The 72,089-nt window shown below is 37.0% G+C and overlaps 1 protein-coding gene and 1 pseudogene across 3 annotated transcripts; both read right to left on the minus strand.

Annotated features, from left to right (window-relative positions):
• Window positions 1-14,630: 14,630 nt before the first annotated feature.
• LOC114323382 (protein DA1-related 1) lies at window positions 14,631-37,928 on the minus strand. Of its 2 annotated transcripts, none has more exons than XM_028270967.2 (12): window positions 37,424-37,928; window positions 35,408-35,565; window positions 35,082-35,166; window positions 33,345-33,489; window positions 31,557-31,677; window positions 31,343-31,426; window positions 25,923-26,042; window positions 23,957-24,169; window positions 23,806-23,868; window positions 23,535-23,653; window positions 15,486-15,544; window positions 14,631-15,147 (listed from the first exon to the last, which is right to left on the minus strand). In XM_028270967.2, exons 2-12 carry the CDS (start codon window positions 35,522-35,524, stop codon window positions 14,828-14,830), a joined length of 1,446 nt encoding a protein of 481 aa, XP_028126768.1. In that variant the 5' UTR covers window positions 35,525-35,565; window positions 37,424-37,928; the 3' UTR covers window positions 14,631-14,827. The 2 variants fall into 2 exon arrangements, with proteins under 2 accessions (XP_028126768.1, XP_028126769.1); XM_028270968.2 differs by having other exon boundaries at window positions 35,664-37,888.
• On the minus strand, window positions 21,058-22,158 carry LOC145792653 (elongation factor 1-alpha pseudogene; annotated as a pseudogene). Its single transcript, XR_014332339.1, has one exon. The product of XR_014332339.1 is annotated as an elongation factor 1-alpha pseudogene (transcript).
• Window positions 37,929-72,089: the final 34,161 nt, after the last annotated feature.

The following is a 72,089-nucleotide window of genomic DNA, read 5'->3' on the forward strand; positions in this document are numbered from 1 at the left end:
TACGATGCCAAATTTACTGAATTGGCAAGGTTTGTCCCACATATGGTGAACACGGATTATAACAAAGCAAGAAAGTTTGAAGAAGTGTTGAAAGGACCAATTAGAGATAAAGTGAACCTATTCCAGTTGCCAACATATACAGAAGTTTTAGACAAAGCACTTATGGCTGAACAAAGATGAACAAAGGTCAAAGGAATGGTTTAGTAAGAAGTAAGGTTTTGGCATAAAGAAAGGGCCTAGTAATCCACCAATCAAAAGGCCGAGTACGGAAAGCACTAGCAGTTCAAGTCATGGTAGCAAGACTATACCAACATGTTAGAAATGAGGTAAGAATCATTTTGGGGTATGTCGTCGAGCTACAAGAGCATGCTTTGAATGCGGACAAATGGAACACCAAGTCAAGGACTGTCCTAAGGCCAAGCGAAGAGGTGCAAGTAGTTCATCCGGGACAGTTCAGAAACTAGGCACTAAGGCTAATATCGGGAAAGAACCAGTTAGACAAGGCAGAGTCTTTGCACTTATCCTAGGCAATGCTCAAAATACCGAATCAGTGGTGTCAAGTACACTCTCAATTTGTGCTCGAGATACATATATTCTGATAGATTCGGGTTCTGCACATTCATTTGTATCTAATGAGTTTGTGAGCAAGTTGAATGAAAGGCCAAAACCTTTGGATTATTTGTTGTCATTGTCTACACCGTCAGGTGAATCCATGATTTGTACATTTATTTATCGAGATTGTGATATATTAGTTGGGAGTGCTAGCTTGACTGTAGATTTATTACCTGTTGATATGAATCATTTCGATGTAATTTTGGGAATGGTTTGGTTGTCAAGAAATTATACTTCTATTGACTGTGTATCAAAGTGTGTCACATTCCAACCACCTGATAAAGAAGAATTTTCTTTTCTAGGAAATGGAGTAGTACCCCCGCCGTATCTTGTTTCATCCATGAAGGCCAACCGGTTACTCAAGAAAGGGTGTTGAGGTTTTTTGTGCAGTATTTTGACCATTCAAGAATCTGATGCCAGTTTGGACAATATTCCAGTGGTGTGAGAATTTTTAGATGTGTTTTCTGATGACTTACCAGGCAATTTAATTGATATGGAATTGAGTTTACTAACTCCAAAACTCCTTACAAAATGTCGCCCACAGAACTAAAGGAATTGAAAATTTAGTTACAAGACTTACTGGATGAAGGCTTCATCAAACCGAGCACATCGCCATGGGGTGCACCAATATTGTTTCTCAAAAAGAAAGATGGAACACTACGTCTATGCATTGATTACAGGGAGCTGAATAAAGTGACAATCAAGAACAAATACCCACTGCCCAGAATTGATGACTTATTTGATCAATTGCAAGGGGCACAAATCTTTTCCAAGATAGATCTCAGATCAGGCTACCCCCAGCTCAAGGTCATGGCAGAAGATATCGAAAAGACAACTTTCAAAACGAGGTATGGCCATTACAAATTTTTGGTTATGCCTTTCGAAGTTACTAATGCACCCGCGGCATTCATGGATCTCATTAATAGAATTTTTAAGCCTTATTTGGATGAATTCGTTGTAGTCTTTATTGTTGACATTCTTATTGACTCTAAAAGTGCGGTGGAACATTAACAACATTTGGGATTGATCCTTCAAACTCTTAGAGATAAAAAGTTATATGCAAAGTTGAAGAAGCGCGAGTTTTGGCTGAGTAGTGTAACATTTTGGGGCATGTGATTAATAAAGAGGGGATTTTAGTTGATCCTCAAAAGATTAAAGCAATAGTTAATTGGCCAAGACCGACTATTGTAACAGAAATCTGAAGTTTCCTTGGTTTGGTAAGTTACTACAGAAGGTTTGTCAATGATTTCTCCAAAATAGTAGTGCCACTCACTCAACTAACACGAAAAGGGGTACCATTTGAGTGGACAGAAGAAAGAGATTCGGCGTATCTAGAGCTCAAGACTAGATTGATTACAGCACCAGTCCTTGTATTGCCAACCGGTACAGAGGGGTTTGTTATCTATAGTGATACGTCGCGTAAAGGATTAGAATGTTTTTTGATGCAAAACATTAGAGTTATTTCCTATGTTTCACGTCAACTAAAACCACATGAGAAGAACTACCCAACACATGATCTAGAATTGGCAGTCGTCGTCTTTACATTGAAGATATGGCATCATTATTTGTATGGAGCTTCATGTGATGTGTTTACTGACCACAAGAGTTTGAAATATTTGTTTACACAAAAAGAACTCAATATGAGACAGAGGTGGTGGCTCAAATTGATGAAGGATTATGATATACAAATTCAATATCACCCTGGCAAAGCAAACACCGTAGTGGATGCTCTTAGCCAGAAATCCATGGAGAATTTGGCATGTTTACTTACCAAACAAGGAGATATTTTACACGATTTGTAGAAGATAGAAGTGGCATTAGTTCTACATGAGACAGGAGGCATTCTGGCTGCAATTTCAGCAAAACCAATGATCATTGAAGAAATCAAACAAAAGCAGATGGAGGATGCCTACCTACAGAAAGCTTTTGAGGAAATTGATTCAAAGCCAAGGCCAGGATTCACCATCAAAGATCAAGTGCTACAATTTGAAGGAAGAATTACTGTTCCAGATATACCTGAACTAAAAAAAAAAAAAAGTTATAGAGGAAGCACACCGTTCTAAGTTTGCAGTCCACCCCGGGAATACCAAGATGTATCAAAATCTCAAGCAAGTCTATTGGTGGCCAAACATCAAAAAGGATATAGCAGAGTTTGTATCTCGATGCCTTTAATGCCAACAAGTAAAAGCTGAACATCAAAAGCCAGCCGGTCTTCTTCAACCCCTTCTTATTCCAGAATGGAAGTGGGAACATATCACGATGGATTTCATAATTGGCTTGCCTCGCACACCAAGAGGTATGGATTCTATTTGGGTCATTGCTGATAGACTAACTAAGGCCACCCATTTCTTACCTGTGAAATCTTTTTATAACACGGACAAACTTGTAACTTTGTATGTCGGTGAACAACCGAATGTCCAAACTTAGAGTCAACCCAAAAGATGCTTGTGGTTTTGTGATGACAAACCTTGGAGTGCCTCATCTTAGAGGCTTTGGTTCTATTTTTGTTTGGTCTTCTACGACCATGTTTTGAATATAAGTTTTAATATTTTTGTAAGTTCCGAATTATGCATGACTCATATATAAATTACGTAAAAACATGTATGTGTGAATGACTATGGGATGTGAGTTATTAACGTTAATTATTTTGTTATATCATGTATGCACAACTCAATGGTCAATATTATTTTCTTTTGCTTCCACTTCAGGCCCCGATATTGTTTAAATATTTTGAAATTTTGTCTTTGAGGATGTAAGTAATGTATGATTACTGGCCAGTCACCACTCTAACCTCTAGGGGCAGGTTGGGGTATTGACGGAGTGGTATCAGAGCACAAGTTAATAACTCATGCAGTTATCCAATTGAGCATTAAGGTGTTTAGAAAAGACTTAAGGATGCATTCATTTGATTAGTGTATATGCTTTATGTGCACTAAAATTATGTGAATATGTTATTATTGTACCTATGTGTATATATGCAAATATTCTATGGTTATTATAATATGAGTTCATATAGATCAAGGTGAGAACAAGGGCAGATGAAAAGTTTAGTATTGTGAGAATTTGATATTGCAAGAAATTAGAATTTTTAATGGAAGTATTGTTGGTTACAAATCTATTGATTTGTGAGAATCTAGTATTATAAGGAATTAAAATCTTCTCTAGAAGTAATGAAAATTATATGGGTTATATGCTAAATTAGACTATAGGAATATTTGGAAGTTGAGGTGTTTAATGATCAATGAAGAGTGTGGAACTATAGTGATTGAAAGTTAGGAAATCGTTTGATATGAAGAAGGTATGTTGATTTGGTGAGGGACCTAATGTATGAACCGTAGAGTCTCATACCTTTGTTGAATGACCTTGAAGGTCCGATTGGAATCACGTTCAACCGATGTAGCTTCGAATCAAAAATTCTTGGTAAATTCTATGGGAATGAATAGGTCACCCTACCAATTTCTTTGTATGATTGTATGTCTTGTAATTGATTATATATAATGTTATGTTCTAAGTTAATCGATATTAGCCCAAGTGTTACTCACCTTTGTCTTGTGTCTTTAGGAAAAGATGTTGAAAAGTAAGAATGAAATGGAATTTGAATCCTTATCAAAGCGATTAGACAAAGTAGAAAAAGTGCTAGAAATATAGTGAAAGCTATTCAATCAGGTCATAAGAAACTACAAGATCAAAAGAAAAAGTTAAGTGTGAAATCAATGAGGAGACCAAAGAATATGTTTGAGAATTTTGTGATAGGAGAGGCAAGCAATCCTAAGCAAGGTCGTAGAAGAAGTAAACCTACCCCAACATGTCCATTGTGTCTTAAGCCTTGTAGGCAATTATGTCATCGACTCACGGGAGCGTGCTTCAAATGTGAAGAAATAGGGCATCGAGTAAAAACAAAAGGGTATTTCAAGTCACTTAAACAAATTGAAGGTTGGTACTTAATGGAGAAATCAATGAGAATATGGTTAGTACATGCAAAAAGTCTTAAGTCAGAATTTGATATATCTGCGTTTGTCTTGTTTGATTATTGAAAAATTAGAATTCGTTTGCTCAGACAATTGAGACTCGACTCAAAATTGTTAGATGTGGAATTATAATTGGGTTTTCTACTTCTTTTTTCTTTTTTTTTTTTTGTTTTATCAAGATTGTTTAGTCTGATGAAGTCATATGCCTTTGGGAACATGTTTGAATAGGAGGAGAGTTGTACTCGAGACTGACACCTGTGTGAATTAGATAAGAATGACCCAAGTTACTAGAACCATTTCGTCATTGAAATTCCTTAAGAACATCGGAAGAGGAACATTTTACTTACTCAAGCTATGAACCTAAATGGATTAGTAACTTCCATATATGAATAATGGTTAAATTTGAAGTATGTAAAGTTCTGTTCTGATCTATATGTCTGTCTAATGCTATTTGGGTGCAACCTATCATCTGTTACCTGCAAAAAGACTCAATGAATTTCCGCAAGATATGTTTCTATTCTGACTCTGATATGCTTTTGTTTTGAATCTGATATGTTTCTATTTCGAAATTACCTTTATTATTTGTACACATGATGCCTATTTGAAACTAAAACCATTAATATGTGATAATATTTCCATATAATCCTGGAATTTCTGTTATAGATTGGCATGTGAAACTTTATTTGGGGATACTACATTATATACATATAACTTAAAACCTTTTGACATGGTCAATGAAGGTTAAATGACCTTTCTTTTGGAAATAATGAATTATGAATTGCATAGGAATAATGTCAGGATTATTATTGTCAATGGAATTGAAAGACCAAGAACTTGTGTTCATTATTAGTGATGCATTGAATATTTAATTTATTATGAAGATCTCATATAAAATGTCATTAGCAAAATATTTCAATTTATTTGAAAAGCAAGGAGAATCATAAACATCTTTTGAAATTGATCTTCGAGTACTTGAGAATATGTGGATTATAGTTTAAACTTAATTTGAGATTGCTAAGATAATTAGAATGAAAACACTTCAATGTACCAAGACCGCTATTTCGAGTAACTAAACTATTTGTGAGCAAAATGTCTATGTATTAACTGATTCATAACCCAATTTGTTTACTATTGTGTAATAAATGTTTCTTCATCAGCTGGAGGATTTATATCATTTGGGAATACGATACTATGACTATGAGTTAGTGCCTTAGATATGGATCACTTGGATATAATGTTGTGTATGAATAGATTTTCTACCTGCTAAGCAAACATTGATTATATGTCTAAACAAGTTGTGTTCGACCTCCAAGATTAAACAGTTTTTCTTATGAAACCAATGAAGTAAATCCCCACCCTATTTAATTTGCTATTGACGGCTTATGACTTGTATAAGAATGAATATCCGGATTATTGCTACAAAGGAATTGGTGGACCGAGAAGCTGAATTTGTAATTAATGTTGTATCAACACTTATTTATTTGGAAGACTTCATATGGGATGTCAATAGAGGAGTACTTTGATTTATTTGAAACTAAGTAGGATCATGAATAACATTTGTGATTAATCCTCAACTTATTTGAAATTAAGTAGGATCATAAATATCATTTGTGATTAATCCTTGACTATTTGGAGACATGCGGATTATTTGGAATTATTAAATAGCTAAATAAAAATATGAGTTAAGTGATTGATGAGAGTAGTATGTTGTGTATAATATGCTTCGTGGTTTAATATTATGAGGTTGACTTCGAGATCTACTTTATATTACTAATCATTACTGGATAGCTTTTGATGACAATAGAGACTATGATGAATCACCAATTTGGGTTATTAACCAACAAATAAATGAAAATGAGTTGAACTCCTATGATGAGATTCGAGTGGTAAAAAAGTTACTTGGGAACAGAAAAATGAAATGAGAAAAAGCTTATATATGATTGGTTTCAGTACAAGTGCCTTAAGTTTGGAGGATCAAACTTTCTAAGGGGGAGAGAGTGTGACGACCCCACCATATATAATATTTGGCATTTAATTAATTAAAGAGATTTGGATTTTAACTAGTCATTATTATGATTTAATTTGAAATTTATGAGAATTATAGAATTTGATTTGTATATGATCTTTTTGATGATTTATTTCAAAATTAGAAACTGAACATCCAAATGGCTTAAGGAGGTAAAATTAATGAGTTGAATTAGTTTAATTTCAAGTATTAGACCATATGGGAGTTTAATTAGATATTCAATTCAGTTTAGTAAAATTAAGATTTGATTAATTGTGTCCTAATTGGAGTTAATTAAGCTATGAGGATTGAGAATTTTCATTATTCTGAATTGAATGTGATTGTGAGGTGTCCAATTTGAATACGTAATTTATTGACAATAATTTTGGATTTAATCTGAAATTAAAGACCTTAATGATCTAAGAAACCAAAATTGATGATGCCAATAAGTTTAATTTGATATTAGGAGTCTTTTGGTAGTTTAATTAAAAATCTGATTCAGATTAGTAAAAATTAAATATAATTAACTCGGCCTTAATTGAAGTCAATTAGACTAATTAAATTATGTGAGATTTGTGATTAGTTATAATTAATTAAATTATGTGCTAATCAAAATTTATTAAGACTAAATGTTGCCTAATTAAGTTAATCTTAATCATAAATAGAATTATAGAATCACTACAACAAAAACATACTTTAGTGGCACTACACTAGTGGCATATTTTTAGAAAATGCCACAAAAAATGATATTTAGTGGCACGTTTTTGAAAAATGCCACAAAACGACAAACATAAAAGGCTCTAGTGACATTTCAATGAACAAGTGTCACAAAACTATAACAAAAACATACTTTAGTGACACTACACTAGTAGCATATTTTTAGAAAATGCACAAAAAATGATATTTAGTGGCACGTTTTTAAAAAATGCCACAAAACGACAAACATAAAAGGCTCTAGTGACATTTCAATGAACAAGTGTCACAATACTACAACAAAAACATACTTTAGTGGCACTACACTAGTGACATATTTTTAGAAAATGCCACAAAAATGATATTTAGTGGCACGTTTTTGAAAAATGCCACAAAACGACAAACATAAAAGGCTCTAGTGACATTTCAATGAACAAGTGTCACAATACTACAACAAAAACATATTTTAGTGACACCATACTAGTGGCATGTTCTTAAAAAATGTCACAAAAAGAATATTTGGTGGCATTTTTTAGAAAAATGTCATAGAGCCACAAACATACAAGGCTCTAGTGGCATTTCAATTAAAAAAAGTGTCACTTCACTACAACAAAAATGTCACTACAACAAATTTATACTTTAGTGACACTACACTAGTAGCATGTTTTTAGAAAATACCACAAAAATAAAAATTGGCATTAAATGTTTTAGAAAAATGTCACAGAACTACAAAACATATAAGACTCTAGTGGCATTTCAATAAAGAAATGTCACATCAATTTTATGACATTTTGTAAAATAATGACACAAAAAATTATGTTCGTGACATTTACCATCAGATGCCACTAAACTTTAGTTGCAATGGCATTTTTTTAAAAATGACAAGACACTAAGTAGGTACAAATTACTTTTTATGGCACTTAGGTGAAAAGTGTCATAAACAAATATTTTATAGTATTTTGAAAAATGCCACTAAGCCAAAAACTTTCCAAGCTTATAATGACATTTTTGAAAAAACAAAAAATGCCAATATATTTTCTAAAATTTTAAAATACAGTAAATGATTAAAAATAAATGAATTAAACTCAATACACACTACAGGAAAAAGCATATTCGGCGACTAAATTTCCTGACCAAAAAAATTTGGTCGCTAAAAGTATAGCTTTCATCGACCAAAACAGCATTAGTTGCCAAAAGTAAAGCTTTTTGGCGACTAAACAATTTCAGTAGCTAAAAGTCTGCAATTGGCGACTAAAACTAAGTTTGGTCGCTGATTATATGGGTTTTAGTGACTAAAAAATTTTTAGTAGCCCAAATTGTAGACTTTTTGGCGACTAAAAAAATTTAGTAACCAAAAGTCTACAATTAACGACTAAAAATAAGTTTGGTCGCTGATTATATGGGTTTTGCCGACTAAAAAAATTTTAGTAACCAAAAGCAAAGTTTTTGGTGCCAAAAAAAATTATAGTAGCCAAAAGTCTACAATTGGCGACTAAAAAATAAGTTTAGTCGCCAAAAGTGGTCATTTTTAGCGCGGGAGAACTAAAATCCTAAGGCGGGAATAAAATTTTTTGGTGACCAAAATTTTGGTAGCTGAAAGTGCATCTTTGTTGACCAAATCCGATTTTGGTCAACAAAAGTTAAGTTTATTAGCAACTAAAAAATAATTAGTAGCCAAAAGTATAAAATTGGCTCGCCAAAAGTGGTCTTTTTTTTATTTTGGTAGTAAATAGTTTATTTTACATAAATTATATTCAATAAAATAATTATGTTTATACATATACTTTTATATTAATATGGATGTATGTACTATATAAATAATATATGTTGCATATATAATCATGTAGTGCTATAGAGGTGTAGTGGGAAGAGTGTGGTGTATAAGGTTTATGGTGCGGAAGGTTGGCGGTTCGAGTCTCCGCAAGAGCGGATCAAATTGTTCTACAACGAATTATCGTCATGAATGGCACTTGATAGCGTCACAAATAGTGCCTACCATGACATTAAAGTGTCACTGAAAGGTTTTAGTCTTGATGGTATAATGACACTTACAAGTGTCACTAACTCTTTTTTTAATGGCGCTTGATAGTGCCACAAATAATATCTACCATGACATTAAAATGTTATTGAAAGTTTTCAACGATGATGGTGCAGTGGCACTTGCAAGTATCTACCGTGGCACTCGTATCTACCATGGCACCGATAGAAGTGGCACTTGTTCAAAATGCCACAAGACCAAAAAATGTCATTAGAAGAATAATTTTGTGGCACTTTCAAATGTCACTAAACTAAGAAAATGTTGTAGTGAATGGTCTAGAATTTTAGGGTGTATGTGGATGCGAAAATGAGTTGGACCCCCAATGGGGGTGCTGGGGTCTTCTCCCATGGTCAAAAACTTTTTTTTTTTTTCCTTCTTTTCCTCCATTACCAGCTCCCCACGTAGAGGTGGGGGTGCTGGGGGTGCCACCGTACTGGGGTTGGAATCACGGCTCATGTGGATGTGAGTGTGCTGAGAAATTTGTGTGTGCGCACGCGCATGTGAATGATGTGTTGGAATTCAAGGGTGTGTGCACTTGTGCTTGTGTGGTGTCAAGAAGTGAGATGCGTGTGTGTATATCTTGATGAAGTCAAGAAGTGTGTTTCATTTTCTGTTTGCTAAGGAAAGAAGTTAGAGAGAGAGAGAGTTCAAGAAGTCACAGAAAGAGAGGTGGGTTTATAGCCATGTTCTGCTAGAGCATTTTAGAAAGAGAAAGAGAGTCCAAGATCTTAGAGGGAGAAACCCACTTTCGTGCCGAAAATGGGAAATGAAGTAGAAAGCTAAGGAAGAAATCAACTGACTTTGTTGGAATTAAAGCTTAAGGCATGGAATTTATGTTCAATTTATGTAAAATCTTTACAACACATTTGAGATTAAGAAGAGTTTGGAATTATATTTATGAAATGAGAAGAAAATTAGATAGTTGATGAAGGAATTGAGCTACAAGCATGTTCATGGAAGATAATTTGTAGTTTCATCAATTTTGGGTTTTATTTTGAAAGTTACAGTTAAATTAAGCTTTATAAATTACATGCATTATGAATTTTTAGGAATTGAGCCATGCAATTTCATTGTACATTTGATTTTGAAAAAAAGTTTTGGAAACCATGAGTTCATGAAGATATAGGTTTTGATTCAAATAAGTTAATTATTAATCATGTTTCATGATTTTGGATTTGGATGCATGAAAGCTTATAATTATTGTTTTAGAAATTCATGGGTTTATATGTTCAATTTCAAGTTTTGATCTTCAAAGAAAAATGAGTTTGGAAATTGTACATGCATGGAGATTTTGGTTCAATCTTTGTTAAATTGATGAGATTTTGAGCAAATGGTTTATAAATAAATATGCATTTATGTTTTCTAAAGTGTTTTCAAGGTTTTGATTAAGACATATATGGATTCAAGTTTTGAAATATGTTTGGATGCCATTTTTAAGAAATTTGGAAAGTAAGAAATTTGGAAATTTGCACACTACTCAAGTGGTCTATCTACCACTCGAGTGCACAAAACAAGCATCTAGTATTTTTCCAGACAGCGCAGTCCATTTATAACGATCCCGGTTTTGACCCGACCTTTGTTATATTCCGTACTCGGGTTTCATGGCTTAATTTTGTTATTCATGTCTCTTTCCCTCTTTTTCCCTTCCTTTTTGAGTATTGGAATGTTTTGGGCATGTTTGAGGCAGGTTAGTGACTAATTGTTCAAATGGTTGTTGTCCAGAAACCTGCTTCTTCGCTCGAGCAAGAGCTTTGTGAGTTCCCAGCATTTTTGCAGACCTGCAGAAATCTTTGGAGGGTATCGTTCTTCGCTCGAGCAAGGCTTCTTGCGCTTAAGCGCCGGTATGCGTCTGTAAAACTTCTAAAAGTATGTATTTTGCGCTCGAGCGACGTTTCTTGCGCTCGAGTGAGGTCACTTATTGTGTCTAGTCGCTTGAGCGGCAACTCTTTCGCTCGAGCGAGAGTCGCATATATCAGTTCGCAGCAGAGCAGTTTTACATCACTTTTTGATTTCCTTTTTAATCAAAACCCTAAATCGACTCCTCCTCTCTCTACAAATACACCTAGATTTAGGGATCTTTCAACCCTATTCCCTTCGTTAAAAAGGTAGAGCATCTTGTGGGCTTCCATTTGATCCGAACAAAGTTGAGTTTTGGGCATTCTTGAAGTTCTTCATTTTCTCCTTTGGGCTTCTACTCTTGAGGTAGAGATATTCTACACCTTAATATGACTTTTAACCTAGATATTTGTTGTTATGTATAAATGATGAGATTTGGGAGTGATTTTGGGTAAACTAGGGTTTGGGATCAAATTAAAAAGAGGGGTTTTTCCATGTTGGATTACAAAATGAATATGGGGTTTTGAATATGAAGCTCTCTTGTGTTAACATGGTGAAATTTAGCCTTTGGGTTGATATTTGGAAAAATGAGAGATTTGCCCTAATTTATGTTGGATAATTTATTTTGTATAAATAATGGAATTGATATAAGAAATGTGAGATTGGGATGATGTATGAAAGAATGATGTAGTTGGATTTGTTTAAATCACTCACCTATGGAAATTTGATAAATTATCTGTTATGAATATTGTATATCTGTTTAAAAATATCTGTATTAGGCTATCAGTGGAGGATAGCTATGATTGTTGTAGAAACTGCATGAGAATTAGGTGAATTGAAACTAATCATTTAACTATGTCATTGAATATGGCGGTGTATTGAGACATTAAATATGTATAATTGAATGTTATTGAATATGACGATACTTGTAAATACATTGTATATATATAATGTTTTGGGAGGAGAAAGGGAATGTACTCCATATTTTGGGAGGAGATAGGGGATGGACTCCATTGAAAATTAAGTTGGTCGGAGTGTCCAGGGTGAAAGTCTCGAAATCTTATGTATACATGGGTGTCGATCCCGCAGACAAAATTTTCGTAAAATTACAAGATTGAAGTGTTTATGTGATAGTTATGTTGACTGAAAACCACTGGGTTGTAGTCTCAGTTGGGTTATTCGGAAAAGTATAAATGTGGTCTATGAGTTGAAATGAAATAAACTAATCTGAAATGAATAAATGGAAGTGGATTTAGATGTGAATGTCGGTATCGTATGATCATGCAAAGAATGTGCATCTGTCATAAACATGGAACATATCTGACACTTATATCTTAATTAAATCTCATATATTGTGTTAGACTGCTTCTACTGGGCTTTGGCTCACCTTACTTGGGAAACCATTTTCAAGTACTGGTGATATGCTTCCTCCAATGATGTAGCTTGGGAGGACTTAGGGGCTGGAGGCTCTATTTTGTTACTTGTATTTAAATGTTTATTTAAACCTAGGGCTTTATATGTACAGAGCTTATGACTCTCTTTTGTTGTAACCAAGCAATGTTTTGGAAAGATGTAAGCCCATAGGACATTGTTTTGTTGTTATTAAGTTAGCATTGCATGCTATAGATTCAAAATGAACATTTATAAATGTGTGATGCATGTAATACCTTTTGTAATACGAACTCTGATGAATGAAAATATATTAATTCTATTACACTTATGTCTCTTGTGAGTTGGATCATTTGGATTGTTTTATTGGGGGCGTTACACTGCTCAAGCGACCAAAGGTCCGCTCGAGCGGTCAGGCTCATTTCAGCATGTTTTGGGAAATTACATTTTGTTCATATTCTCATTTTGTCTTCCTTCCAAGCAATATTAGGCATGAATTAGGCTTCATAATTGACCTAATAAGTAAGAAATGAGTTGAGAAGAATTAATTAAGGAAGGAATGAATTGAATTGGCCAAATGTTCCAATGTGTGTTATGTGTTAAGTGTTGTGTAGGTTGGATCACGGAGGCTTGACAACACTCGAATCACTGTGAGTAATATTTTAGTAAAGATATTTTCTTATTTACTCTATTTTCTGAATGTCTTAATGTAGTAGGTTTTCTGAATTCGTGATTTTGCAAATGTGAATGAGTTCCTATTTGTCTGATCAACATAATAACTGTAAAAGTGATTAATGTGACACGAATATGTATGATGGACCTAAGGTCGTTCTATATATCTGAATTGGACCCAAGGTCGTTCTGTATATTTGACAAGATGGACCCAAAGTCATTATGAATATCTGATAAGTCTGATTATCTGTTATGAGGTGACTGTTATACAGCTGTAAATGATTGGATTCAAGGTCGTTCCATTAAGATATGATCAATTTTTATTCTGCACATCTTTTATACGTTGGACCAGAGGTCGTTCCGCCATCTGTTGGACCCGAGGTCGTTCTGCCATCTGTTGGACCAAAGGTCGTTCCATTATGAATTGTTTATGATATGGCAATACTTATGTTACTTAATAGAACTCATTCATATAACTTTTTTATTTTAATGTTATTCACTAGACTTTCGCTCACTCTTTATATTTATGTATGTAGGTGAACAACCGGGTGTCCAGCCTTAGAGTCAACCCAAAAGGAGCTTGTGGTTTTGTGATGACAAACCTTGGAGTGCCTCATCTTAGAGGCTTTGGTTCTATTTTTGTTTGGTCTTCTATGACCATGTTTTGAATATAAGTTTTAATATTTTTGTGAGTTCCGAATAATGCATGACTCAAGTATAAATTACGTGGAAACATGTAAACTGGACACAAATACTCTACTGGTCTTCTACTCTCATTTGCCACGAACTTGAGAAGGCTATAGATTAACTTGTTCAGTTTCAATAGTAGAAAAGGGTGCTGTGTACCGTGGAGTGCTTACTGAGGAAGTTCTAGATATCGGTATGGATGTATCCAAAGGAAGTGAATATGTCAAACAAGATCAAACCCCTTCAATCTGATAAATCTTCATGCTTTTTGCATACTTCGTTGCTGTTCCTACCTTATTTTTTTAGTACATGACCACCGGTTCACTAACAAAAATGCTTCACGAGGAAAGTTCAAACAAGACTGCAAACTGGACACAAAATGACTCAGACTGCCCTGGATTTCGCCAATGGACTTCACTAACTTCACAGTTTTAACAAGCCAGGCTACATGCACAAGGATTTTAAGAGAGAGTAATGTTCCATCTAGTTAACAGAAATCTAATGGAGAAGTTTTCGCAAATTTCAGTCTAGCAAAAACAGCAAGGGAACAAACAGTACCAGTAAAGTTTACTAACAAGATCCAACAAGCAGACGAAGCATGGTTGAGGTAGTGTCTACTCTGTTGAAAATTCACTTGCACAATCAGAATCATTCAGAGTAGGATTGAGAAAGGGAACAAGACTTGCATCATTCAGTTTCTACTAATGAAGTTCACTAGTAAAGAACAAACTTTGTAAAACAGTATAATTTTATTAATTTTCTTTAAAAGTACAGAACTGGACAACATTTACAAGGTATAGAAATCAAAAAATTTCTAACTACACTCTATAGGTTGGTTCTAAGGTCCTCCTAATGTGAAGAGGCAAAACTTCACTCTGAACAAATCAATCACAAAATGCCATTCAAAATTCAGGCTCAATATATACTTTAATAAGGAAAAGTCCCCGTCAATCTAATGTGCTCGAGGGTTGTCCAAAGGCCATATTTCAGGACTGCCTGGTTTCCTGCTCTAAATCCATTTCCATACACTGGAGATGTATCTGATTCAATCTGGTGTTTGAAAAACTCCCCTAGCTTCCTCTCAAATGGAGACCTTGTCCCCTGCTTTGATAATGTTAAAACCGGCGCAGAGGACGAGGTTGATGCAACATTGCTGCCTGATATTGACATAATCTGAGATTCTAACCACATGTGAGCTAGAACCTGACAGATACCTTCCTCTACATCTTGACTTAGAATTCGGTAACCTTTCAAACAAATAACAATTATATCAGCACTTCAAACAAATGTTTTTTTTATTTATTATTATTATTTTTTTTTTTTTTTTTTTTGGTGCAACACTCAAAAAGCAAGTTGTCTAAACCAAAGAAATCACAAGGATCATAAAACAAAGCAATCACAGTATTATGCCTGCCAATTAATATGAAAGAAATCATTTCTGAAAATTAACGTGATATTTTCTTTAATAATATTAAGAAAAAGAATGTTATTTTTCCGAAGCCAAGAAAATAAATGAGATGATATAATTTCATTTGGATTTGCAATGACATTTGAAATAGCTACATGTCATGGTATGGGGAACTACCATTAAGTCGAAGCCAAGCGTGCATCATCTCATGAGCTAAAATTGACCCAGTCAGCAACCTGTATGAAGAGAGTTTTTAGTCATAGAAAACAAAATCTCAGCTGAGAAGTAAAATACAAGATAATACAATGAAGTCAAATCCAACATCTTCTGCCAAATGTATCATTGCGTTGAGGCCAATAGGCTAACACATAAAACATCACCTACTGCCAACAGAGAATTTTTAGCTCTTTAATTAATTTCCATAATAATTCAATATCAATGTAACTGACATTATTCTCCTCTCTATACCTGAGGTTTCAAGATTTTAGGTGAAACAAGGCGATTACGCAGCAATGGACCAAATTGACACAATTTGAAACTCATGGTCAAAATTGAGAAAATAAAAACATAGAACAAATGCATAAGGGACAGAATCTAAAATACCTTTCTGCCCACCCTTACAAACAATATATTTGTGTTACATTCTTCGATGTCTATGCATATCTGCAAATTCCTCTATATGCTCCCCGTGTTTGGTTCACATAACCTATAGCAATAGAAATTCCTTCGTATTCTTCTAATTCCTTGTAATTCTCTCTCTTTCAAAAATATCAATGTCCTTATTGTTACTATCAAAAAAAAATCATAAATAAATAGTGTGAGACTTACGGTGAACACACTAAGCCAAACCCCCCTATCATCAAAAGCTTTTGGCCCTTGACAAGAAAGGATGAGGTGGTCCAATTCTAGTATAGTAGGCGGAAATTAGGACTCTAAGAAAAAAATGACGGAACCGCTCAATTTCAATTTTCAGACAGTTTTCCATATTGTTTGGCCTGCTTCAGTTTTGAAATTTTCACACCAATACCGGCAGAAATATTATATTTAAATAATTTTCTATTTTGAATTTTTTAGTATCAGAAAATAAGTGACCAATACTACACATTTTGTCATAAAGGATAAGGGAGAAGACATTTATAGAGCAATCTCCACCCTTTTTCCTCATATATTCTCAATGTGAGATTCTACAAATTTCTATAAAATCTCTTAAAGCCTCCTGCGAATCCATCCTTTACACTAAATCGAAAAACCAACAAAACCGAACCATAGCATGTGGTTGGTTTCGGTTCCTCAACCAACAAAATCAAAGGGTTTGGTTCGATGCTAAATTTTCCCTCAACCCAAACCGAGTCGAACTAAACCAGACTGCTTACAACCCTAGTTGGAATACCACCATAATGAAAATTGTCTTTTTTCTCCCTAGGGGATGGTCCCCTAAGAAAGCAGGTATTTCAATCAATTTCATTTGTTGGCCAACCTTTTGTTATCTCCTACAACTTGTTTTCATCCTTCACTCACTGAAAGTACCAAGGCTCTAATCACATTATACCAATTGATTAGAGATAGGAATCCTAGAAAATGCAGCGAAGGGACTCTATGAAAGGGTCAAACAAATCGTTCAAACTCTGCATTCTTTATATCTTTTGATCCACCGGAAAAACTTGGTTGAACATCATATTTAATCAAAATGCAATAAAAAAATGATAACCAAACATAGAGCTGTATATTGGATTCCAACACTCATCCACTAAATTTGATCTTAACTCTTGTTTCCAACCCCTTCTTTGCTTCGACTACATTTAGGGAAGAAAGAAATTAAAAATAAGAAGGGTAAAACTACCAATAGGTCCTAATAGTTTGATTTAATTCCCATTAAATCCTATTGAAAGTTAGTCCTAGTAAATCGTCACTAAAAATATTTTTTTTTGTGATGCTTTTTTGCATGTCGCTAAAAATTAACAATTGGCTACTTTTTTTAATCACGATTATTATTAATTGTTGCTAAAACTTACAATTAGTGACGTTTTTATGTGACAAATTTTTCAAATTGTCGCTGAAAGTAGAAAATTAGTGATTTTTTTTGTGACGATTTTTTTAAACTGTTGCTAAAACTTATAATTAGTGACATTTTTGTGACAATTTTTAAACTGTCACTGAAAATTAACAATTAGTGGCGTTTTTTTAATATTGTTTGATGAAAAACGCCATAAATTATCATAAGACTCATTGGACAATAAGTCCACTTATTAAGACCTACATATAAGTCCCCCAAATAAAAAATTACCTAGTACAATTGGGTTCAATACCACCTAATGAAGAAACAAAAAAATTTCAAATAATTCTTCCAAATTCCTTGGACACCTTTTTTTTTTTTTTTTTTGGGGGATAAATTACCTTGGAGATCTAATTTGGGGCATTTTGATCTAATTTCAGCCCAAATGGAGGTTGCTTAGCCCATTTACCCAAACCAAACCATTACTCAAGCAGTTATTTAGCCCATTTATGACCCTAAAATCAGAACTCATCATATTTCATCGCCCTCAGGTAATTGAACAAGTGGTAAGCCTACTAAGGAATCTTCGAAGCAATGGCTTTGAAGGCGTGACATTGTCTAAAGGACCTAATTAGTAATGACTGCTGGAGGGCAAGAGGAGGAGTTGGTTGTCCTTTGAGTGCTCCTTTCAAATACTCCTCTAGGTCTGGTCTCACCGTTTAGGTGTCAAAATATCATTGGTTAAAGCCAAAAACCATTAGACCAGCTATATCCTACAAGCTATGTCACTCTGCTAGAGGTTTAGTTCTTTTGGAAATAAGTTTTTCATCTGTGAGCTTATATCTTTCCTGATTGCAGACAAGTCTTTCAGAGCATTAACTGCTCCTAACCACCTGTTACCATCAGAAGGCCTCTCTTCCATTACAAATAGAGGACTTCTCTACTCCTCCAAGTCAATTCTCAACCCTTTTAAGTGTTATATAAAAAGATTCCAAGGAAAAGGCCCAGGCATTCTGGAGTTCCAAAACTCTTTTTAGCCAACTTCTAAATGACCCTTCTAAACCTGCACAATCCCTCTAAAAATAATATTCTGTATGGCAGTTATGCGAGCTCCAGCAATAATTGAAACTACTTCACTTCACTAAAATTACCAACCACTATGGTTATTCTCTTCTATATCAACTACAATCAACTCATATCAGTCCTGACCAGTGGCTTACTCAACATCCCAAAGGTGTGAGACCACCTTGACACTCTCTCTCCCTTGAACACTCTCCCAAATGTTCCCCATTATTTTGGTTTAGCAAGAATGGGCCCCCAAAGCCCATTATCAATTTGTAACAGCTCAGATTGAAGCTTTTAGCTCACTCAGCAGGCTCAAAGCAAACGGGAAATGTCCTTTTCCCTTTCTTCTCTCTTTTGGATCTCTTTTGTATATATATTTGAGTTTAACATGTATCAAATTCCTTGTCCGCTCAGCATATTTTAGTAGATGTAGGGGTTGGACATGCCCCTAGCATCACAAGTCCCGTGCTTGGCTCCCAAACAACCAAACGGTGTTACTTCAGCAACTTCCAATAGTAACCCAATGCCTTCCTGAAGGCATTCAACGGCATTCAGAGCCTTCCAAAACCTTTGGAATCCCACTAGAAGGTCCAACAGCTCCAACAGCATCTGGAAACCCATACCCAAAAGTGTCAACTGGTTAAGTAGCAGGCAATATGCCAAATCTACCGTCTTGTGTAATCTCAGCGACCTCCAGCAGTAGGCCCACAGGTCAGTCACATCAAAGCAATATCACCAGTTGTATATAATAGAGTCCAACTTCATAATTTTCAAATATATATATATAAAGACACAACAATAAATAAATGAATATTTTTATATAAAATTAATAACCATTATTTATTTTTTACATTATAGATATATTTATATTTGGGCAAATTTCATGTCAGTGGGAAATGGGGCAAAAAATTACAAGGGTGAGAATTGTTGTGGGTGCAAATTTTATTGTGTAGTTGAAAAGCACAACAAAACTTTCACCCCTACCTATTCTTATAATTTTTTGTCTTCTATGCTGAAATGATACTCCCTTTATATTTGAATATGCGAAAACAGTAAGAAATCATTTTTCACATTCTATATATTGGAAAATAAGTGTAAGCAAATGTAGAAAATTTAATGTATAAAGAGAAATAGAGAATTGTATTATTGATTGATTTTTTATGTTATGGTTACAATGATTCCTATATATAGGAGAGGGTGAGTGTGTAGTAGGTGAGGAGTAGGTGAAGTGGAGGTGGTAGTGGTGTAGTGGGTTAGGTTTAGTGGAGTAGGTTTAAGTGGGTGAAGTAGGTGGAGAGTAGGTGGATTTTAACAGCCCCCCGCAAACTCAAGGGGGATAGGAACTAACCAACTTGAGTTTGGAGAGAGGACACTGTATGGGGGTGTCATAACGGTGTAGAGGACACTGGATGGCGGTGTCAGACCGATATAGAAGACAGTTTATGGGGTCATGTCGGACCGTTGTAGCAGACAATGTTGTGACAGTTGTTGTGACAGTTTACGGAGTCTTGCTGGACCCTTGTAGAAACTAACCGGAATCAATGTCGGGACAGTTTACAGAGTCTTGTCGGACCCATAAAGGAGCTAACCGGAATCAATGTCGGGACAGTTTACAGAGTCTTGTCGGACCCTTATAAAGTCGCACCCTCAAAAGGTGTGCCCAATCTTTCAAAAGGCGTGCCATCAAAAGGCGTGCCCAATCCATAAAAAGGCGTGCCATCAAAAGGCGTGCCATCAAAAGGTGCGCCAGACACGCGGCGATGCACGTGATCGACAGAACGCGTGTCGGCCTCTTTGTCATGGTCTTTATAAACCGAAGCGGAGGCTGAGGCTTGGAAGCAGAGACAAAAACCTGCTAGAAAAACTCTGAAAAACTCTTCGTTTTCTGAGAGAGATTTCTGAGAAAGATACGCTGTAACACTCTGTTTTCTGAGAGAGATTTCTGAGAGAGATACTCTGTAACACTCTGTTGTCTGAGAGAGATTGCTGAGAGAGATACTCTGTAACACTCTGTTTTCTGAGAGAGATTTCTGAGAGAGACACTCTGTAACACTCTGTTGTCCAGAAAATGGCTTCGTCTTCCCGTGGTCTGCTCACTCTCTTTCCAGACCTTAACGAGTCAACAAGAGAGATAACTGGTGCGGGGGCCAGTGAACCTCAACCAAGCACCCCAGGGTTTGCTCCGTTGAACTTTCCTATGCGGTCTGTGGAGCAAAAAATGGCAGTGCAAACTGACATTGAAGCCAATCAGTATACTTTGAAGTCCTGTGTGGGGACGATGACGGCAGTCACAAACTTGTCGCACCGGCTGCAGAGTAGGACAAATGAGGTGCAGCATTTAAACGGCCAATTGGCTCTGCTCCAGCGCATGTATAAGGATGCGCGAGCAGAGATAAGTGTGCTGAAGGCGGAAAACAAGGAGCTGAAGCGGAAGGCTACCGTGATGTTCCGATTTGGAGGTCCGCCATATGCTGCAGTGGAGGAGCAGGGAGGAGGCAACGTGCTCGGTGGAGTGGGTAGTATGGAGGCAGCGCCGGTAAGGGACACCCAAGAGAAAAGCAAGAAGAAGAGACCTGCAGCAGAGTAGAGAAGAAAAATCCCACTGTGGGTGCGGGTGTGTTGTGGTGGTTTGTTTGTTTGTTGGTTTTTTTTTTTTTTTTTTTTTGTGTGTAAAATTGTGATCGGGGTTGATCCCTGAGATGAATAAAATATGATTTGGTGTGCAAAGCTATATGGTATGAAGGGAATTGGAAAAAGATTAAAAAGAATGTGAAAGAAAAATAAAGAAAAAATAATAAAAATATATTTGAAATCAAAAAATGAAAGATGGAGGAAATAAGGAAAGTGGTTTGGAGAAAATAAATAAAAATAAAAATAATGGAGTTGGAAATCAAACGGAGGAGAGATGAAGATTTTTTTTTTTTAATATAATATAATAAAAAGAGATATATATATATATATATATAATAAAGAAAGTGGGGAACAAGAGTGTAAAGAAAAGAAAAAGTATAGGTTGCATCGTGGGTCACATGGGTGAGTAAAAGAAAACAATAAAGAAATGAGTGGGTGCCCCCCATGTGCAAGGATAGTGCTGGCACTTCAATAGGTGGTACAGCCTGCTGAGCATCAGCTTTGACAGGAGCTGCCTTTGGACCTTTTCTCTAATAAATGCGTCAAACTGTTGCTGTTGGTGTTATCAAGAATGTGGAGAAGAGGAGGCTTGTCTGATGGCCTCTTGGGCTGTGTAATCATATCGAGGTTGGTGGACCTCTCAATCATGTTGTCACCCTCAAAACCAGAGATGGGGACAAAAGGAATTTTGTCAGGGTTGTAACCAACCTTCTTCAGATAGGAAGAGACTTCCTGCACAATTTCATCATACCTTGCTTTTGAGTACTTAGGAGTGGTAGCATCCATCTTGTTACAGCAGCAAATCATCTGCCTCACTCTAAGAGTAAAAGGAAGGAGAGCATGTTCACGAAAGAACTTGGGCTCCTTCTCAATCTCCTTGCCAGATCGACGATCAATCTCAGCAAACTTGACAGCAATGTGGGAGGTGTGGCAGTCAAGAACTGGAGCATACCCATTACCAATCTGACCCAGGTGATTCATAATAATAACATGGGAGGTGAAATTTGCAGCTTCCTTGGCTGGATCATCCTTTGAGTTGGATGCAACAAAACCACGCTTGAGATCCTTCACTGCAACATTGTAGATGAAGACGATCGAGACGGTGGTGTATGGGAGGACAACAGTGAGAGGAGAGGCAGTGGTGGTGGACTCGAAGAAATTTCAAGGTATGTGTAGAAAATTCTAGCAGATTAGGTTGAGGTCCGGCGGGCGGCCAAGGCGAGGTTGCCGCCCGCCGGTGAAGCGAAAAATACTAAGTGCTTAACCTTGCTCTGATACCATGTAGAAAATTTAATGCATAAAGAGAAATAGAGAATTGTATTATTGATTGATTTTTTATGTTATGGTTACAATGATTCCTATATATAGGAGAGGGTGAGTGTGTAGTAGGTGAGGAGTAGGTGAAGTGGAGGTGGTAGTGGTGTAGTGGGTTAGGTTTAGTGGAGTAGGTTTAAGTGGGTGAAGTAGGTGGAGAGTAGGTGGATTTTAACAGCAAAAGTCTTAGGCCTTGTTTGGTTTGTGTTTCCCAAAAATTTTTGGGAAAAAATCTCTACAAATAAGTTTTCAAAAGTAATCAAACCAAACAAATTTTCCTAAAAAAATTTCTCAAAACTTGTTTGGTTTACAAGTTTTTCAAACAAATCTCTCTCTCATACACATCAAATCAATCACTTTTTCCAAAACTCTCTCTCAAAATAATTTTCCAAAACATCTTTTGAAAAAAACCAAACCAAACAACCTTTCGTACTTTTTATCTCTAAAACTCATCTCTCAAACTCAAACCAAACATACCCTTAATATCTGGTTAAAAATTCTTTATTCACAGACAAACTGCAAATTTTGGGCTCTAGAATTCCTAAAATTAAAAAGTCTAAATGACAAGGTATTAATAAGTATAAATACACATTGTTTTATTTTATTATTGGATCACAAGTTGTTTTCTTCAAACTTGCAACGTGTTTCATGTTTACCGAAGTGATGGACACATGTATTTCCCAACAGTCTGAAAAGCATATCTGATTCTAAAAAAATAAGAAGACATTTGGACACGCATATCTGCAACGTGTTTGTACTTCTTATTAGAGTAGATCCTTCATAGCAATATCTAAAAGAATGCAATAACACAATGAGGATTAATTTACTCTTTATTTATTTAACTAATATCACCTTTGAATTTGTCTTTCCCATTTTCATAATGGGTAGCAAGAACCTCTCACGTCAAAAAAATAAAAATAAAAAAAAGAACACTATTTTTGGAGCATATTTAAGAGAATCAAGAATACAACGGCTTTATTAAACATGATTATTAAACCCCAAATTTCAATGAGCATCCAATCTTAGAACATCAATTTTTTCAAGATGATGATGACACAGGTATAAATATGTGAATCATTTTATGTTTGCACTAGTATTTCTGTCATTGCAAAGCATATATTCTTCTTTCATGACCTTTTATACAGACTGATTAATTGCCTATCACGTAATCCCTTCTATCATAAATTGTAAAACAGAGAGAGAGAGAGAGAGAGAGAGAGTACCTAGGAAGGCCATATAAAATTAGAATTGCAGTGACCTCACAACGCCGCGTGAGCGTATAGGGTTCTGTTATCATGTTCATGGCTCTATTTCTGGTCCCAATTATTGGACGGCTCAAAATCTGGTCAGTTTCAGGGTAAATAAGATACAAACAGAAAGTAAGTGATCATACCAAACTCAATGATTCTGAAGGAAAAGAAACAAACCAAAAAAAACAAGAAAAACGAAATTTAAAAAAATAAAAATAAAAATAAAAAAAAGCAGCTTACTTACAGTACTGACAGTTTGTTCCTCAGAAAGGCAGAGTCCTCTGGTCTCAGGCATGTGATGATGGCCCTGGCCAAAAGAAAGAACCAGCATATAAGCTTTTCTTCCCTTCAAGAGATAAAATCATTGTGTGATAATGATAACAGATTTTCCTTACACTCTTGTCCCCATCCATGGCTTCATTCAGTGCTTGCCTCTCTACCAAGAGTAATGGAACCTGCTGCTCTACTTTCATATTCAAGCCTTCATAAAATTCTTGTATATCAAGATAAAGGGGTTGACACTCATTAGTATCCATGATTGTAGAATCCAGACACTCTAAGCAGACCTTCCGACCATCATCAAGGGCAACATATCTTGTTTCCCGTGGCTACAAATGATGAACAAAGATCTATGTAAACATTTCATCAAAAAAACCAAAGTCAAAATGGATTTTTTCTTGGACACCATGCTGAGTGTTGTGTGGCGTTCGCTCATGTTCATGTCGTGTCATTTCAAGTTCATGTTAGAATCATGTCAAAACTAACCAAACCCATTTATTATTTCATGTTATCATGTCGTGTCATTTTCAATCTTCGTCTGGTTCATGTTATGTAAACGTGTCATATCAAAAACTCTCACTCTTAAGTTAAAAATACCAAGTGTAGAAAAATTAAAAAATTTCTCCACAGGTTAAATTTCATGAAAATAATCTCTAAAATAGTAGACAACAAATACATTATCTTCTATTAAAAAAAAAGAAAACTATATTAACCTTCAAATTCTATCTACATATTTTTTAATCCTCTAGATGAGTTACACAAGGGATTCAAAAAGGTCATGGCACTCCTTACTAGAAGTAACATTAAAATGTGTAACTAATCCTCATTAAACGGGTTATCTGAGTCAATTTCATGTCATGCAAGTTCCACACTAACCTCACTCATTTAATATTGATGTTTTCAAGTCACGTCATATTCGTGTTCGTGCCAGAAAATGGTCAACCCTAACTCTTTAACTTTATGTACGGTTTGAGTTGTATTGTGCCGAAAATTCCCACCCATAGGAATGGGGATCCAAAATTTGGCATACAAACCAGATTATAAAATGTCCAAGTGTAGATGGTGAACAACAGGGGAGCTTGAGTCCAATTGTAGGCCTAGCTAAAGTCTTTGAAGACAAATATGTAACATGAGCCATTTTACCCCCTCATGAGGCGAGGCATAAGCCTCAAGGCATTGAGGTGTAAGCATTTTGAAGGAGGCATTGAGGCGTAAGCATTTTGAATTTTAAATTTTTATATGTAGTAAACAAAAAAAATACTTTGCAATAGCAAAAAGTTATTAAAATTTAAATATAAAGGTGTAAATACTTTTATCCTCAACGCGTCGAACATGTAGAAAGTTTGCCTAATCAAAGGTGAAAATAACATTCTTAATTTCAGTCATCGAACTTCTCACTTGAGCCTTAGCCTTATGTTTTTTCTCGGTAGATTTTTCACTTGATTTTTCCCAAGGAACATAGTTACAAAAGGATATCTTCCTTTTTATGTTTAAACCATGTATTAAACTTATGTTTAACAACTCCAAACAAGCTTTTCAAATGTGTACTTCTCATATGTTTATTCGCGTGTTTATGCGCAAAGGAGCTCAAGGCACACATTTCAGACTGTAATCCGCAAGCTTTTCAAGAGTGTCTACAAAAAATCAAAGCCTCAATGTGTTTTAAATTAGCATCGCCTCAAGGCGATCCTCAATGAAGCCTTCGAAAACTTAATATTCTTAAATTGAGCCATTTAAGAACTAATAAATAAGTTAATCATTCAAAAATATGAATTAAAAACACATCAAGGCTTATATATTCTGATTAACTTATTTATTAGTTCCTAAATGGCTCAATTTATATGGTCATCAGACTAATTTCATGCTTTAATTCCAATAGGAAGGGGAATAAGAATACCACTCCTGACAAGAATAAGATACCCACCATCTGGGGATATCTTATTCCTGAAGAAATGAGATTTCCAATATCATTTGTGTGAAGAAACAATGGAATCAAGTGGAATAGGAACAAGATTGCCCCTTTCCATCAATGAAATGCTCCCAAAAAGGTTGCTAGTTCAATGGTAGTTCATTCAATCTGACCTCCATACGCTCACAGCTACAGCACCGAGGAGTCCCATCATGTTCATGAAAGGGGCAATATTTCTGGATCCAGAAAGGATGTGCCCTATATTCAATAAGGCCAGCAGCATTTGTTGGAATCTGAAAAGAAAAAAACATATGGCATAACTTCCGAAGGATCAACAAGACATGACAAAAAGTTTTTGAAACAATAAAAGAAGCAAATTGAATATCTAATTTGTCAAATTTCATATGATATGACATTCAGGAAACCTAATATACATTATGAGAACACCAATCATTTTGAAGACCCCAATGCAACAACATAAGTTATATGGGGAATTGGGGATATAAGAATTTGTCCATTTAAACAAGGTTTTCCCCTTAACTCTCTAGTCTGCGGAAGTTCTAAAACAGCGGGCATGCTGAGTATAAGCCCCCCTGCCCATCCAACCCCAACAATCATCTCAACACCAGGATATGACATGGTTTCTAATTATCACCTTGTAACATCATTTTGGACTGACTTAGCTCAGAAATAAGAAGTTTAAATGCAGATATTTCAGAAAAACAACTAACTACAAAGAAATCAACACATAATGCATTGTTCCTCACAGGCTCTTAAGGTTGGATTCCAAAGATACATTCACTAAACATGCAAAGCAGAGATCACTCCAATGTTACTGACCACTATTGTTTAATCTTGCAAATCAAAGGCATGGTATCTCCCACTTCAATGATTGAAGTTCAACGTAAATGCACGTATAGAGGAAGCAATAGCGGCGGTGGCTACCATAACGGTAACGGCAAGCGTTGACACAACCATGGGATGTAATAGCCATAGTGTAACGGTGGCAACAACCAGAGTCATAATTTTTTTAATTCTTCACACAACTCCAAGAAAACATACTAATACACATGTTTTTATTTCAGTATCACATTTAGTGATGTTCAAAATGATTTTCGGTGTGTTTTATCTAGTTTTAAATATGATCCAATTTTTTATATTAGTTTTTCGTCACTATAGGGATTTCTTCTATTGTTGGACGTATTTAATTTTATTTACTTTACTCTTATAGATAACTTCCCACTTGTTAAGGAAAAAAATGAAGCCTGTTTCATAAACATAAGTTCATAATACAAAATATCAACATACTAATGTAAAAGTACTGAAACGATATACAAATTTTGTACAATAGATCTGACCTAAGAGCAAATATAGATATAATGTAAGTTAATATTCAAATAAGAAAATGAAAAATTAATGAAAGCTTGTCAATAAAAAAGTAATGAAAGTTCGAAGAGAGAGAAGTAAGCTCATTTAACTTTGATAGTAACTCAAGTCTCGTAGAATTTGAAGATTGGACATCCAAAACTTGTAGATCTAAGACTTTTTGGCATAAGTTCTATATTTTTTTTGTACGATTTTAACAACTAGAAAAAAAAAAAATGAGAAAATGGCCTTATATATAAAATAAAATAAAATAAAATACAAGCATACCACTCGTAACAATGGCAACAGTATTGTAACGGCAATGTAAGAGGCATTAACGTAATGGCCATTACGGATAAGAATTTCTATCACACTGCTATAACGACTGTAACGGATGCCAGTAACCACTAAAACCATAGCGTAACATGTTACACAACAGCTGTTGCCACTTTTTGAAACTATGATTGCATAGCAAGAGTGCCCTTGGTAAATATAGCTAGAGAGCAAGAGTGCTTTTAGAGCGTATTTATATAATCCTAGACACACATATAGGGGTGTGCAAGAAAACCATACCAATCCAAACCAACTCATGTGATTTGAGGTGAGAGGGTCGAGTTGTGTTGGTGGATTAGATGACAAAAATTGGCACATTGGTTGATTGGTGGGTTAATATCTGTCAACCGCCAACAAACCAACCCAACCCGCCTGTATGTATATGCAAAATTATCTTCCACTTGCCCACACAATTACTCCCTAACCCTATCACCACTAATCAAATGACACCCACCATTCATTTTCATTGCTTTTTCTTTTCTAGTTTGATTTCTTTGTATGTTAATTTGTAAAATATGATTTTAAGTAACATTATACATTCAATTAATTTGTGAATTTTGTGTCCGGATTTGGATAAATAATAAATTTTTTGTTTGAAATTACGAAAAGAAATATAATAATAAGTTTGTATATTCACTGATATTCTTTTTCATTTTGTATTGCTTACCCACCAAACTTGCTCAAACCATTGGTTTGAAACCACCAAAACATTCAACCAACCTGCCAATGCTAATGATGGTTGGGTAGACAACAGGTTGAAAAATTCTCAATCCACCAAAGGTGGTTTGGTTAATATTTTCCCCCAAAACCAACCCAAAGCGACCCTCTAAAACCCTTACACACACACATATATAACTATACACGTGTATATGTGTATATACATATTCAAGTATTTTTAAGTTTTTATGCATTCATTCCTTCTTGAATATAAAATGTGATATGTGTTGCTACATAATAATTGTTTGTGTGACTAGTGCTAGGAATCGGTAAATTTTTGGGTAAATTACACTTTCATCACCTAAGGTATGACCATTTTCTTACTTTGGTCCCTAACTATCAAATCTTCCCACTTTGGTTTAAAAAATTCTAACTGTTATACTCCCCTAAAGTATGGGCCATAACTCACTTGGTCCATAAAGAAAAAAATGTTCCCGCTTTAGTCCCTAACCAACCACCCTTCCTTATCCCAACGCCCCACAACTGACACCTCCCCTCTCCTAACCCATTACCTAATTTCCTCCACTACTAGCCTCCGCACTTTGATTCACAGCCTCTTTGCTACTCGAATGAATTTTTCATTTTCGTCCTCAGATATAAAGTTGGCTTTTGAGATTAGGTGGATTAGGGGTGGGGATGGTTTCCAATTAGGCTGGGTTTGGATTTATGGACCAAAGTCCCCCTTACCCCAACCCCACAACTGACCGCCTCCCTTCTCCCAACCCATCACTTGATTTCCTCCACCAGCTTTCACTCTTCAATTCGCAACCTCTTTGCTCCTCAAATGACATACACCCATTGAAATTTTTTTTCATTTTTGTCCTCCAATATAAAGTCAAATTTTGAGTTTAGGTGGGTTAGGGGGGTGGGGATGGTTTTCAGATTAGGTTAGGTTTGGATTTATGGACCAAAGTGAGAACTCTTTTTTTTTTTTGATAAATTATAAAAAATAAATAAATAAATAAATAAGGGAGAACTCCTTTTTAAGGAACAAAAGTGAGAAAACTTAGGCTGTGTTTGGTAAAGCTTTGAAAAGTTGATTCCACACCTTAATTTGAGTGTGGTGTTTGGTTAGAGTTTTCAAAAATTTATTCCATACCCATTTTAAAAACACGTCTTCCCGGACGTCCAGCCGGTCGTCTGGCCGGTTGACCAGAATAGTGTTCTTTTTATTGTTCTTTTTTTTATATTTTTGGGCACCTATTATTTTTATATTTTAAATAAAAAAATATTTTCGAAATTTTTTAAAAAAAATTTATGAGCTTTGAATAAAATTTGGGATTGTGTGTTTGGTTATGAGTTATAAATTTTTGAATCAAATATCATATGTCAGATCAAAAATTTCAAACTCAATTGAAAACTCATAACCAATCAAATTTTCCACACTCAAATCATAATTCCAAAATTCACAAACTCAAAATACAACTCCACTCTCAAATCATAATTCTAAAACTCTACCAAATGCTACCTTAATTTTTCAGGGCCACAATGAGAAAATTAATTTTTGAAATTCCTAAATTATCCCTTAACCATGACGGAAGTTGATAATTTGAGAAAAGTGAGAAACAACAAATAGTTTATGGATCAAAGTGGAAGAACCTTTTCCTTAAGGACCAAAGTAAGAAATGACTCATACTTTAGGGGGTGGGAGTGTAATTTACAATAATTTTTTGCACAACACCTTTTGGATAGTCCTAATGTACAAATCTTATTCTTTGTATAACACTACTACGATCAACTAGGTGCGTGTTACAACTTATAGTCCCATGTCAATTACTAATTCACCGAAAACATGGATTCCTCTCTAATTCACCAATTGCACAATTGAATTAGCATTAACTTTGGCTACTGTCACCATCGTTATTATCAGAGATTCAAAATTTTACGATTCACGATTTGATTTATAGTTCCTGCATAGATCGATGTGAATCTATGGGGACTCTATTTTGGGATAGAATCAATGATGAATAGCATGATTCACAATTTAATTCATGAATCTATTCATGGTTAACAATACATATAATTCTTGAAATTGTAGGACCCAACATATTCCGACTCCTTTTTACCTCTTTTTTAAGTGAAAATATCGTGATAACTTCCAAAAGTGTTTGGTATGATTATACGAAAATAACCAATAGCTATGCATGATATCTTATTATTTTGGTGATCAAAGTATTTAATAGGATCCATCCAATTAGACCCAATATATTCTTAAACTCTTTTTTCTCATTTTCTTCTCAGAAAAATATCAAAATAAATGTTGTAAGGATGTTTATGGCCAAACTAACTTGCACCCATATTGTTATTTTGGTGAAATAAACATAGTTCAATATCACATGGATCAGGTTAGTCAGACAAAATGGTTCTACAACTGTTTTTTATTTTTTTAACAATAAACATGCATACCTTCTAAAAGTGTTTAGGTTTTAAAATAAAGGATTGTCACTTACTCTTTCTTCATATTTTACTCCATTTTAGAGTTTCTAGGTTCATGTTTTGAATGTCAACAAAGAACATATTACGATTTTTAAATAATTTTATGATTGGTGTAATTTGGACCCACATCTCGCTATGACAGCAATATTAACTCAATTATGGGTTTAATCACTTCCAATATAAGAACTATTCTATAACACGTGTCCACATCAATTTATTTTATCTTTTTAAAATATACAAATGTTTAATATATTTTTTTTATAGTTTGTGCCAAATCTTATGATTCGATTTGATCCATGATTCACAAAATTAGGATTTTGATTCACGATGCAGTTCTCAATTTGACAACTACACTCACCATCAGTTTGCGAAGTTGCGATCTAGTGGGTGATTCGCCACCCTAGGATGGAGAATAACGGCACACTTAGATTCAAACTACAAACCACCACACCCAAGCACCACAGTATTCTAGTTCTTCGACACTACAATATATAAATATTAATATATGTCTTAGTATAACATCTCTAATTTATACTTCAGGTTTATAAATTATAAACATCAAAACGATCACTCAGTATTTACAAGTCAAGAGAAGACAACATGAAAAAACGTAACATAGCTTCCAAAAAATAAAACTAGGCAACTAGGAAATATTATTTCGCTCCATTAGTAATAGAACCAGATTGTGCAACACAGAACCAACAGGATATTTCTTAATGCTCTATTCTCTGAAGATACTTACAAAATGTTTGCAAACGTCACATTTTGGGTGATGGTGCTCCTTGTAGCAATACTTGTGATAAGGATAATTCCCAGACATAGAGAACTATGGGAGAAACAATAAACGGAAAACTTAGCACACTACACGACTGAAATTATAATTGTCATTAAAGCCAGAAAAAAATAAAAAAAAGAACTATACTACTTTGACAGCCTAGACAGAGTAGTTCTCGTACCTCATAATCACAAATTGGTTGGTTGCAGCCATGGCATCGGAAACATCCTGGATGCCAAATTGCACCCATGCAATTCAAAAATCTTCCATGACCAATCTCGGTGTTACAACCAGCACATATCCTAACAAAAGAGAAAAGATAGCAATTATATGACACTGTGACAGCTAGTTTATGGACAGTACTATTGATGCATGGTCAAAATCTTTAAAAAAAATCCTTTTTTCCATGTTCATAGGGTTAGAAATTGAAGTCCCACTATACACAAAATCATATTAAAGATAGTAATCATATTGAAGACGGTGGTTGTCCTTCTTTAACGAATTTTCATTGTTCTGCCAAAATGTGACTTAATCAGCACCTTCCATCCCGTTTAAAAAGTTTTAACATCACAGCAGTGTTTTAAACCTAAATGTGACCAAGAAAATTGATCCCAAAAACCTCTCCCAGGGCAGGGTTTTGGAATAGCCCGCAAAAAATACCACATATTGTAATCTTTCTACCTAATCATACAGCAACCAAATTGCTTCAGTTAACAACATTATAACAGTTTCGCATTTTTTAGTTTCCTCCTGTTCATTTCATTTCTCCAATCTTTCCTACTAATTACCTCAACATGTTAAAATCATGCAAATCCTAACAGATCCTAACAAATCATATGTTGCTAAATTCTCTACTGAGTGAATCTCTGATTCAAACTGTCTGATGGCCAAAGAAAAACATCTCACTTATTAACTGCCACTGCTAGCAATGATCTTCATATAGTTTATCTGAATGCCACATCTTTCAAAATGCATAAGCATAATTCTAAGTGAAAAAGGTTTTCAAAATCAATGAAAAAAATATTAAGAATCTCTTTTAGTTAATAACTATGGGTAGATGCTGTAAAGGCCTGATCTTTATAACTTTAGAACTCCAAAAAATTTAGAAGAAATAAATTAAGAGAACCATATGAGGATCCAAGTACATAAAATAATTGAGTGTGAATGTGTGATAGACCAAAGGCAAATTCTATTCGAACACCAGTCAATATTTCAGTGCACACCCGTCGATATTTCAGTACACACCATTTCTCAAATTTTTTTTGATTACATTTTTGTCCCTTAAGCAAATTACCTTCTTGGACAAAACCTAAATCTAAATTTCTCAATACACACCACCAACCCATCACCATCGGCCTTTAACAAAACGATTAACGATTCGATTCGTGATTTGCCAACAATGGGTGCAGCCCTTTTTTGAAGTTTCTTCATTTTTGCAATACATTATGTTCTCATTAATAATCACAAAAAAAAAAAAAAAAAAAAAAAAAAAAGGGGGGTCTACCTTAAAGGCATAAGTGACAGGACCCAAATTAATGAGGTCAAGTATATCTCACAGTATAGAAAACAGTGTCGGAGAGATAATAAGATCAATCAACCAAGGCCTTTGGCCTAGTGGTTGTGTAGCTCCCCTTTGTGGTGTGAGCTTACTGGTTTAAATCCTATGGAGAGGTGTTCTCCCCCTTCCCCTACTAACAACAAACAACTAACCTTTACTCCATGTATGTCGAGTGACCAAAAAAAAAAAAAAAAGAGAGAGAGAGAGAGAGAGAGAGAAAGAATAAGATCAATCAACTAGAGGTAATGAAATCCAATTAACTCTAATATGCTTTCTACATAGAAAAGAAAAGATAAAACAGGGGGGAAAATATGTGATGCATTAACATACTCAAAGAAACCAGGAACTGATTAAACAAATTGCAATCAGAAGTGAGAGACACAGTATAATAGCCATAAGCAACTCATCTACCTGAACCCTGTTGAATACGGGAAAGGTATGGGCTGATAAATATTTTCATTTCCATATTGGGGATATTGGGGTGGAGATTCAACATTCAAACTTTCTTGTATAGCTTTGGCAAGTTGTTCATCATCTTTCAATTGGTATTCATTATCTGTCAAAATATATGTAAAACATATTATTGCAAGTTATATAGTGAGGATACAAAAAACAGGAAAGATATTCAAAGCATAGAGCTGAGAGAACTCATCACTACATTTGCAGATGCTTAATTAACACCATCAAACCAGCCTTCAACAAAAAGCAAATGTACTCTATGACATAAAACAACTCAGTACGGTAAAGGTAAACCTCTAAAGTGAGGCAATTAAGAATTAACCGCAAAAAGAGAAGCATGCATTTCAGTTCCATTCACAATGTCTTTTTTGATGATCCAAATTATTGGTTTGCCTCTCTGCATGCAAGTGTAAGTCGGGTACATTTGACTTCTTAGACTCCGCAATAGAAAGAACCTCATGCACTGGGATGCCCATTTCTAAACCATTGCCCGGCCCCTTTGTCGAACCAATGAAGTTTTATGACACCATTTTCCTGATGGGATGTTATCCCAAACTTACAATCTAAGAAGTACGACATGGACACAAACACAAATGCGGACACGAGACGCGATTATTTCAAAAAATGGGGACACGAACATGGACATGACCAGGACATGGCAATAAAATATTTTTTCATATATTTTTATTTGCTATGTAGATTAATATTGCATCCACAAACTATCAAAATTAACAAAAACTAATACTAATTCAATATCAAAAAAAAATTTAAAAGTCACTTTTAAATTAACACTAATCGTTCATATCTTTTTATGGATGATCTATTAAATATTAAATCTAAGCGAAAAGGAATAAATATTCAATATCCAACATCTATCAAAAGGGGCACGCCGCATGTGTGTCCCTGAAGAGTCCCCAATGTGTCTCCTGAAAAAAAAATTAATTAATTAATTAATTAAATAAAAGGGATACACCACATGGCATGTCCCATATGTGTCCCCTCCGTGTCCTCGTGTCCAACACAGCTACGGCACTTATTTTGAAGTGTTGATACTTCATGGCTTACAATTAATTGGTCAAAGAATTTTCTCATGCCAGTGATTAGGGTATTTTTGTAATGTGCATCAGATATATAAACTATAATCTATGCCTAATTTTATATTAATTACTAAAATATATAATACCAACATTATGAATGATTGCTTCAGACCCATTTCCAAGTAGATTTAATTCTCCATTAGACTATTGTATTTTTCTTGTCAATTTGTATATATCTTTATTTCAAAAAATGTGTAAGTTTCCACATAATAGTATGAATTAAGGGTCTAACAGGAATGAAAGGATTTAAAAAAGGAGATCAAAAGTAGCATTGTGATTGCTAAACAGCTGTCCTGTATTGTGTATCCCTATATTATGCGAGCATGTGGTTCTGATAGAAAAAAAATTAATCTCAGCCTGAGAGGAAAGTACAGCGATGGTGTGCCTCAAACTAAACTGATTTCACAAGATATTACTATGGCAAAAAATTCCCAATCTTGTAAGCTTTTAATACTACAATGACCACTGGCTAAACCCTACCAAGTCAGCTTTTAAAATTACCTGTTAAGCCCAAAGTACAAATCAAACTCATAGTATAGCATACATTTGTTGTCAAGTGTTCATGGATATCACCAAGGACAAAATCACTCACCAACAATGTTTTTACTTTTTCGATCTTCTTCTGAAAGGGATAGTGCAATAGCATGATCAATATCTTCAATCTCTGCCCATGCATCCTAATAAAGTAGGTCAACAATGATTGAGCTAAAAAGAAATCTGGTAGACAATTGACAAATATTTCCACCATTTCACGAAGGGTTAAAAAGACCAAAAATATCATAAGGGAAAGAATGATTAGGCCTATCTCCTCAAACCTTTTCAATTAACTTGAAATTAGGAAATTATGTCACGCAACTTTATAGTAGCTCATAAGTAGCAATAGAAGAAAGAGATGGCAAGAACAAGCAACCAATTTACCCCTGAACTTGAAGGTTCACACCCGAGTGTGTCTTCTCCATATCCCACATTCCTATTATATTTTCCTTCTGAAACTTTGTGGCTTGAGCCCTTGAAAATTTTGCTAAGCCAACCCATTATGTAAACTGTTATCTGTGCATGATCAAGGAAGCTTTTACCTGCACAAAATCATTTGTTCAAACAAAAGAACAATTAGGTATCCTATGACTGTCAAAGATAATGTAGAAGCTATTACGCGGTCTTGGGTAGAACTCACCCCAAAAGCTAGCTCTTAAGGTAAGGGTGCCCTCACACTTATATGCTTAATATTACTTTAGTGCTCAGGTGACAAGGGACTTCGCTTCATACCCTCCCTCACGCCCAATGTGCTCACTCGGAAGCACTTGCAGCATGCAGGCTAGGGACACGCACCCTACCGCTCCCTGAGTACTCCAGATCTGATACCATGTTACACGGTCTTGGGTAGAACTCACCCCAAAAGCCAGCTCTTAAGGTGAGGGTGCCCTCACGGTTATATGTTTAATATTACTTTAATACTCAGGCAATGTGGGACTTCGCTTCACAGAAGCTTGATTATTTTAGATACCCCATTGATCCCAATTCCCAATAACCTTAGTTGTATACAAAAAAACATAATAGGTTTACATTTCAATTCTGAACTACTTCGTAAGCAGTTCTTCTTTTTGTTTCTCTTATATGGTTAAGAATTATCAACAAAATATGATAAGAAAAACATTGCAATTTGCAACTAATTTCCAACTAAATTATACAGAACAGGTGCTAAAAGGAAAGGCTATCATGGAAATTTAATTTTGCATCAAATTTGAATTGTCTACCCCACACTTCATAACCAATGCCACAGTTGAAAAGATGACTTTTACAATTAAGTTGTATGTGTTTGCATTGCTAACCTAAATGATTGCATAATGTAAAGCATATTCGAAAGACAACTATCAATTCACGTAACTAGGGACTGTCATGGGACGGGTTGGGGGCAGGTTTGTAGTAATCCATCCCCATCCCGTATCATATCGGGCGCGGAGCAAATCAGGGGTGGCAGTGGCGGTGGCGGTGGCGGGGCGGGAGATGAGTTAATTTTGCAAGTTGAAGAATGAATATATTAATAAAAATTATAGATAATACAGTATATTACGGATAATGATTTATAAATAATGAGAATTATAAAATATAAGATAAAAATTAAATGACTAAAAATTAATATTAAGTATAATATTTTAGTATTTTAAATTTATTATAGTAAAAAAATTTAATTATAGATATTATATACATATAAATATATTTAATATATATAATCAGGGTGGAGGACAGGCAAAACGGGGTTGGGAAGCAAAACCCGTCCCCGCCCCACTTCCTCAACAGGGCGGGAAAAACCCGGGCGCCGCGGGGCGGGAGAAAATGACCATCCCTACATATAACCTCCCAAGCTTTGAAATTGCAGGTCCGTTGGAATAATTCATCTCTCTAACATGGCAGCTTCAACCAAGATTTCCATAAAAATAAAAGAATGCATAAAAATTTCATGCAATTCAATCATTAAAATTGGTTTTAAATTAACATTGCAAGAAAACAGAATAGGTATCAGGAATACTGCATGGACTACCTACCACCACTCACTGTATGCAGATTACATCTGGAGAATCAACAAATGGGCATGCGAATCTCAATTTGAACAACTAGGCATCCAAATTCAACCCAAACGAACAAATTTACTCTTCATCAAATGAGCGACAAGACAACATCATATTAACAATAAACAAAATAGGAAAATGAAAAACCCATAAACGCACCAGACGCAATGTTGCTGATGCCCTACATGTCTCAATTCCAAATAACAATCACAAAATTTCTTGACATGTCTCAATTCCAGTAAAAATTTTATTAAAAAAAAAAGAAGAAAGAAAGAAACAAGCTCAATGTGCCCATGATATTCATTTTTCAGATTAAAAATAAAGATATAAAGATAAAGAAATCATTTTTATCTGATGAGTGACTCACATCAAACAGGAATGGTGGAAGCAGAAAAGAGCCAGATCAGATAATCAGCCCAAAAGCAGCCTCACGCAATACAATTACAGTCGAACAGAGAAATTCTCAACCATACCCTCTATTTCTTTCAACACAAACAACAATCTACCAAACCAAAAAGTGTTCAAAAGAAATGAAGACGAAGTCCAAAGATCTGTATGAAAACCTATGGAGAAAAAATATATAAACAAAAAGAAAAAACAAAAAACTTTAAGAATGTCGAGGTGTGCTTGAATTGTACGCAAAATCAAAGTCAAAGAAAGGGAAAAATGTGGAAATCTGGAGGCTTGGGTTTAAACCCAAAAGGGTTTGACGAAGGAACATCAAACCCCCGTTCCTGTTGCTGGTTTTGTTTGAATATTTCAGAGGAGAGGGCTTATATGGCGTGTGGGGTCCTTTACCCTCTTTCACATAAAGCTCCTCGAATAAAGCGTCAAAGAGTCGTAGTAGACTCTACATCAATAAATATTTGTTTGTGACAAACTGATGATGTGAAACAGATTATGTTGATTCTGTCTTTAAATTAATCACCCTCGCATCAGCAATGGGCAATGATCCATCTCTTAAAAATAAACCTTTAAAATGGGTTTTATACATTTAGGGTGTTTTTGATAATGTTTATGTTTTTAATTTATATTTATAAAAATTTATAAATTGATTTTTATTTATTTTTAGAAAAATATAAATTACAAACGTGTTTGGTAATTGACAAAATGTTTAAAAAAATTTAAAAATATAGAAAATAGTGAGAAATGGCAAGTAGTGGCAAATGGCGGCAGAAAACGGTGGTGGAAAATGGTGACGATAGGTGGTAGATAACTGATGGTGACGGGTGGGTGGTGGTGGTGGGAGGGTGGGTGACGGTGGCGGGTGGTGGTGGCGGCGGTGGTGGCGAGTGGGTGGCGGATGGCAGATGGTGGTGGGTGGGTGGGTGACGGTGGCGAATGGTGGATGGTGGTGGCAGGTAGGTGGCAAATGACTGGTGGTAGCAGGTGGTGGGTGGTGATGGCAGGTGGGTAGCAGATGCCGGGTGGTGGTGGGTGGTGATGGTGGGTGGATGGGTGACCGTGGCGGGTGGTAACGAGTGAGTGGTGGTGGTGGCAGTGGCAGGTGGGTGGCAGTGGGTGGTGGTAGGTGGGTGGTGGGTGGTGATGGTGGCGGTGGCGGTGGCGGTGGCGGGTGGTAGCGAGTGGGTGGTGGTGATGTTAGCGAGTGGTGGGTGGTGGTGGCATGTGGGTGGCGGGTGGTGGTGGATGGTGGCGGTGATGGCGAGTGGTGGGTGGTGGTGGCAGGTGGATGGCGGATGGCTGGTGGTGGCGGGTGGTGGCAGTGGTGGGTGGATGGGTGACGGTGGCGGGTGGTAGGTGGTAACGAGTAGGTGATGGGTGATGGTGGTGGTGGTGGTGGTGGTGGTGGCAGCGGCAGCGGGGAGGGGTGGGTGGTGGTGGCGAGTGGGTGGCAGGTGGGTGGTGGTGGTGGATGGTAGGTGGTGGTAGCAGGTGGGTGGTGAGTGGTGGTGGCAGGTGGTGGTAGGGGGTGGGTGGTGGTGGCAGGTGGTGGTAGGGGGTGGGTGGTGGTGGCGGAAGATGGTGGTGGAAAATGATGGTGGGTGGTGGCTAGTGTTGGATGGTAAAAAAAAAAAACTCAAAACTCAAAACAGAAACATATTTTTTGCGTTTTCATTTTTTGGCCAAATTTATAAACTGAGACCACTGATTTATAAATCAAAAATTTTACCAAACAAATTTTTATTTAATTTTTATAAATATAAACAAAAAACTGAAAACAAAAATGTTACCAGACAACACCTTAACAATGAAAAAAAATCAAAACATCACATTAATTGGTTCCAACCACCCTAGAGTTCCATTAGAACTCTTAATTTAAAGTTCTGAAATATTTTTTCTCAGCGATTGAACATTGTCCTCGATAAATTATTCAGTGGTTCTTGAGCATCATCATGTAGCGTTTTATATGTATTGTGATCGATAAATATGATATGATTTATTATAATTTTGTATTTGATAATTAGAGAATAATAAAAATCATGATAATTTATGATTGGTTAGAGATATGGTCACATGGTGTCCCTAGAGTACGAAATAATTTTTTATTAAAATCTCACAGTGAAAAAAGAATGAAAATTTATTCATAAATCTTATCTTGAGGAATATGATCCATTTAGTCAAAAGAATTTTTTTTATAAATTAATTAGTCCCATTAATTTTGAAAATATGAATTTAATATATTCTTTGGAAATTAAGTTTATGATTATACTTTCTTGTTCTTTTTTTCTTTTTTTTTGTGCTGAAAATGTAAGATATATAACATATTATTTTGTGAAATTCAATTGAGTGAATCTAGTGACACAAATGCCTTGCACCCGCGCACACAAACAAAACGAAAAAAATTAATGTCACTATACGAGTCCACGTTATTTCACATTAAACATGCTATCAAAAAAAAACATAAATTAACATTGCCGTAAACATTGATTTCTTTTGAATATAAAATCTTCTGGTATGAAAATCCTCTTTGGGTGGGGTGCGGGTATTCAAATTTAGGGCAGATTCTGACGTGGGAATCTTTTTTATTTTAAATGGTTTAAAATGTGAGATTTTTTAAATTTTTTAAAAGGAGTACGAAAATACTTTAGTAAATTTTGAATAAATAAGTATTTTGAAACTGTGGGGATTTCAATCATTTATTTTATGAAAATTAATTGAGTGAATCTCGTGGCACCACACCAAAACAAACAAAAAAACAAAAATGTCACACCATATATGTCTACATTGTTTCACATTAAGCATGCTATCAAAGAAAATGTAATACTGTGTATGTCCACATTGATTTCCATTGAGCATAAAATCTTCTAATATGGAAAAAAAAATTGGGATGGAGTGTTGGTATTCAAATTTGGGGTGGATTCTGAAATAAAAATCTTTTTGATTTAGAATGACTTCAAATGTGATATTCTTCAAATATTCCAAAAACAGTATAAAAATTCCTTAATAAGTTTTGAATAAATGTGTAATTTCAAACTGTGGGATTTTCAGTCATTTATAGGTACTAAATAGCACCCACACGTGTAAACTGTAGGGTGATACTATCATTTCCACACAAATGGGATTATTGGGTACTATCATTTCCACACAAATGGGATTATTGGGTTTAGATTATTTAGAGGACTTTTAGATATGAAAATAGAATTTAGTGGTGCTTCCCCAAAAAAAAATTGTAAAAAATGTGAAATATAAAATGTAAAAATGTCTTGTACCTCTAGGGTTGTTGTGGAAATTAATTTTTAATTTTTTTTTATTTTTTTATAAAAAGACATGTAAAAAAATAAAGAAAAGAATCGACATTTTTGTAGTGATTTTTTGACTAAAATTATTACTTCCCAAAATGGACTCCATTTTTGGTTAGGTAATGTATTCTCAAATTTGAATTTTGTTATCTTTAAATACTCTAATTAATTATGATTTCTGTTGGCTATACATATTTTGTATAGGCCAATTGCAGCTTGACACGTGGCTCGTAAAGGGTAATTCACTGAAGTAGTTAGAAGGCGCAAGATGACATGGTCCAACGGTTACTCACAATTCAAATTCAAATTCAAGAGGGAAGTCCAACTGCAAATATGACGTAGTGGGAGCAAACTGTTCAAGGCCATGACCAGTGATCATGGAAGGGCATTTTGACAGTTAGAAACCCACTTCGACGGTTACCATTAGAAAGTATAAATAGAAGAGAAAGCCAACAGAAGAGATGCAGACTCAGATCCAAAAACTAGTTATTTACTTTACATTTTTCTTTTCAGTTTTTATATTCCAGTTCTTCAATTCACGTACTGTACTTTAATTCTTAGGAGTAGTTCCAAGCAGTTTGTTGCTGTAAAACCCTTTGAGGCTGCAAAAGTGCGAAGGTATCATTGTAAGTTCTTATTAATTAATGAAATTCAATTAGTAAGACTGTTTTTGTCCATCGTTATTATCTTTAGTTTTCTCCTAAGCGAAAGCCACTAGTAAAAGTCCTCTTCATTGAGGCTAAAAGAATTTCAACACAATCGTCTGATAATTGACTGGCATTTAAAATCTCTGTAAGGACTTATTGATCTTTACTGGCATGCTTAAAATTACATTATTAACTTTCGAAAGCCAAAAAAAACAACATATATTTTTTGGCATGCCCATATACTTTCACTGGTGGCTTTTGCTTAAGAGAAAATTAAAAATAATGATAATGACGATGAACAAAAATAGTTTTACTAACTAAATTTCATTAATTAATGAGAACTTACAATGATACCTTCGCACTTTTACAGCCTCGAAGGGCTTTACAACAACAGACTACTTGGAACTACTCTTAAGAATTAGAGTACAGTACAGGAATTGAAGAACTGTAATATAAAAACTGAAAAGAAAAATGTAAAGTAAATAACTGGTTTCTGGATTTGAGTCTGCATCTATTCTGTTGGCCTTCTATTATATTTATACTCTCTGTTGGTAACCGTCGAAGTGGGCTTCTAACCGTCGAAATGCCCTTCCATGATCATTGGTTATGGCCCTGAACAATTTGCTCCCACTACGTCATTCTTGCAGTTGGACTTCCCTCTTGAATTTGAATTTAAATTGTGAATAACCATTGGGTCACGTCATCTTGCGTCTTCTAACTGCTCTAGTGTTGCACAAATTCATTGCTACCAATATGAACTACCACGTGTCTGTCGCTAACTGGAGACTTGTGTTAACTCCCCAAATTACCTTTTACGAGCCATGTGTCAAGCTGTGATTGGCCTATACAAAATATATAGCCAACAATTTCATACAATTGTTCAAGTGATCATTGCGAGGGTACTTGTAACAACCAAAAAATTTAAGTTGTCCCTTAAATTTTATATTAGTATTATTTAATTATAAATGATTTCAAAAAAATAATTTTAACTTTATATTATTCGATATTATTTTTATTATATTTTTCTATATTTTTTCCTAGATCAAAATACACTGAAATACAATATTTTCTGTACAACAAACTTGCGTGCCCCCCAAGCTGTCTTGCAGCTCACTCCTTCCTCACTATATATATAGATGTGCAAATCAGTTGAGCCTCATCATCTTTTCTGAAACTCTCCAACTTTGTCTCTCTCTCTACTCTCTAGTGTTTTGTTTTATATATAAAATTTTGAGTTTAGTCTAAAGTATTTAGTGAGTCGCAACGAAGAAAGGTAAAAGTTGGAATTAACATTAAAATGAGTTATATTATACCTTAAGTCACTATAATATATTTTACGTATATTTTGAGTTACCATAATTTGTTTTACGCAATTTGTGTTTTATAAATTATATTAATATCTCGATAACGTGGATTATTTTCTAACCTCAATTTGTTTAAATTGAAACCCATGAATATGTTTGCTTAAATTTTAAAAATCATTTGACAATAATTTTATAAATAATTATTTTCTGTAAGTACCACCACGAGAGTTTCATGCCTTGGGAGACTTAAATAAACCATTGGCTTCTGATTGGTCACCTTGTGGCCCTCTGTTGTCATGAATCTATTGACCTCTGTTTTGCATGAAGCAAAGTGCTATGCGGAGCTAAGTGCTACACTATTGTGGGAGCCACCTCTTAAATCCGTACCTTTATATTGTCATTAATCTATTGATTTTTATTCTGTTCTGCACCATGGTTATTGTTATATATTTTCGTATAATATCGTATGATTTCTGAAACGGATTCCTGTTATAATATGAGCAATTTATCTACTCTAATAGAAAAGTATTCTATTTTATCTATTTTATCTATTTTAAGCCTAAAGCTTATCTATGGTAATTATGTTCTAAGTATAATATTCTCAATCTGCCATGTGCTTATAGCTGTTTACTAATTTTCAGGAAACAATGCAATTCAGACATAGCTTTTGGAGAGTCTTAGATGCAGGACAATGGAATAGACACATATAGCACTTTTATAGTATTTATAATTCTATTCTTTATATGTAAATTTCGACATTTTTGGTCAATAAATTTTGTTATAAAAATAGAAGTTCCGATGATTATTTTGATATGCTCACTTAAATATTATTTCCACTCGCATTTATTTATTTGTTCAAAAATTGGCCGTAAGTAACTTCAATTACTGGCCATCACAATACTTAACACTTGAGTACAGGGAGCAGGTCGTGACAGTACTTAAGTACCAAAAAGTGTCAAGTTTTAGGTTTGAGATTTTATTCAAGTACTCCAATTAATTCACACCTTATGCCCACCCACCCAACTCGTTGGTGGCAGCTCCGCCACCCAGTTTCCCTCTCTCTTTTCTCACCGCCCGCTCATTTTCTCTATTTTTCCCCACCACTTGTTGCACCCTTCTCCAACACCTCCCTTTAAAACCCTAACCCTAACCAACTCAATTATCTTCTACTCATCCACTTCCCCTCCACAATCGTTTCATATTCTCATCCTTCTCTTTCATCGTCTTCTTCTTCCATAAACTCTAGATTTAAAAACCCTATAGCTTATATATTCTCTCTCTCTCTCAAAGATCAAAATGGAAGACGATATTTCACAGCTAGGAAAAGGGACTGGTGAGGAGGTTCGCGTCAGGGGATAGGTCTAGGTTGGAGGTTAGCAACAGAAGGATGAGGCTTAGGCCTCGTTTGGCAATCTTTCTTTTTAACTAAAAAGTCAAAAAGTTACTAAATTAGTCAAAAAGCCAACAACTCATACCAAAAAGTCAAAAATTATATTTTCTCTGTACTTTTTGCATATCTTTTCGTAAAAAGTCAAAAAGTCATCACAAACATACTAGTTTTTTTTAGCTCATATTTTAGCCAAATAACTAAAAAATTATTAAATTAGTCTGTTCTCAAACGAAGCCTTAATTAGGTTTTCCTAACTAGGGAGGGAGTTGCGATGTGATAAAAAAAATTTAAAAAAAAGAAGAAGAAAATTGAGGATGTGACAACGAGACAAGACAGGTATTGGCATCAACAGAGAGAAGGGGTTGAGATGGACTAGCTGGAGTTGGGGAAGGGTTGGCCAAAGCTAGGACTAGGATATATCATTTACAAATAAAATGATTCTTTTTTTTGTTTAATTTTATGTGACGCCCATGGAACTATTTGAGATGTACTAGAGATACTCTACAATCTCGGAGGGAATGGAAGTTGTTTACTCACCACTTTAAAGTGGAGGGTGCTGCCAACATTTTGCCATTGATCCTTTATTTATTAAACATTAATATGTCACAGAAATTTTAAACTTAATATTCATATATTGTAAGAGGTAATGTAAAGGGAAGATGGTTGGATTATTTTAGTAGGTTATGATACGTTGTTTGGGAAGTTAGCTATTTTAGTAGGTTATTTTAGTTTTTAATTATTTTAGTAAATTAAAATTTTTGTGTTTAGGAAGATGGTTGGATTTTTTATAGTTGGATATAATATTTATGAGAGAAAAAGTGAAATAATTATGGGTTTGATATGACATTTTATCTTATTAACTATTTTAGTCTATTTTATCTTTTTGTGAATTTTACCCAAAATCCCACTTGCCAAATAGGGGACTAAAAGAAAATTTGAGTTATAACCAAACACCACTTAAGGTATAACCAAATAGTTCTTGGATCATAATCATAATACTATCAGAACTAACACCACAATGAGTCATAATTAATATCACAATATGTTATAACTAAATATCACAAAAATTGTAACAAAAAATACATATGTACCATAGAATTTTTAGTCTGTAATATACTTTTTACTTATATACTTACATTAATCACTCTTTATTGGGCATTGGTTAATATTTTTCTATGGTACACATCCTTTTTGGATGTGTATCATATATTCCCTAATTACTACCTTTGCAGTTTTTAGTTATGACTTATTGAAATGTTAGTTATAACTTGGTTATACATATTGTGTTATTAACTATGTCTAATTGTGATATTAATTATGTTATTATTTTGGTCATGATCCAAGAGCTCTTTGATTGTACCTCATATATTGTTTTGTCATAACTCATTTTTTTTAGTTATGACTCTCATATAATTGAGTTATGACATTTATGGTAATAAAACTTACAAATGTTATAACTTATATATGGTACACACTTTTTTGAGAGTGCGTTCATAATATTACTATTTTCTTTATAAATTATAAGAATGAAATAAGAAAAAAGAAAAAGAAGGAGAAATTGTACATATTGTTGTGATGCTATTTATACTCTCTCCGTCTCAAAATAATAGTCAATTTTAGAGAATTTAACTTTTTTTGGTAATACAATTATTACACTTAAAAAAAAACAAAATTGATTTTCCAAAATTACCTTTTAATAGTATATTTTTTCGAGAATATCAATTGTTATAATTGTACTTTTTATATTAATGAATCTAAAAGAATAGCAAAATAGAAAATTCATATCAATTTAGTCCTTGATTTTTCAAAAGAAATTAATATTTTGGGATAATAAAAAATGAAATAAAAGACTATATTTTGAGATGGAGGAAATATTAAATTATTAAAGAGAGTGGTATTTTATTACTGGGAATATCACTTCAATGTACACTTAAACAAACATTTCCAAATAAGTGGTATTCATTATAGGGGCATCTCTTACTAATAGAAAATGATTTATCTCCTGAAATTTGTCCTCTCAATTTCACTCTAATTACGTGAAATTAGAGAGAGTTAAGGATGAAAGAGAAAAGTGTGGAATTGCCTTATGTAGGTTTTAGTCACGTTACTGGCGGTGAAATTTAAGGCATTTAATTAAGGGATGTAATATATCTCTTACTAATAAATCTTATATCTATGATTTATGGACCATTTAGTTACATAAATATTCTTACGGACTGATAAGTTCCATCTCATATTAAAATCTCTTAAATGAAGCATGCCCACATTTTAAAACATAATAAGTCAATAGTGTACATATTAAAATGATATCTCATTATCATATTTTAAGAATGACACAGTTGGCAAAAGTTTAATAAGACAATAGTGTACAAATATCCAATTGTCACATTTTAAGAAGAATAACACATTTGAAAAAGATAAAAGATACTTTTAGTTCTTGAAGTATGCGTTGTTTGTCATTTTAGTCTCTTAAGTTTTAATTTTATTATTTTGGCCTTCAAAGTTGTTAATTTGGTCATATCTCTAACGTCCGTTTAAATTAATAATGTAAAGGTATTTTATCTTTGGTGAAAAGACGGTTCTGAATCCCTAAAATATGTGTTCATTGTCATTTTAGTCCCTTAAGTTTCAATTTTGTCATTTTAATTCTCAAAGTTGTCAATTTGAGTTAGGACCAAATTGACTTAAATTGACAATTTTGAGGTCAAAAATGACAAAAATTGAAACTTAAATGACTAAAATGGCAAGGAATGCATACTTTGGGAATTAAAATTGTTTTTTTTTTAATCCATATTCTCGTTATCAATATAAACGGACATTAGACCTAAAACCAAATTGACAATTTTAAAGACTAAAATGACAAAATTGAAATTTAAAAGATTAAAATGACAAATAATGCATATTTTAGGAATTAAAAATATCTTTTATCTTTTCACAAAAATTTAATAAAGATAATAGTACACACATTAAAATGATGTCTCATTATCACATTTTAAGAATGACACATTCGATAAAACTTTAATAAGACAATAGTGCAAATGATGCCTCATCGTCACATTTTAAGAAAAAAAAACATTTGGTTAATGTTTAATAAGACAATAGTGCACAAATGAAATATACTCACATTTAGAATCTCTAGGAAATATTGTAAAAATACTTCACGATGTACATTTTCAAATTTAATGGAACTTAATTATCTATAAAAGAAATCATAAGACTTTCTGATACATCATATATATATTATTAAAAATAATATTTTTCTATACTTAGGTGGCACTTTATAATGGCTTATTTTTTTCTAAGAAAGTTACATCAACATATATTTTTCTTAATCACGTATAGAGTTCTATACAAACCCAAATCTAATTTAAATTATACTAATTTCACCTATTTTATATAGATTTTATTTGACAAATATTTCTTTTCCATATATTTTTTATTGCAAATTGAGATAATCCACAAACCCAATATCAATTTTGCGTTTCACGTTTTTTTCCTTAATTCTTTCAAGGGTATTAGGATTTTTTTTAATGCTAAATTTTCTTCTTTTTTACCAATTTTATATTATTCTATATTATGAATTTGTCGTTTAAATTTTATAGTGATTCTATATATGAAATTATTTTTCATTTCTTACATTATTTTATATAATCGCAACTCACAGAAAGAAAAATCTATACAATAATGATACTATTGAGGAACTTCTAAATTTTGGATTTACTGCTTGAGTTACTTTTTTAATTGTTGAATAATAAGTTCTTTTATATTTTATCATATTACAGATGATTAATCATTTCATATACTGAGATGTATCGATCGTTTGGATGTTTTCATTATCTTTTCTTTTTGGGTTTAAATGTTATTATGTGATTATTTCTTGGTTAGTATTTTTTAATTTTTTTTATATAGTTGATATTTTAATATAATTAAGAATGTTTATTTTACAATCTTGTAATTTAATATGTATATATATATATCATATAAAATTATTATATGATAATTTAACTACAACATATTTATATTTAATTTTTTTATTAAATTTTATATAATTTCTATTTTTACATATTTTTATTTTCCAAATGAATATAAAAAAAATTAAATAGTTCGAATTACTTTTAATTTTATATTACTAATTCTGCTTCTAATTTAAATATTATTTTTAATATCAAAATGAATATTTATTTTATTATTTTATAATTTAATATATTTCATACAAAATTATTATATGATAATTACACTTTTATAATATGATAGAATTAAAATTATCAAAATGGACATCCATATCTAAATTGAAAATGCATGTAGTAGATTTTTCCTCTGACACAAAAAGGAGGGAAAGAAAAACCAATTAATTATAAATAGGAATAAGAACATATCGTGTCTCTGTGTTTTCAATGAAGAATCTCATCAAATAAAAAAGGCTGGCAAGAACTAGGTAATAGTTATCTCAAGAGAAATGTGAGGGGTTTCGTATTTAGGGTTGTAAGAGGGGCTAATTTAAGCCCACTAAATTATTTAGGCCCAATAGTCCAAGATTAGTGGGCCCAAATTTATCGCAAGTCCAAGAATCGGTGGGCCCAGATTTATCGCCATCAAACGGATTGAATCGCTGTAAGCCTCGAAAGGGTTCGGGTCCACGAACCTAGAGACTTACTCGGGCCCGGACTCGAAAGGGTATTAAGCAAGCCTAGAGATCCGAGGCACTCGGACTCGAAAGGATTCAGACCCACGAATCTAGAGATCCGAAGTACTTGGCTTCGAACGGATTCATACGCAATCTAGAAGTCGCTCCGTTAATGAGTCCCAGAACACTTGCGGGCTCGGAGCTTTCCGGGATCTACGCACCAGAACCATGGGCGTAATGGAGTTCGAACAAAGGACCCGATCCCGAGGACGGTGAGTGGAGATAAATTCACTCTTCGGTTAAACTAGCCTATACCCGGGTCGAGGTGGCACGACCCCGGGGGGTCCATGAGACTCGGCAATATTTTGCGGCAGGACGTCCTCTGGGACTACCCCTGACCCTTTGGGATGATTGGGGATCATTGGTTAGGTGTGGCTAAGAAGAAGGGTTCGCCATTGGTGAGGACATTTGACGATACTGGCCATCAGCGCCTATAGACAAGCCAGTTGGTGATGGGATATTGAATTGAGGCCCATAGAGTCCACCGCACGGCGCCGCTATACCGGGTTGTGCTTGCAGATTTGTTGTCGGCACCAAAGGAGGCCCGCTTGGTGCTTGGGTAACATTTACTGGTGGCGTGACAAGATTAGGTACGGGCAGAGCTCCCTTTTGCGCCATCACGCTCCTTATGTTTTCCTGGACACCAACAGTCGCCGGAGCACCATTCATTACACTAGAAACTCCCCTAGTCACCATTGGATCTTGGCTTGGCACGCCATGGAGCCCGAGCATGGGCAAACTGCCGCCGCCTACTGTGGTTTGAGCATGTGTTACTGTGGCCGTGTTGCCATGAGCCATAGGCTGATTGGGGCTTACTTCTCCTTGGATTTGATTTTGCGCTCCGGCGGGAATAACTTCACCACCAGTTTGATTTCCGTTTGGCGCCGGTGCAAAGTTAGAACTCATCACCAACATGGTGTGAGTGAGATTCTGAAGAGTGGTAAGAATCTCCTGCTGAGTATTTTGAAGTCCTTGAATGGCTTCAAGCAAAAGTGGTTGATCTGGAGCCGTGGTTCTGTCATCACCACCATTAGAGGATCCTTGTTGGTGAACTTCATCTTCTCCTGCCATCCTTGTTGGAGTTGTGTGGATTCCAGATCTCGTTGAGACCATTAACCAATCCGCCTCCCCAGCAGAGTCGCCAAAATGTAGGAGAGGGTTCAAGAAAGGAGTTGGAAAATTCGAAGATCTTCGAAGATCCTTGAAGAACAATTTCGAATTCTCTAGAATATGATGAGAGGCTTAGATTCTTCAATAATCTCAACTTAGGAACACGACAACAAAGGAGATGATGGAGATAAGAGATTGGGTGAAGAAGAAGGCAAAATGGCTAGAGAATAGAATAATGGCAAGGCTCTCCCATGGATCTCCCACTTTCACTCTCAAGGTTGATAATGGAGAAGGGAAATTAGTTCTTTCCCAAGAGTTAAAAATCTCCAAAATCCATCCCTTGTAAAGCTATGGGTGGGTGCTATTTATAGGCACCTCATGATGTAAGATGGAGCCCATGTGCAAGGCACATGGGGGATATTCTCTCTAACCACCTTGTCCGAGGGGGTGACCTCTCCGAGGAGGTGACTTCTCCGAGGAGGTGACCTCTCCGAGGAGGTGACTTCTCCGAGGATGAGAAAACCCCGAAGAGGAGATCAATCGCTCGGCGAACCCTTCTTCTTAGCCACACCTAACCAATGATCCCCAATCATCCCAAAGGGTCAGGGGTAGTCCCAGAGGACGTCCTGCCGCAAAATATTGCCGAGTCTCATGGACCCCCCGGGGTCGTGCCACCTCGACCCGGGTATAGGCTAGTTTAACCGAAGAGTGAATTTATCTCCACTCACCGTCCTCGGGATCGGGTCCTTTGTTCGAACTCCATTACGCCTATGGTTCTGGTGCGTAGATCCCGGAAAGCTCCGAGCCCGCAAGTGTTCTGGGACTCATTAACGGAGCGACTTCTAGATTGCGTCTGAATCCGTTCGAAGCCAAGTACTTCGGATCTCTAGATTCGTGGGTCCGAATCCTTTCGAGTCCGAGTGCCTCGGATCTCTAGGCTTGCTTAATACCCTTTCGAGTCCAGGCCCGAGTAAGTCTCTAGGTTCGTGGACCCGAACCCTTTCGAGGCTTACAGCGATTCAATCCGTTTGATGGCGATAAATCTGGGCCCACCGATTCTTGGACTTGCGATAAATTCGGGCCCACTAATCTTGGGCTATTGGTTAATGGTCTCAACGAGATCTGGAATCCATACAACTCCAACAAGGATGGCAGGAGAAGAAGAAGTTCACCAACAAGGATCCTCTAATGGTGGTGATGACAGAACCACGGCTCCAGATCAACCACTTTTGCTTGAAGCCATTCAAGGACTTCAAAATACTCAGCAGGAGATTCTTACCACTCTTCAAAATCTCACTCACACCATGTTGGTGATGAGTTCTAACTTTGCACCGGCGCCAAACGGAAATCAAACTGGTGGTGGAGTTATTCCCGCCGGAGCGCAAAATCAAATCCAAGGAGAAGTAAGCCCCAATCAGCCTATGGCTCATGGCAACACGGCCACAGTAACACATGCTCAAACCACAGTAGGCGGCGGCAGTTTGCCCATGCCCGGGCTCCATGGCGTGCCAAGCCAAGATCCAATGGTGACTAGGGGAGTTTCTAGTGTAATGAATGGTGCTCCGGTGACTGTTGGTGTCCAGGAAAACATAAGGAGCGTGATGGCGCAAAAGGGAGCTCTGCCCGTACCTAATCTTGTCACGCCACCAGTAAATGTTACCCAAGCACCAAACGGGCCTCCTTTGGTGCCGACAACAAATCTGCAAGCACAACCCGGTATAGCGGCGCCGTGCGGTGGACTCTATGGGCCTCAATTCAATATCCCATCACCAACTGGCTTGTCTATAGGCGCTGATGGCCAGTATCGTCAAATGTCCTCACCAATGATGAATTCGCAGCACCAGAATGGCCAAGACGCCCCTAGCTCAGTCTTCGGGTACATAAGCCAAGTCCCGGGAATACCACCATCAAACTCTCTCCCTCAACAGTTTCTCACTCTCGCCAATGTGCAGGCCATGTTCGATCTCGAACGGGGCAAGAGGACCTTACCCTCTTTGCCTGATCCAGACGTCAAGCCGCCTTACCCCATTGAGATGCTGAGCTATCCATACCCTGAGGGGTATACAGTGCCGAAGTTCATCAAGTTCGACGGCAAACAAGGAAATGCCCGAGAACATGTTGTGCGATTCATCGAGACTCTAGGCATTCATGGTTCAAACCACGTCCTCCGACTGAGAGAATTCTCTAAGTCCCTCACCGACCGAGCATATAGTTGGTATGTTAATTTGGCCCCAAACTCTGTCCGAAGTTGGGAGGAAATGGTTAACAAATTCCACTCCAAGTTCTTTCAAGTGGCGGAGAAGGTGACCACACTTACATTGTGTAAAGAGAAGCAACAAGAAAGTGAAGACATCCTTGACTACGTCAAAAGGTTTCAGGACAAGGCCGTGGATTGTCATGAAGCAGTTGAGGAGAGTTATCTGGTTCAAATTTGTCTAGAAGGGGCATTGAGCAGGTACAAAATGTTTCTAGTTAACCACAAGCTACCCACCTTCTCGGCATTAATAGAAGCAGCTCGGAACATTAGCATCCCTCAGGCTCAGGAGTCCGGATTTAAAGCCAGTTACAAGACTAGTTTCAAGTCATCTCGTGGACCTATCGTCGCTGCTGCCTCTGCCCCGGATACCCGAAATTCACAAGGATGAGGTCATAGGGGCCAGAAAAGAAAGCAATATAATGGTGAAAAGGGGAATGTTTCTTATCCATGTGGAATCGAGGAAGTGAAATCTCTAGTTAAGGAATGGGTGGCTGACGGAGAGCTAAAATTGCCTTATGTTGAAGAAATGCCATCAAAAAAGGACCGTGAGAGCCCTGAATTTTGTGTCTACCATCGTACATTGAAACATCCGACAGAGAAGTGTTGGACTCTCAGGAAAATCTTCAGAGATAAAGTCGAGGCAGACGAATTGAGGTTCAAAAAGCGAGGGACTCAAGACATCCGAGAACAACCGTATCCTCAACACCGAGACAAGGGCAAGAATGTTGCTATGATAGCTTATGAAGGCCCAATGATCGAGGCTATCGCTAATCTCGATGACGATGACTGTTATCTGGACGACATCCTCGAGCCAGAGGGTGAGCAAGTTTACTATGGAAGTGCTCTCGATCCAGAGGGCAGAACATTTATGACTCATGGCGAAGATCCCTTTGATCCAGAAAGATGAGAAGAATACTATGGAAGAGGAGGACACCATGTTTATGTGGCATCTTATTTTGAGGAGACCGAGGAGATGGTTAACTACGAGCCTCCAAGAGTGGAAAAAGATCCGGATCACTATGCCAAAACCCTGCAAGACTGTGTAAAGTTCAAGCAGTTCTTTGACCAGCTTGGACTTTCCAGGGAGGCAAGAACGGAAATCACCAAGTCTATCATTAATATAGCCGAGGCACACCATGAGGAATACATGTCGACTGAGGGGTCTATCCCGAGGAAGGCAAAAGAGCAATCTAGTGCCATTACTTTCTCCAAGGCTGATCGAAAGTATCCTTTTTCTCACAATCGCCCGCTTTATGTTACTGTTTTTATTAACGGGGTTGAGTTCAAAAGGGCCTTTCTAGATAGTGGAGCCTCTATCAACATTATGACTCGCGCTACTCTAGAAAAAGCCGGAATCTCTGAAGAACGCATTGTGAAGCAGCCGATAGTCATCACTGGCTTCGGTGGAGAAAGGAGAATTACTATCGGATGCGTAACAGTTGATTTAGCCGTTGGAGAGATTCGCTCGGCCACCAAGTTCCATATTATCGATTCTGAGGCAAATTATCACATCATTCTAGGGAGGACCTGGATGCATAGATATGGGGCTGTACCATCAAGTTATCATCAGTGTGTTAAGGCTAAATGGGGAAAGAAGACGGTGACAATTCAGGCTACAGAAAGGCCGTTCAAGATCCATGAAGCTCATTATTCTGATGCCATCTACTTCAACGAACTGGCTGTCGAAGAAGTTCCCACCACCTCTAAGCCTCGAGGGGTCAAAATTCCTCGTTGGGAGGATATCAAAGATGACAAGGAGCCGATGACAGAATCAAGTAAGCGGGCGATGTCTAGACCAGAAAGTCCGCCTATTCCTCGGAAGGTGATGAAAGTTCGAGAAGGAGGCAAGATGGTGTATTATTTATGAAGGTGCGGGGAGTCGGTTTCTTCAGTCACCGACTCCGAGTCAAAAGAAGAGCCTCCTGACAATGATATAGTAATAAAGCCTGAAGTGGCTCCAGAATGTATGCAAGATGGGCCGAAGCCTCAGCCTGAACAACTTATCGAAATAGATCTGAGTGATGGACAAGATGCACCGAGGCCGGTATTCGTAAGTTCGAGCCTTAGCCCAGAAAAGCGGGAACAGTTGTTAAAGTTGATAAGCCGATACTCAGATGTGTTTGCTTGGTCATATAAGGAAATGCCCGGACTAGATCCTGACCTAGTCTCTCACTATCTTGATGTGTTCCCAAACTCCAAGCCAATTAAGCAAGCTGCTCGAAAATATCATCCAGATCTCGAAGAGAAGATTAAGGAGGAGATTGAAAAACTTCAACAGGCTGGTTTCATCCGGCCAATACAGTACCCCACGTGGTTAGCAAACATCGTGCCAGTAAAGAAGAAGAATGGCCAAATCAGAGTATGTGTAGACTTTCGAGATTTGAACAAATCTTGCCCGAAGGATGAATTCCCTCTTCCTCACATCGACACCCTCGTGGATACTACCTCGGGACACCAGATGTTCTCATTCATGGATGGATTCAGTGGATACAATCAGATTAAGATGGCTGAAGAGGACGCAGAAAAGACTGCTTTTAGAACACCTCTCGGAAACTTCTTCTATACAGTCATGCCTTTCGGACTCAAGAATGCCGGTGCAACTTACCAAAGGGCTATGACTGCAATCTTTCATGACATGATCCATCATGAGATGGAAGATTATGTTGATGATCTAGTGGTGAAATCCAAGAAAGAAGAAGACCATCTCCGAGACCTTGAGAAGGTATTCAAGAGGTGCCAGAAATTCAAAATGAGGATGAATCCTCTCAAATGTGCTTTCGGGGTAATGGCCGGGAAGTTCCTCGGGTTTCTTGTACATAGGCATGGTATCGAGGCAGATGAAGACAAGGTCAAATCTATCAGAGCAATGCCTCCCCCGCATTCTCAGAAGGAGTTAAAGAAGTTCCTCGGGAAGGTGTCTTATATTCGGAGGTTTATCCCAGCACTGGCAGAGATCTCTGCGCCTTTCGGCTCTTTGTTAAAAGGAGATGCCAAGTTCGAGTGGAACCAAGAGCACCAAAAGGCCTTTGGGAGAATCAAGGCGGCCTTGACCTCGCCTCAGACCATGATAGCCCCGCAGCCCGGGGTGCCTCTAATGTTGTACCTAACTTCAACCCCCAAATCCATAGGGGCATTATTGGTCCAAGATGTAGATGGAGTAGAACGCCCGGTGTATTACATCAGTCGGAAGATTCGAGGAGCAGAAGTCCGATATACTCCAGTAGAGAGACATTGTTTAGCTTTGGTATTCACTGCCCAAAAGCTCAGACATTACTTCCTAGCACATCAGATTCAGATTGTTACTAGAAGTGATCCAATCCGATACCTCCTCAGCAAGCCTGCTCTAACCGGGAAGGTGGCAAGATGGTTGTTAGCATTGGGTGAATTCGAGATCACATGTGTAGCCCCCAAGGCGATCAAAAGCCAAGCCTTAGCTGATCTCCTTGCCCAATTTCCAAGTGGTGACTATGAACCAGTGAATGAAGAATTAAGAGGAGAGGTGCACGCAGCTATGGCTTCCGAGGAAAGCTTCTGGACATTGAGCTTTGACGGAGCAGCAGCCGGAGGAAAGGGAGGAACCGGGATAGTCCTTACAAGCAAAAGTGGGGAAAAGTTATATTTGTCTTATAAACTGGATTTCCATTGTTCGAATAACGAAGCCGAGTATGAGGCTCTTATTTTAGGCTTGATAGCAGCTGAAAAGCACAGTATCAAGAAGATTCGGATCCGGGGGGACTCAAAGCTGATAGTGAAGCAAGTTTCAGGACAGTTCGTCTTAAAGGAGCCTGCCTTGGCCACATATCGAACAACAGTCCAAAGGCTTCTTGACAAATTTCAGAAGGTCGAAATAGAGCATGTGCCTCGCTACGACAACAAGTTTTCAGATGCCCTCGCAACATTAGGGGCAAGAGTTGACATCCCAGAGGAAGAGGCAACAATTGTTATCAAGAAGAGAACAGAACCTTCAATAATACCTGAAGACAAAGGCCTTCCGGAGGACTGGAGAGGAGAAGTCCTCGAGCAACTCAGAAGCAAAGTTGGAAAACTGACTATGGCCAAGCTTGCCCAATTCACAATTATTCAGGGTGAACTTTACTTCCGAGGAGGTACCGGATTCCTAGCCCGGTGTATTGGCCAACAAGAAGCAAGCTTCCGACTACAACAGATCCATGAAAAGTCTTGCGGGGATGGGGATATCAGTCTGTATAGAAGAATCCAAAGACAAGGTTATTATTGGCCCGAGATGGAGAAGGACTCAAATCAATTACAGAGGGAATGCCCCAAGTGTCAGTCATACATCCGGGAGGATGAGAGTTGCTTTGAAATTGATACCCCTGACTGGAGGCAAGTCTACATTGACTATCTCAAAGAGGGAACACTACCTGAGAGCCCGAGGGACATTGCACACCTCAAGAGGAGAGCGAGGCGGTACTTTCTTGATCAGGACAAGCTGTATAGAAGAAGTATTGAGGGCACTCCCCTGAGATGTCTCTCCAAGGAGGAGTCAAATCTAGTCCTCGGAAGAGCCCACGAGATTGAACATCAAGGAGGGGCTCGGCTGTTCGAGCAACTTATACACCTTGGGTATTACTGGCCGACCATGGAGTCAGATGCATCCCATCACGTGAAGAGGTGCCAGACTTGTCAGAAACACGGAAATTTGATCCATGCTCCAGCTGTAGACCTGCATAGTATCCGAACGCCATGGCCGTTCCATACCTGGGCTTTTGATCTGATAGGGCCCATCTCCACATCTTCTAAGGGGTACAAGTGGATTCTCGCAGCCACTGAATTGAGTACAAAGTGGGTCGAAACAATTCCTCTGAAGAACGCTACGGGGCCTGCAGTTGCGAACTTCATCAAGGAGAATATCATTTGCCGGTTTGGAGTACCAAACACCATCCTCTCGGATAACGGCACTCCCTTCATAAACAAATATGTGAAGAGCCTCCTAGAGACTTACCAAGTGAAGCATCACAAATCCACACCCTACTATCCAAAAGGGAACGGGCAAGCGGAAGCCACAAACAAGACACTGATAAGGATTCTGAGCAAGATGATGGATGAGTTTGGGGGAACTTGGTCCGAACAGTTGATAGTAGCCCTGTGGGCGTATCGCACTTCGAAGAGAAAGCCAACTCAAGCAGCTCCTTACTCCCTTGTGTATGGGTCCGAGGCAGTGTTACCTATAGAGTTGGAAACGCCATCTGCTCGAATGGCTCTCGCCTCGGGGATGGTATTGGAGCCTCGAACCACCAGATTGGAAGCATTAGAGGAAAAGCATGACAGAGCTGCAAAAGTCATGGAAAGGTATCATGAGTCCATCGCCCGAGCCTATAACCAGACTGTGATACCAAGGAAGTTTGAAGAAGGTGATCTAGTATGAAAGATTGTAGACCCAATCATGCGAGGACAGCCTTTGCCCAAGTTTTCTCCAAAATGGGAAGGGCCCTACAAGGTGGTTCGGGCGAGCTCAAGCGGGTACTACAAACTTGTAAGGGTTGAAGACGGCTTCCGAACTGGCCCGCTCAATGCAAAGTTTATCAAGCATTACTACCCATAGTTGGACTCATCTATGTTGAAATTCATTTTCACTTTCTTACTTTGTCTAAAAGTTGTATTTCCCTTACGTTATGAAGAAGCTGGTTTTCTCTATGGTGCATGTTTTATCCCATCACTTACAGTGAATCTATTATACTTTCGTCAAGAAAGTTGAAGAACTAATGAGAATATTTCATCTTTTATATGTGCATATGATTGTTCTTTCCATTGTATCATTCGAAATAAATATTTTATCAAGTAGAATGAGAAAACAATGTGAAAATATCCAAACAACAAAAATTTTGTCATTTCATTGCATTGTCCTAGATAAAACATTTTTATCGAAAGGGGCAAGAAAGTAATGATAAAAAAAAACTCAATCTTTCCTAAAGACACCCTCGAAGAAGCTGCCCGTCATATCTACATCTGGAGGACAAACAGTAGAGTGTGCCTCTAAAGTCTCCAAGGCCCGAGCATAACCCGACTCAAGTTCACGAAGAGTTGCCTTTATCTCATCTATAGAGGTGCGATAAGAGGCAAGCACAGACATAAGTTCCAGCTGATGACTGGCGTTCGAAGCTATATCCAGGCGCTTCCGAAGCCATGATAAGTCCACTTGGTGACGCTCCATGTCAGAGATCCCCTGATACGCCGTCTCGACTACTTTCCCATTAAGGTCACACAACCGTTGCCTGTCCAAGCTATATAAGATAGTGGCAAAAGACTCGAGAAGAGCAGTCTGAATGAGTGGACACTGGCAAGCAAATGAAGCAAAGGTCTCCGGGTAACTTGAATGTACAAGATGTAGAACTGAAGCAAACTCAGGAGCTACCCAATAATGGAGAAATGATACTTTGCCAGAAGCTGAAGGAGGAATTGGGGCCGGAAAGCTGCTAGTCTCAGGAATCTCCCCAATGTCTATCGGGTTAGATGAACCACCCGGAGGGGTAACTCCCGGCAGAGGTCCCGAGCCTGAGAATGCCGAACGATAAGGGGAAAGACCAAAAGCATCACTATCAATGTGGAAATCACTAAGATTCAGATCCAAAATATTCGAAGGCACTGGCGATGAAGAACCTCTGGCAGTCGTCTCAAAGGCAGGTGTCCCCCCTTGAGAAGGAGAACCGTGAGGAGTTACAAAGAGAGTCGGAGTAGAGCCCGAGGCAGGTGAAGGCAGGACCCCGGTAGCAGCTAACACTGGAGCAGATTCTGAGGCAGGTGAAGGCAGGACCCCGGTAGCAGCTAACACTGGAGCAGAGTCTGAGGCAGGTGAAGGCAGGACCCTGGGACAGCGGGTTTCTTTCGAGAAGGCATATGGCTGAAATAACAGGTATAAATAGTAAGGAGTTGACCGTATTAAAATTCAGAATATTGGAATTAAAGCAACACATTCGAATGAAATTTCGGCATCAACTATTCGTTTCTCTGAGAGTCCATGAATTCAACAAATTCTACGAGGAATTTTTTACACCAAGAGTCCAGGTTCAACCCCGGAAGTCATCAACAATTCTTTTTCTCGGGTGTTCCTCAAGCTCAACAAATTTTAACACCAATGGGTGCATCATCAACATATAGATTTCCGTCTTTTATCATCAATAAGAGGTGCAATGTCATAGGTCGCTTCATGATGAAGTTCAATTGGGTCAATTTCTTAAAGTCACTATGTTCTATATTAAAGGTCCAATTTATACGGGGCTCAAAATTTGGACAGAGTGAAGTTCAATAGTAAATTTCAGGCCCGAGATCCGAAGTATATTACATTGCTTATCAGTAGCAAGATTCAATGGATCATTATGCAAATTACAAGAATGTCCTTTCCAAAGTCCATATTCATAAGTCCAGGGTTTTCTCTCTCCATGTCAAAAATGGAGCTCAAATACTAGTCAACAAGTAATATTCGGCCTTTCCTTGGTGATAAAGTTCAACAAATTATGTTCAAGCCAAGCACCTCAATAAGGTTTCAAGTGCTAGTGCATGTTTCCATATGGCCAAAATCACGGTGTTTGAGCTAAAAAAAAATATCATTGGGATTGCCACAAAAAAAAAATATATTTATATATATTTAAATATATTTACATTCGGAAGAGGGGGCCGAATTTCATACTTACAAATTTGGGCAGTTAGAGAGGTGAAGTCCGAAGCCGATACTGGAAATTTAAGCTAAAATCAGAGAGGCTTTACAGACTGTAATCAACAAGACTGGGCTAGGCTTGGCAGGACCACACACGTTGCGTTGAGAGGGCGAACGTGCGTGGTCGACGTCAGATAAACTGAAGCCGGAAGCAGCGATGTGGAGCTAGGTTGGGTAAGACCACACACGTTGCGTTGAGAGGGCGAACGTGCGTGGTCGACGTCGGATAAGCTGAAGCCGGAAGCAGCGATTGATTGTGCACAAGCCAAGGCTAATGTGGGTAATCCGAGCTCTAAACAAAAAATATATATATATGTGTAGACACCCCATTTTTGACCGACCTTAAGGCTTAGACATCACCGATTGAGCGCTTGGTGATGTTGCATGATGTGCTCATTCAGAAGTTTCAGAGTTGCGGCCGTGAGCCCTGCCTCCGAACTTCCGAATCCTCTTCTGTGCCTTGTCTCGGTTTGCGAACCAGACTCGGTTTTCTTTGTTTCTTTTCCTGAGGGAAGAGAGAGGTCCCGTAGACCAACTCTCAATGTCCGTAGGCTACATTTGGTGGCCGTAGGCCATTTTTCCCATTTCGGAGCCCGGTTTCCGGTTTTCGGAGCCGTCAGGCCGTGTGCCTCAGTTCGGGACCGCCTAACCATCTCCGTTTGCTCTGATTTTTGGCATACATCTTATTTTCTCCCTTTTGAGGGACACTGGGAGCTGAGAAACCCACTTCGAGGTCGAATACAATTTTCGGTGCTTAACAGCCCATTTCCGGGACCCCGAACTGCGTGTTTTGGCTCCGGAACATTCGTTTTGCAACGGTTTTCGCTCATTTTTGGCAGGTACCTCTATTTTATCCCAAAGAAGGTCACTGAAGGGTGGGAGGCCAGCAATTGTTGCAGCAACCAGTTATCTCTCCTCCGGAGCCTCCCGGCGCCCGTTTTTCTGACTTCCGGGCCAATGTTGAACACCCTGGGGTTAGTGTTGCCAACTTTCAACCACATATTTGTGATGTACACACATGGGAGGCCACTAAAAAGTTCATGGCCGGCCAGTAAGTCAACTTGACCCTTTTGACCCCCTCTTTCCGAGCCATTGTTGAACCCCTTGGGCCCACTTTCTTGGAATTTCAATTACATGGTTGTGTTGTACACACATAGGGCTACCTCCCCAATACCTGGCCGGCCAGAAAATCTGGTTGACCCTTTTGACCCCTAGGGGGTGTGGCCGGCCGGCCACCTCCAGCCAAAGTGAGCGGCCGGCCGTGCTCTCCTCACTGTACCCTTTCCAGCTGTGGGGCAATATCCCCCAGATATTTTCTGTATCCGGGGGATATTTTGGGAGAGAGTTTTCCTCTCCATTTGACCCCCCTTTTACACCCCTTTCTTGACCATATAACCAGCTGAGGGTCTTCTTCATGAGGGTTAGAAAAATTCTTCTCCAAGCATAAACCCTAAACTCCATTGTCTTCTTCTTCAATTCTTCAAAAAACCCTAACTTTTTAACCTTCATCCCTTCTACACCACCAAGCTCCACCACCACCATCTCATTTCCAGCAGCTAGGAGGGATTCTTGAAGGCTAAAGAAGCTGCAAATCAACCCAAGAAGCAACAAAAACTTGGATCTTCAAGGGTAAGTTACACTTTGACCCTTTTGACCCTTTCCTTTGATCTATTTCTAAGCCTCATCTCTTTTTGGTTTCAAGCTTCGGCCCTAACTGAAAAGGGCCATATTTTGAGCTAATCTTCACTTCTCATTAAGGGCTCAACCCTGTTTGAGCCCTCCATAATACACTTGCTTCATTGATCATCTTGTATGTCATAATTTTGCATGCTATTTTTGACCCATGAGCAATTTATTTTCAAGCATATTTTAAACTGATATGAGGCTTATTTTGAGCCTCTCTTCAATATTGGAGAAGGGCTCAACATTGTTTGGTGTTTCCATATGTCACTTGTAGTTCAATCCCTTATTTGGCCTCATTTTTGCATGAATTAGTAGCCCTCTTTGTTTTTGCTTTTGGACCTTGGTCCGAACTGAAAGTGGTCTTATTCTGGCCTATAATTCATGTTTCATTCACATTTTTTTTCTGTTTGGTGATTATTTTATACACTTCATGTTTTAGCACCTTTTGAGCCTTATTTTGCATCATATTTTTAGCATGTTTGTATACTGATTTTGAGGCTGCCATATACTGTAAATGTTCATATTTTTGGTCCATCTTCAGTGTTGTAGAAGGAAATTTTTCAGTTTGGGTTTAGCTTATACCACTTACTTCATTACCCCTATCTTGGCCCCTATTCTTGTATGCTATTTTTCCCCTACCTATGCTTGCTGTTTGGCCATGTTTATAACTGTGAAAGTGCATCTCTTGGGACTGTCTAGCTTCTGTCTTTGCATTGCATGTCCATATTGTGCATGTTTGGCATAGCTATAGGCCATTTCGGATGCCTAATGTTGCATTTCGGGACGTTTCCTTGCATTTCATGTCATTTCGCTTCATTTCGGGACTGTTTTCCCCCATATTTTGTTGCTGAAATTCCATTAGCATACTTGCATATCATTTTTGCCATGTTTCATCGCATTCTGTCATTGCCTCGGTTTGCGTGCCCGTGTGCACGCATTTCGAGGCACTTTATTTTTATCCGTCGGCATCCTATGTGAGTGTGGCTGAGGCTCACTCATGTTGGTATAAGTCCATATCATGTTTCCATGCCATTTCATTGCATTTTAGCATTGCATCGGTCTGCGTGCCCGTGGGCACACATTTCGAGGCACCTCATTTTCTGCCATCGGCATCCTATGTGAGTGTGGCTGAGGCTCACTCATGTTGGTATAAGTCCATATAATGTTTCCATGCCATTTCATCGCATTTTAGCATTGCCTCGGTTTGCGTGCCCGTGGGCACGCATTTCGAGGCACCTCATTTTCTGCCATCGGCATCCTATGTGAGTGTGGCTGAGGCTCACTCATGTTGGTATAAGTCCATATCATGTTTCCATGCCATTTCATTGCATTTTAGCATTGCCTCGATTTGCGTGCCCGTATGCACGCATTTCGAGGCACTTCATTTTTATCTGCCGGCATCCTATGTGACTGTGGCTGAGGCTCACTCATGTTGGTATAAGTCCAATTGTCATTTCCATATCATTTCATCATATTTTATCACCGCCTCGGTTTGCGTGCCCGTGTGCACGCATTTCGAGGCACTCATTTTTTATCCGCTGGCATCCGATGTGAGTGTGGCTGAGGCTCACTCATGTTGGTATAAGCCCACTTGTCATTTTCATGTCATTTCATTGCATCATATCATTGCCTCGGTTTGCGTGCCCGCGTGCACGTATTCCGAGACACATATCATTGCCTCGGTTTGCGTGCCCGCGTGCACGTATTTCGAGACACATATCATTGCCTCGGTTTGCGTACCCGCGTGCACGTATTCCGAGACACATATCATTGCCTCGGTTTGCGTGCCCGCATGCACGTATTCCGAGACACATATCATTGCCTCGATTTGCGTGCTCGCGTACACGTATTTCGAGACACATATCATCACCTCGATTTGCGTGCCTGCGTGCACATATTTCGAGACACATATCATCGCCTCGGTTTGCGTGCCCGTGTGTACGTATTTCAAGACACATATCATTGCCTCGGTTTGCGTGCCCGCATGCACGTATTTCGAGACACATATCATCACCTCGGTTTGCGTGCCCGTGTGCACGCACTTCGAGGCATCTCATTTTCATTGCATTCTGTCATTTTCTCAGTTTGCGTGCCCGCGTGCACGCATTTCGAGGCATCTCATTTCATAGCATTCTGTATGTTAGGATTGTATCTTAGTTGCATTTCATGCATATCATGCATATTGCATCGTGTCCGGAATAGGAGTTAGCCCGGGCACGGGAAACGAGGTACATTTCGTACTCCGAGTGACGGAATGTGTCTCAATTCCCCAGTCACCGACACTCCGGATTACCCATGATGGAGTTAGGTTTTAGCCGTAGTTTCATGTGCATTCATCCTATATTGAGTTGTGCATTTCGACTCCTCGGCCATCATGCCTCGGTATGCGTGATTGGTGGCACGAGGATCGAGACATGCATATATCTGTGCAAATACATTGTTGTGCCCCTTTCCTGCTCTCTGTTGCAGCAAAACAAAGAATCATCAACCTTTCGGGGCCGGGCACGCATTTCAAGAACAGGTGTAAACAGAGGCTAATTGGGGCATTCCGGTGGATTTCCGCGCAAGACAACCCGGACATGCATCATCCATCAGAAGTAAGACAGTCCCTGGCTTGCATGCCAGTTTTATTCGCTTTCCTAGTTAATTCATTAATTAATTAGAATTTTGTAATATTTTGGGACTGTAATATTCTTTTATTCGGGACTGTAATATTGGGACTGTATATTTATTCGGACCCTCCGAGTGAGGGCACAACTGTAATAAGTGTGCGTGGGTGTGTTGTATGTCTTCCAACCCCACGTCTTTCTCCCTTTTATTTATCCGCTTATGATGGTTAGATTAGGGCATATTTAAATTAGCATACAGTATGACAGCATGTTTGCATCATTCATCTGTATTGCATGCACCGGGCTCGGCGCATCATACTAACTGCATTGTACTTTCAATTCCAAAATTGAATACATGGTAGTTGTAGCATTTCATATACCATCTTAGAATAGCCGAGCCCACTATAGTTGCATTTTGCATGTGTTGCATTAGATATTTTTGTATACTTAGGATCATGCATGATTTCTAATAAGTTTCTATTTTGGCTTGGAGTACTCGGTGAGTTTTTATGCTTTAGCATCCTTGCATGCGTGTGAGTGAATGCCATGATAGCATGCTTACCATGAGGCTATGTGCTTATCTGATATAACTGCCCGAATGCCTGTGGGTGAAGGCTGAGTTACTTAAATTGGAATAAATCATCAAATGTTTTAAACTTACCTGCGGGTAGCAAACCACTTTCAAAAACAAACATAAAATGTTTTGTTCCAATTCGGGCGATCCAGTCTATATTTATATGCTGTGAGCATCACATAGTAACCTAGGCTAATAACCGGAATGAGAACTCACAATGTTTTCAAAAATTGATATCATGGTTAGTAGAGGCCGGTCTATGACCGGGCGAGCGGGGGTGCTCACGAAGTGACCTTCCCCAATCGTACCCAAGTTCCCGAGCCGAGGCAACTTTGGTGATGACGGACACGTGGCCTTTTGGCACCGAGTCAGGGTTTCCTAAATTTCCCAAAATAAAATATTTAGGTGGCGACTCTGTATCTGGCAAAGCAGTCCATGTTTGGCACTACTTTTTTTCAAAAATCAGTTTCTCAAAAACGATTTGCCGGATTTGGACTCTTTGGTTCAGATTAGGAACCGTGACATTTAAGAGTCCGAGCTGTAGTGACCCCAAATGAACAGAACGGGAGCTAAACCCTCCCGGGGCGTTCGGGGGACGTCTACAATATGATAATCAGTATATATATATATATATATATATTTGCCCAAAGTTTGTCAAGCAGCGAAAAAAATAATAATAATAATAAAAAAAAAAAAACTGAACCACCAGCAGATTCAATCTAAAGCAAGCACCAACAGATTCGAAGCTAAAAATATATATATATTGAAATAAGACTTTTTCATAAAAGCTGCTACAAAACAAAAAAAAAATAAAAAATGTGTCATTAGAATCATAGATGTTGAAATAAGACTTTTTCATAAAAGCTGCTACAAAACAAATGTATATATATACAAGAGGAAGAGGTTCAAGAATGGTGGAAATATAAGCTAAAATCAGAGACGTTTTACAGACTGTAGTCAACAAGAATGGTGGCACGAGCAATAGCTGAGATCGAAAGTAGGCAAACCGATGTCACGTTGAATCGGCGACGCGTTCCGCATTGATTAATTACGGATGGAACCAGCAGGTATAACACAAAACCGAGAGCTATGAGATCGGAGCTCTGGAAGATATCGCCGGACCAAGAAGACGTTGAGTGGAATGGTGTTTGGCGAGACCACGCATGCCGCGTTGAGAGGGCGGCGTGTGTGGTCGGTGCTTGGCAGTCAAGGTCACCAGCAGCGACGTGAGTGGGTGTAGCTGGACAGCCGAAGCCGGCGGCAAAATTGCAGTAGGAAGAAGACAATAGTGACTGGTGCTGGACAGTCACGGCTTACAGTAGCAATGGCGTCTCCGAGGAGTCGACGTTAGCAGTGCTTAGCAGAACTGGGCTCCGGCAGTTGCGTCGGTGGACTGAAGTGAAACACCAGTAGTAAGTAGCAGTTTGGATCGCACGCCAGCAGTAGTCGCAACGTTGGGACAAGTCGGTGGTGTTGCTCGGTGCTGTGATAGCAGTCGGTATGCAAACAGCAGTGGTCTTCAAAGCAAGAAGCAGCGCTGGTTTGTTGAAGAAGAAGGCTAGCCTCTCGATCTAGAGAGAGTGAATAGGCTGAGAAAATGGTGCGGCGGCTGTGCAAAAGTTTGTGAGATTTAGGGTTGTGAGTCATCTCTTTAAATAGAATAAAATAAAAGGTGTGATATATGGAATAGGCCTCATATATTCTGAATATATATATATGCATATATATAAGAGGCCAACCTATTTCCAAGCCCAAAAAAAAAAAAAAAAAAAAACAGGTTTTGTATTCCTCAATACTTGGAGAAGTGAAAATGTAATTATCAATATTCTAAGTTGTAAAAAAAAAAAAAAAGAAAAGAAAAAAAAAGAGTACAAAAAAATTAATTTTTTGCTTGTCAATTTTTTCTGTAAATTGAAGTGCGTCATCAACTTTATCCATAGGCTCTGTCGTGACAAAATGTTTTTTTTTTTTTGGGAACGTGATGCGAAACAGGGTCGAAGAAATGACAGTATGCATGTCTGAGAAATTTAAAATTTCTCATACACGCAAAGGGCAAATGTAAGAGGGGCTAATTTGAGCCCACTAAATTATTTAGGCCCAATAGCCCAAGATTAGTGGGCCCGAATTTATCGCAAGTCCAAGAATCGGTGGGCCCAGATTTATCGCCATCAAACGGATTGAATCGCTGTAAGCCTCGAAAGGGTTCGGGTCCACGAACCTAGAGACTTACTCGGGCCCGGACTCGAAAGGGTATTAAGCAAGCCTAGAGATCCGAGGCACTCGGACTCGAAAGGATTCGGACCCACGAATCTAGAGATCCGAAGTACTTGGCTTCGAACGGATTCAGACGCAATCTAGAAGTCGCTCCGTTAATGAGTCCCAGAACACTTGCGGGCTCGGAGCTTTCCGGGATCTACGCACCAGAACCATGGGCGTAATGGAGTTCGAACAAAGGACCCGATCCCGAGGACGATGAGTGGAGATAAATTCACTCTTCGGTTAAACTAGCCTATACCCGGGTCGAGGTGGCACGACCCCGGGGGGTCCATGAGACTCGGCAATATTTTGCGGCAGGACGTCCTCTGGGACTACCCCTGACCCTTTGGGATGATTGGGGATCATTGGTTAGGTGTGGCTAAGAAGAAGGGTTCGCCGAGGGATTGATCTCCTCTTCGGGGTTTTCTCATCCTCGGAGAAGTCACCTCCTCGGAGAGGTCACCCCCTCGGACAAGGTGGTTAGAGAGAATATCCCCCATGTGCCTTGCACATGGGCTCCATCTTACATCATGAGGTGCCTATAAATAGCACCCACCCATAGCTTTACAAGGGATGGATTTTGGAGATTTTTAACTCTTGGGAAAGAACTAATTTCCCTTCTCCATTATCAACCTTGAGAGTGAAAGTGGGAGATCCATGGGAGAGCCTTGCCATTATTCTATTCTCTAGCCATTTTGCCTTCTTCTTCACCCAATCTCTTATCTCCATCATCTCCTTTGTTGTCGTGTTCCTAAGTTGAGATTATTGAAGAATCTAAGCCTCTCATCATATTCTAGAGAATTCGAAATTGTTCTTCAAGGATCTTCGAAGATCTTCGAATTTTCCAACTCCTTTCTTGAACCCTCTCCTACAAGGGTTTAAAATTTTTACTTTTTTATTTTAGTATTTGAAGGTCGCAGTGTAAATGAAATAACACACACATATATATATATATATATATTATTAAAGTAATTTTTTTTTATATTATTATAAGGACTTTTTTTTTTCTCTAAGAGAGACTTTACCTATTTTATATAAACTTTATCTAACAAATATTTATTTTTCATATATTTTTCATGGTAAATTGAGATAATGTACAAATCCAATACCAATTTTGCCTTTAATGCTTTTCTTCTTAATTCTTTCAAGGGTCATGATTTTTTTTTAATGCTAAATTGTCTTTTTTATTATTATTTATTTTCTTGTGCATTATTCTATATCCAATACCAATCCTATATTATTCTATATTATGGATTCATCGCTTAAATTTTATAGTGATTCTATATACGAAATTATATTTCATTTTTTACATTATTTTATATAATCACAACTCACGTGAAGAAAAACCTACACAACAATAATACTTTCGAGTAACCTCTAAAGTTTAGATTTACTGTTTGAGTTATTTTTTCAATTGTTGAACAGTAAGTTCTTTTATATTTTGACATTATATTATAGATGATTAATCACTTCACACATTGAGATGTATCCATCATTTGGATGTTTTCATTATTTTTTCTTTTTAGGTTTAGATGTTGTTATGGAATTATTTCTTGGTTAATTGTTATTGAATTTTTTTTATATAGTTGATATTTTAATTTAATTAAGAGTGTTAATTTTATAATATTATAATTTAATATATGTATGTATATAATCATTATATGATAATCCAAATGAATATATATATATAATCATTATATGATAATATATGTATATATATATATATATATATAATCATTATATGATAATCCAACTACATCATATTTATATTTAATTTTTTAATAAATTTTATATAATTTCTATTTCTATATATTTTTGTTTTCCAAATGAATATAAAAGAAAATTAAATAGTTAGAATTACTTTTAATTTTATATTACTAATTGTTCTTCTAATTTAACTATTGTTTTTAATATTAAAATGAGTATTTATTTTACTATTTTATAATTTAATATATATCATACAAAATTATTGTATCATAATTATATTTTTATAATACGATAAAACTAAAATTATCAAATTACACAAATAATTTAACTAAAATTAATATATATAAGTATTTAAGTAACAATTTTATAGAACGATAGCGCTAATATTATAAAAAATAATTAATTAAAATCATACTTTAATTTTGATTTTAAATTACAATAAAAAAATATTCTTTTATAACACATACTGTACCATTAACTATTTTTTGAAAGAAAAAATAACACGTGCATTGCACGGATCAATTGCTAATACTTTTCTATAATAGGACTTCTGGGTAAATTTCCCTCCATTATATATATAAATTCATATACTTTTTCATAATTTTGTAATTTATTTTTAAAAATATTACTAACAAGTATTTCCCCATATAATTATTGAAAAATGATCCGCACCCCCACGACCCTACTGGCCTGTGATTGGCTAGATTTTTTTATTTTTTTCTCCTCCAATCACTAACCCCACGTGTGTGTGGGGGTGGTGAGGATGGGAGAGTGGGAGTCTGAATCAAGTTCCTTTATTATTACATATCACAATAATTAGTATAAAAATATGACACTCTGACCAAGGGTCCATTTTTTAAATTATTGACCTCATATGTTCAAATTTAAATCTTTTTAAAGGGACACTTGTATGTCTAAAATGTTATTTATTTATCTATATGTCCAAATAAAATTTACTTGTCTAAATGTCATATTCTTATGTTACTTATTAATCTAATTATTTATTCAAATATCACATATTTATCAAAACGTTACTTATATATACCCATATCACCTATATATTTATGTATTCATTTATCTCATTACCGCCAATCGTCGCCGTCAACCACCGACTGAAGACTTTATGTCAATCTTTCGATAACTTTTCCGATTAGAATACATTCACGATGTGATGTGCCCGCAAACGGTGCCGCATCAATGCTCTGTTACAATTATTTATTTATTTATTTATTTTTAATTTCTTTTTTTTTTGCTGTTTGTTGTTTGGCAAGAAAGGCAACACTCTGAATTTTTTTTGTTTTTTAAATTTTTTTTTTCTCCCGGTCTTGTTTAAAATGACTTATTATTATTATTATTATTATTATTTTAAATATTGATAAAGAATCCTAAAACATTATCATTAAATTATTCGCATTGAGGTGACAAATAATTGTGTTTTAATTGACTGATTCTTAAACAAATCAATAAAAAAAAAAAATTTTCAATCTGGACAAGTCTTACCTTGATGATCCAAATCATTAATTTTTTAGATCATAACATGTACATTATTGAAAAAAAACAAGTTGATCCAATAACCATATTCACTTTATTATATTATTTGAAAATTAGGCCACCTATTTTTTGATAAATAAATCTAATAAACTAACGTTGTACAATTATCGAATCCATCTAATTTTTTTCATGGATAATTTATACATTGTGTTTTTAAAAAATAATGATTCAAATCATTGATGTGAGATCTATGGTGAGACCCATGAGTCCAAACACTGGGTCCAATTTACTTTATGGACTAGGGAAAATCTAATTCAAACAATAACATGTAGTAGTTCAAACATTTGAGTTATATTTAAGGGTAAAATTTTATGTAAAACATCAATGTTGTACCCATTTAGGTCTCATTTGACATGCAACACTTTTAGTTTAAAAGTCAAAAAATTACTAAAAAAAATCAAAAAATCTATAACTTATATAAAAAAGTTAATGATTCTCTTTTCTTTATACTTTTTGCATATCTTTTCGTAAAAAAAATAAAAGGTCATTCCAAACATATTAATTCTTATATTTTAGCCAAAAAATTAAAAAATTATTAAAATAGTATGTTCCCAAACGAGGCCTTAGGCAGAAAAAAAAAATACTTATAACCCTTAAAATATAACCTTTAAATGTACCCCTAATAATGTAGACTACAACATTTCAACTATTAATTTGATTAATAGTCAACCAAAGCACAATTACTTGCCATGCCATTGTAAGTGTGGGGAAGTAGATTGGGATACTCCTTTATCCAAGCAAGTCTTGCAACAATCCTTTGATGGTCACCTGAAATAGAAGAATAACTCCGCTCGGGGATACCAGAATTAGCACTCCGACTGTCTAGTTAGCCTCTTAGAAAAATATAATAATCTTAATTTTTGTGTGTTGATAGTTTTTTTCATACGTCTTTCTGGAGTTCCCCTCCTCCTTTTATAGAGTTTCTCCTTTGGGCTCTTATCTTCTGCTGTGCACTTCCTGCTAGGTCCCACGTCCTCGTTGCACTTTATAAGGATAAGTCGGCAATGCAACAAGTCAATACCGGCTTGTATGAACTACTTGGCTCGGTTACCCACAATCGGGACTACGTACTCAACGTTCGTTCCTTCCAAGGACTTATACTCGGCTCCGGTTCAGCCTAAAAGACTCGTCTAATGGGCCGATATCGGATTAGGTTCAGTTGGCTTGCACTATGTTTGTGGGCCCTGTATACTTCTTTTGACCACTATTTGGGCCATTATTTATTCGACTCCCACAATTGCCCTCCGAGTATTCAACTACCCACGACTTTGTGTAGTTGGCATACTTGGTCGGCGAAAGATTAAGTCTACACTAGTGCTTTGGAATTCGGGAATGTGACCGACACGCCTTCTCAACATTCATACCAGAAAAGACGTGATGAAGAATAATTATTGCTTCCCGCCTCTTCGTACTCTTCCTTTATGCAATTTTAAATCACTCTTGCCCTTTCCATTTCTAGTGGTACTTCATTCTTTACACAACATTTGCATTCTTTCACCTTTAAGACTTTGTGCGATTAGTCTACCTTCTCAGTAGCTCTCGTCTTTTGTTTCACTATGTAAGTCCTCTAAGCCCACCTCTTTACTTTTGTTTGTATAGTTTCAGTCTAGGCTTCTTGTTTTTGTTCTGGTCTTTCATCTAATTACCATGGCAAATCACTTGAAAGCTCTTATCTCTGAAGATCGGGTTATTGCCTTTCGTTACCATTTTTCTATCCCATACGATGTTCAATTGACCCTTGTCTGGGATAATGTGGTTGATATGAAAAGGGCTGATGTTAGCACTATCGTCTTCCCTTTGCTATCAATCACCAAAGGTGGAGTCCGTTTCCCCTTCCATTCCCTTCTTAGATTCGTCTTTCATTATTGGGGCCTGATTCCTTCGC

Source organism: Camellia sinensis, chromosome 6 (genome assembly GCF_055761805.1).
Source record: "Camellia sinensis isolate YWXY chromosome 6, ASM5576180v1, whole genome shotgun sequence".
Taxonomy (NCBI): Eukaryota; Viridiplantae; Streptophyta; class Magnoliopsida; order Ericales; family Theaceae; genus Camellia; species Camellia sinensis.

Excerpts from the sequence above, each read along its gene's own strand:
- LOC114323382 (XM_028270967.2), bottom strand. The coding sequence starts at position 35,524 with ATGGGTTGGCTTAGCAAAATTTTCAAGGGCTCAAGCCACAAAGTTTCA. Across the intron at positions 33,490-35,081 it reads AAAAAGTAAAAACATTGTTG|ATAATGAATACCAATTGAAA; the intron begins GTGAGTGATTTT and ends ATATTTTGACAG. Across the intron at positions 31,678-33,344 it reads CCGTATTCAACAGGGTTCAG|GATATGTGCTGGTTGTAACA; the intron begins GTAGATGAGTTG and ends CTCTTTTGTTAG.